At 33.7% G+C, this 72,089-nt stretch overlaps 2 protein-coding genes and 1 long non-coding RNA gene across 3 annotated transcripts in view; all 3 read right to left on the bottom strand.

Annotated features, from left to right (window-relative positions):
• The window catches only part of LOC118182535 (uncharacterized), a 38,394-nt gene extending 30,373 nt beyond the window's left edge, over window positions 1-8,021 (bottom strand). Inside the window, exon 1 of the long non-coding RNA XR_004757080.2 lies at window positions 7,745-8,021. This is a non-coding gene — a long non-coding RNA (uncharacterized LOC118182535). The remainder of the gene's footprint in view (window positions 1-7,744) is intronic.
• On the bottom strand, window positions 4,619-7,746 carry LOC118182534 (uncharacterized). The gene has a single exon (XM_035351887.2). It carries the CDS (start codon window positions 7,268-7,270, stop codon window positions 5,924-5,926), a length of 1,347 nt encoding a protein of 448 aa, XP_035207778.1. The 5' UTR covers window positions 7,271-7,746; the 3' UTR covers window positions 4,619-5,923.
• A 31,405-nt stretch (window positions 8,022-39,426) lies between the features above and the next one.
• LOC146998473 (protein GVQW3-like) lies at window positions 39,427-39,879 on the bottom strand. Its single transcript, XM_085810086.1, has one exon. The coding sequence runs from the start codon at window positions 39,877-39,879 to the stop codon at window positions 39,427-39,429; it is 453 nt and encodes a 150-aa protein (XP_085666212.1).
• Window positions 39,880-72,089: the final 32,210 nt, after the last annotated feature.

Raw genomic sequence — 72,089 nt, 5'->3', positions numbered from 1 at the left:
CGTCGAAGGTCTACTATACACTCACTGGAACAATCAGAGACACTGTCAGGCAATAACGGTGGAGACAGCTTCACTGACGCGCTGCCTACTACGCTACTGAGGCTTTGAAACAGCTTCACTGTAAAGCATCAGAATACAGCTCCCGACTCTACTTGGTCGTTCTCGAAACTGCATGTACTCTCGAGACTCCCCACAATACAACTCGCGATTTACTCGACGATACACAAGCACAGCTCTTCGATGCACTCGACGACCCACTCGGCAGTCGCTGCCCGCTGTCAACTCGATCGACTTAGCACGGATTGACTAACTCGCGCTCTAGACGAGGCACACTGACTCACCCTCTCGACAAGGCACACTCACTGACTGCGAACCAGCAGGGTTTATATAGCTTTCGCCTTGTGTTCGAGAACATTCTGGGCTAAACCGGTAAGAATTCTTTCCAGAAGTTCTCCATCCGTCCATGACATATCACCAATTTTGTAGCCGAATGGGCAATTTCTCGCCAAATGTGGCAACCCTGCCGTACCTTCCCCTTTTATGGCAACCCTAAACCTGCTTTGCGGAGAAGCCATCTTACCGTGCCTGTACATTTCGTAACAATATTTTGCGTCATAAAATTTTGTCCCTGAGACCGTCATTGAAGAAATGATAGCATTACATTTTCTTGCACTGTACCGTACTCGGTATTGCAATAAAACTTTTTCCAGTTATTTTATTAATATTAATCAGTTTAAAATTCGTAATTTATTTAAATTAATTAATTAGCACGTTTTAGGCTTAGCAACAGTGTTTGGTTACTGAACAGATTAAATATATTCTTTCATTTCAAAACTTTTGTTTCTCTAATGTTATTAGTTTTTAATAACTAACTCCTCTTGTTTTGCATTTTTTACTTTTATTTCGTACATTTTAGATTAAAATTTTCATTTATTATTCTTCATTCGTTTGCTTCTGTTTTGCATGTCTTTTGGCCTCGGTATGCTTAAATTAAAAATTTGCAACCTTTTTCGCTTGTTTATGACTTTGATATTATAATTTCTTTAAAATTTATCAATCCGGCCTATATGGTTTCGAAATTTACATAGATTTTTTTCTATTATTTTTCATGCTTCGGATTGTTTGTATTTGTATGCCTTGTTTATTAGATTCGGTTGTAGAGACATTAGGTATTTTTTGAAAGCATGAGAGATATGTTCACTTTACTTAACCTGTTCTATCAAACTAGGTTAATGGCACTACAGGGCTGGAAGTCATCCTAGTCATTGCTAGCAATCTGACGGTTAGGCCGCCTTTCTACATTTTACATTAATCTTTAGTTTCTTGGATATAATTAATTTCATTTACTTGCTTCATTATCTCTAAGATGCCCTTGTTGCAGTAACAGTCCGTGAACAGTCTATTCACAGGATATGTGATGTAGTCAGAAGGAAAGAATTGCTGTCGAAGGTGCTCTGTCAGAGGGCAGGAGAGCAGGTAATGAAGTGCGTCCGCATCTTTCCCGCGAAAACCGCAAGAACAGTTGACGTCCCGTCTGAGGAATCGTCTGTAATACGCTGAGAATTTCCCGTGGTTGGTACAAGCCTGCAGGAAGAGTCGGTGAAAAATGAGTAAAGCCCTTGCTGGAAATCCAGTTACAGACCTCTGGAATACGGGCCGAGCGTGCTGACCATTACACCATGGAGGCATGATAAGAAAGGCGGGATAAATACCTCATATACTTCCCCTTTTAAAGGGAAACTGGGGTTTCTAGGGGACCAAATCGTCAAATCCTGGGAGAGAGAATCATCATCCAACACCCTCTTAGTTCGAGCGCCATTGTAGAGACATTAGGTATTTTTTGAAAGCAGGAGAGATGAAAAATGAGCAATCGCCTTCACCGGGACTGGGACCACGGACGTCTTGAATACCCGCCGAGTTTGCTGACCATTACACCACGAAGGCATGCTAAGAAGGCGGGAGAAATACCCTATACCAACGGTTCTCAACCTTTTGACTAACACGTACCACCTAAACAAAAATTAAAAAATTGAAACCACCACTACAAAGTACTACTACCACCACCACTTTTGAACAAAGCTCAGATAGCATAAATTTACGAGTGTTAGAGAAAAAACTCAATCGGGCTGTTGGGGTTTTGATTTTCGAATTTAATATTTAAAAATACTTTGCTTCTTTACGTACCACCTATTTTGCTCTTGCGTACCATCAGTGGTATGAGTACCACCGGTTCAGAACCCCTGCCCTGTACGGTATACTCAAAGTAACATTTTTATGTTTTTTAATTTGTTTATGTTTTTGATGCTATGGATTTGCAATTTGTTACACTGCTTACTTCGACCTGTGGGAGTTGGAATGATAAAGATCTAGATTACTTTGATTATTTTTCTGCTGTGATTTTTAAACTTTAATTTGTGTCGTTGTTGATTCAGTAAAAGGCTATTTTTTCTTATTTCTTTCATTGAATAACCTCCCCCCCCCTGATGATGATACAGCCAAAGATTTAAATTCATGTTTTCATTTTTAGCTTTGGCTTTTTTGTCCCTTTTCTTATAGTTTGCATATGGGATGAATTTTAAATTTATTATTTATTTTAATCACTTTTGCATTACTATCACCACTTATTGCTGCTTTCAGCGCAATTGGATTAGGCTTCGACCTGCTTTTTATTTAATTTTTATTCGTATATATATCCTTTATATCTTACACACCTATATGTATATATAGATGTGTAAGATATAATATAAGAAAACATACTTCTAACTTTTATTTGCCAAAGGTCGCTTTTATTCCTTATTTTAATTTGACTACTTTCCCTTCCTGTCCTAAAAGTAGTAGTCGCTTAAACATATAAATCTAAAGCGTATTATTTCAAAATTAACTCAAATTATGCTTTCTTGTATAATCTGCAATGTGGACATTTCTTATCCACTCATACATGAAGTTACCTTTTGATTCTACCACGCTTTTTCTGAATGCGTATTCACTTTTCCGCTTTGCCTCGTTGTGATAACAAGTGTCGTTTCTCTTTTTGATTTCTCCGTTGTCTGAAGATATAGATTTCAAAGAATGTTATGAAGATTCGGCGCATATTGTGCCAATGACGATGTGTGATGAAGGATATGCGTCTTAAAGAATCATTGTTCGTTAATAATATTGCTCATTAATGATAGTTGTCCGTTGATAATATTATGTGATGTATCTACAGCCACATCTCTAGCTTCAAAATTATCCTTTCTTATGCACCGTTAAAACTACACAGTAAAACAGCTGCCCAGATCCATTACAGATATCACCAAATCATCAAGATATTACAGTTACATTACACACACACACACACACACATATATTATATATATATATATAACAAATCTCAGGGAAACACTACGGAGAGAAAAATGGCGAATCGATCCTTGAGAGTAAATTGATTAGGGATATAAGTGAACAGTAGTTTGGAAGTTAAATTATGTCCCCAATAAGAAAGTAATGAATTGCATACATATGAATGGGCTACCCTAATTACTTTCGGACCCACCAGCGGCCGAGCGGTAAAGTCGCTGAACATTGGCAGTTCGGTGTGAGGTTCGAACACCGCGAACGGGCTGGCTGCATGCGCGTTTTCGTGGTTCTCCCCATGTGTAACGTGTATACGAGACAGTTGCTTTAGAAAGTCTTCCACGAAGGCAACCCTCCCATTAGGCAGATAGCCCTCGAGGCTTTGCCATAATCACACATACAGCCTAATTACCTTAGAGAGTTATGATGATTATTTATTCAATTCGTAATCTTAGAAAGTGCAGTCATAGTCTCGCAAAGATATTCAAATCATCAATCGAAGAATAATGATAAAATTAATAAGACTGAATAGTTAGGTTCGAAATATGTCTTTTGTCATATTATAGTGTGGAAGTATTTCCAGTATGGTGAGGTGTAATGTGATAAAAGCTGAAGTAAATTTATTTTAACTTCCAAGATTTCGATCCATTAATTTCTACTGATATTTTCACACAAGGTCTAAAATAATACAAAAATATATTAATAAACAAATACTTATCACAAGAGACATGTTTAAACACCAAAACATCTGTGGGCTAGAAATACTCTCAAAATATATGTAATAATACATGCAGTCGTTAATTTTCTAAAACTTAGCCCATGCTGACATATGATATAGATATCCTAATCTGACGAATAGGCATAGAGCTGTCTCGGGTACCTTGATATTTAACATCTCAATTATTCCGAGCTTAAAATATATTACATTTTTATAGGTAATAGCGTAAGTATCTACATATTTAACAGGAGCACGTTTTTATCTTTCATTTAAATTTTCATTATTATTAAATAATCTTAGTAATAAATATATATTAATAAGCTTTAACTAAAAAACAATTTCTGCAATTTCAAATTTCAAATTATACAAATTTTAATAAGAGTTTTAATGTTGTAAAAATATTTTAAATGGCATTGATAGATATCACAAACTTCTTATAGAAAAACACAGTAAATGCTCCTTGAAATTAATTTTAAAGGGGCACACATTTTTTTAATGTGTTGAAATTTTAAATAATCAAGATTTAAAATAAACGTCATTATTATATAAAAGGATTGCCAAATATTTCATTAAACGTAAACTCCTTTGAAAGGAACTTTAATACACAATAACATGCTACAATAGTTTAAACATTTATTAAAAGGAAATTTCTTTTCCATATTTCGTTTCTTTTCAAATGTTTCAACAACATCTTCAAAATCCAGTTTCAGATTTATACCACATTAAATAACTAAAAAAATTTAAATGAGATTATACTGCTTTAAATTAGTTCCTTAAGAAGTTGTCAGTATTTCTCTCTTCAAACCAGGAAAAAATTTAAGAAGTGGAATATTAAAAAAAAGTTGTGAAATATTTAACAATGGTAGAAAATACATCCAGTGAAAATGCATCCAGTTAATAATTAGAAATAAATATTCTTAAACCGCAAATTCATACAATGATGATGGGGTAATGCAAACAATACATTTATCTTTATATAAAATAGGGCTTATTATTAGAGAGTGAAAGTAAATAAATGCTTAAATTTTATACTAATTTGAGAGAAATAAGGTAAATGCAGACAAACACCAGAGCTACTAACAACACAAAGATATTACCAAATGTTTTCTTTCTTTTGTAAAACGACGTAATAAAATTATTTAAGAACTGTTCTGAATTCTTAGGACAACAGTATATAAATAAAATTATTTTGCATATTTTACTTAGTTTTATATCTCAATAATGCACATAATAAAAAAATATTAATTCGTACTTTTTCCAAAATTTGATAAAACATTCTGCAAAGTTAGCACTTACCTTTCAGAATGTGCAGCAGATTTTCATGTATGAAGATAACATAGTTAACAACATGAATTATGCTCACATTGCAATTCATTTAAATCACTATTTTACTCATTTAATATAAACTAATTTAATTTCAATTGAAAAAGTAGTGTAAATTACTTAATGAATTTCATTCAATTATTACATTGTTTTATCAGCTGTTGTTATACATCCCGCAAAACATCTAAAATGTGCATCCAGTCTTGATATAGGATAAAATGAAATGCCAAACACTGTCTTAAAATAGCTAAAAATATTTTCTAATTGCATAACACAGTCTTTACTGAAGAGGGTTTTGTCAATAATATTCCAAAAATTATTCAAGTCTGATAAATGTAATATATATATTACAATTAATACATAAAATCACCTACGGTTCAGAAAAAAAAATAAATAAAAATAAAAATAAAAATAAAAATAAAATAAAATAAAATGTGGCAGGGTTTCGTATTGAAAAATGACTAATATTAAGCACTTTGTTTGAAAGGATAAAATTATCTAAAATAAAATTCAATTTATAATACTAGCTTTTAGTTAATTATGCCGTTATTCCACACGAGTATAAAAATATTCAACTGAGGTCATTGCAATAAATCCAAGTAATAGTACGAAAAATTGAGAAAATCCAGAAATTTCAGCGAAGTCTTTCCTCTGGCGCAGCATCTCATAAAATGTTACGTACAACAAAGTTCCTACACACAGAGCGTTGAGGAGACCAATCTGTAAACTTCCCGATTCAACAAGATTACGATGCGTCAATATAGCTGCCATCATACCCATAGGGGACATTGAGGAAAATATTATTATATACAGAACTACACGGCGGTTGCTTCCTCCGCTGTGCAATGTCTCTAAACTAACCACAAATGCTGATACAAATTTATGCAAAGCTAAAGATACAAACAACATCCAAGTTGATATTTCAGTATGTTGGAATCCTGCTGCAAAGCCTTCGAACACTGAATTCAGAGATAGAGCTAAAACTGTAACAAAATCTTCCAAACCTTCTGTATTCAAATGCTCCATATCATTTTGGCCATAAAAGAAGTTTAAGTCTTTAACAGATTTCGCTCTTCCTTTAGATTCTTCGTTATCTGTCGTCATTGACTTAGGCAATTGTTTCCATATATTAAGGACTTTTATTTCTAATCTGCAAGGATCAATCTTATCATTGCAGTTTTCTTCTGGTGATAACTGATACATGCCTTCTTGTTCAGCGGCTGTTAATTGCCTAATTTTGCCTTGATAGAAGTGTTCGACCTTCTCTAAGCTCATGTCATCATCACTGCTATCAGGTAGAAAGGACATACTTCTGGAAGACTGGTAGCAACGAATCATAAATTTGATGCATTCTTCTACGAAGTATATCAAAAAGAATCCACACATTGTTACAAATTCGGGTATAGGGAATGACGTTTGAAGCAAATCGCTGCTGCATAAAACACTATCATATACAGGAGCTCTCTCAAGAACAGATTGGAATGGTTTGCTGAAATTATGGCTCCAAGGATAATCTGTAGTTTGAAGTGTGGTAGTTTCTATTAATTCAAGTGTTCTTATATATCCTACAGCAGGTCCAATATCTGTTTCATTATCTGCACCATAATCCGTAGAATTGAAGTCTACCTCTGCACATTTTGCTAACGCTTCATCGAAACCTTGGCGGGCTTCATGAAGTAGATGCACCAAACACGTAGCCAGTAGCACACCTCCCCCGAAAAATATCAAACAACAAGTTGCAACTCTTTGTTTCCTTGTTTCACATCCTTTTTGATGGACAGTTTTACACTGGCATGAATTCAAATAAGGTCGTACACAAATCGGAAGAAGTCCAAAAGTTAACGTTCCGGTCAATAACAAGAAAAGTACTATTATGCGAACAATTATCAACATGTTTGTACACAAGAAAGCAAAAACATTTGCTACTAAAATAGTTACGAATTGCTATAGCGTTATATTACGTGAGCATTGTCTAAGTTTGCATTTCAATTTTCTTTCACTGCTTGTGATATTTTATAGCAGAAGAACAGGCTTTCCTATGACAGTAATCATTATTATATATGCAATGCATTTAATAAAAGTAAACACAAGGTGAGTACTGGAACACATTTTTTCAATAAACCTATTCCTTTATATTTCTTTCAATTTGTTTTTCACAGGAAACGAAGCGCACGTTGTCACGACATCTTTAAGGTATTATCTTTTAACGTAATATAAAAATTAGTATTTTATTCAATACACTCGGTGCAGGTGTAGAAATCATAAACATATCATTTTCCCAACTTAAAATTCATCAAACGAGATGGCTTACTAAAATTTCATGACTATACAGTTTTATCAGAATTATTATCTATATTCATAAATTACCTTGTATACATTTAAGGCTTGTAGCATTTCCATTAGATAGCATAGTTGTACTTACGTATGAAAAATTTTATGGCTATCATATTAAATAAGAGTTGTTAGCTGTGAAAAAAATCCAGTATTACTAAGTATCTTCCATACATACTTTCTACATCGTGGCACTTACGCTACATAAAGCAGCAGAAATCTTCGTATGTATAACAATCGCACGCTCCGAAAGCATTTTGACATTACACCGGCTATAAAACAAGGAAGTCTGAGAGCTGGATTTCCCCTCAAATAGCTCATTTCTAAACTTTGGCTTGCACAATAATAGAAGTGTCATTTCGAAAAAAAAATTTATAACTTGACAAATGATGACGTATTTTTTATGATTTACTACTACTAAAATCTCTACTCTTTTATGCTGTTATTATTACTGCTGACCATATTTGGCGAGTTATCTCTTACTTTAGATTCATATTCAATGAAATCTTCAAAACTGCTATTTTTGTAAATGTCATTCTGAGTTATGGATTTTTCTTCAGCATATACAAACGTTTGCTTGCTTATAAGAATTATAAAATCTAAAAACAGCATGTTTATTTAAAATCAAGCAAATTTTACTTTTCTCTCATTAATGTCCAGCGGCCGAGCGGTAAAGTCGCTGAACACTGGTAGTTCGGTCCGAGGTTCGAATCCCGCGAACGGGCTGGCTGCATGGGTGTTTTCGTGGTTTTCCCCATGTGTAACGTGTATACGAGCCAGTTTCCCTTAGAAAGTCCTCCACGAAAGGCATCCCTCCTCTTAGGCAGATAGCCCTAGTGTGCTTTGCCATAATTAAATACACCATACACCATTAATGTCACTGTGTCTTATTCAGTGAGAGAGAAAGGGGAAGAAAGAAAGTAATTTACATTTAGAACCAGTATTTTGAATTAGTTATCCTTCTTTCAGTTCTTAAATAACGCATATTGACCCTTTAAATTTTTACTGTGAATTACCTTCTTCATTTCCAATACTAGCCGAGTGGTAAAAAAATCTGGCTGTATCGTTAGCTTTCGTGGTTTTCCCCATGTGTTACATGACTATGAGCCAGTTTCCGTTAGAAAATCCTCCATAAAGGCAGCTCTTGTCCTAAGCAGATAGTCTTTAGGTGCTTTGCCATATTCAAATAACCTAAGGATTACATCTTCATTGGTCGATTTGGAAATATGCAGCTCGGGTATTATGGATCAATTGCAAGGTAATCAAAACATTATTACAAGATAAACACATTATATAGGAGGCTCACCCAAAATCTCTAATTATGTCAGATTTGGTTTGGTTTATTTAATTACGGCAACGCACACTACAGCTCTCTGCCTAAGGGGAGGGTTGCCTCCGTGGAGAACTTTCTAAGAAAATGGCTCACATACGCGTTACACATGGGGAAAAAACACGAAAACGCCCTTGCAACAGCTAGTTTGGCTGGAATCGAACCCAGGTGGGAACTAGCGGGGTTCCTGGATTCAACCGCTCGGCCGCTGGTGGACCTACGTGTATAAGAAATTATGTTCAAAGCATATTCATGCTAACACATTTTGTTCTGATATTTTGCTGAAATATCAGAAAATAGGTAATCCTACAATTCTATTCCTAAGTATGACTACAAAGATAATCGCATAGCAAAACAAAATGACTGTTCCGCGAAATATTTAATAAATTTCCTAATTTATTGACATCGTTTTCTTGATATATTCTTGTCACATACCTATAAATGTTCATATTTATAAGTTTCTCAAATATTTTTAATACCTTGCTGTAAAATTTTCGGACTTTGTTTAAACTTTTAGTACGGGTCTGAAAATCTTTTTTAGGCCCCCCTTCCATTTTCTTACCAATCATTTTATGCTTGCATGTATTTACATTTCAGTGTTCATTCAATATGACTGCTCTTTCAACTCACGTGTCATGAAACTCTATTCTACAGTTTAGTTGAATTCATACTCATTTTTATCACTTTTAGAACTAAGAAATATTTATGAAATATATGTTTCTTAATCGGATTTATTCTGCTAAGAATAGTCTAAGAAATATAAAGGGGATCGTATTTCTTTTATTCATGAATCCGACTGTTAAAAGTTCACCTGAAATATCACTTCTTCATTAACTACGTCTATCTGCATTTTCTTTTAGGACGCACTATAACCCTGGCTATGATATTCATTTTAAATTATTAATTACCTAAAAATGAGACATAAAATTTGAAATATTCTTTAACAATATTCAGAATAGATCCTTCTAATAATGAATAGTAATGAAGCGTAGTTAAGAACATTCTGAGGGATAAGTACAGCAGCTAGGTAGAATAGCAAGCCAAGAGAAATCACCTTTTCATTCTTCTCTCAGAAATATTAGGTTTTAGAAAATTAAATATATGACTTTAAAGACGAGTGATAAAGAAGAAACATAATGCTTTTCTAATCAAAATTACCTTTAGTAGTCTTTTTTCATTGTTGCCAAAGTTTAACAAGGTCTTTTATACGATGCCTGTAAAAATCAGTGTCTTTGAAACTCAAGAAATCCTTCTTTGACAATAAATTAATGTGTCATTGATAAGACATGGCTCAAGTTCTGGAAAAAATGGTAGTCTGTTGGGGAAATATCAGGACAGAACAGAGAAGAGAAGGCAAAATTTCGTATTTAAATTCTAACTTGCTGTATGGTAGAAATTATCCTTGTGGCCAGGTATTATACTGAAGCAATAAGATTACAAATCTATTCACAGTAGTTCGTTGATTAAGACCGTTCGTCAAGCATTTGTAACATACCTGTATAATGTATTTCCTGAAGCAGCCTCGTTTTTTAATCTCTGCGAGTAGGGTTGTCGTACAATGTTCGTACAGTCACTATTCGTTTCAGGAACCTTTTTGTATTATTTTTCTTTAATGAAGAAGATTACAGCTCTAAGCGCCTAATTTGCCTTCATCGGCGATTTCCTTAGGCAACAAAATTCTTAATTCTTTTTACTTCTCTTGAACCTTACTCTCTCTTCGGCGTGATCTCTCCTGGAAGATCTGATTTGATTTAATACTTTATTTCATTAGAATCAACGGAGGAAGGACGATGATCAAGGGATTCGATTTATAGCCTCAAATCTCCTGAGCGAAATTTTTAAAACCAATGGTGAGCCTGTCTTTCTGTAATTGTCTTCCAATTATAAGGTATTTTCCCCCCTTCTTAGTATGCCTTCGTGGTGAAGTGGTCGGCAAACACGGCGCGTATTCGAGAGGTCCGTGGTACGAGTCCCGTTAAGGGCATTGCTCAGTTTTCCTCTATCCTGCTTCGAAATAACCTAATGTCTCTACAGTTGCGCCCGAACTAAAAAAGGTCGTGGTTGGGGGTTCTCCACCACCAAAATTTGGCGATTGGGTCCCCTAATCTCCAGTCGCCCTTTAAAAGAGGGAGTATATAAGGTATTTCTCCTGTTTTCTTAGCATGGCCTCATAGTGTAATAGCCAGTACACTCGGCACGTATTCGAGAGGTCTGTTGTTCGAGTCCCGTGGAGGGAATTGCTCATTTTTCATGTCTCCTAACCTAATGTCTCTACACACTAAATATCTATTTATTGTTTTTATACTACAGCCGCTGCAAAATTTCTCAACATGAACTCGTAAAAAATAATAATCTTAATTGACTGAGTTTGATGACTGGATTAATGTCCATATTATTCAATCATTAATGCTCGTTGAATGAAAAAAATACTACCGTAACATCACATATGCCTGATGTTATTACAAGGTATGAAAACGCTACTGCGCCTTTTAAGTTTTTCAAAACAGCACTCCTAAGTATCTTCTAAGCTTCTCTCTAACTTTTCAGTTACAAACATTAACCTTCCAGCACGCGCGCGTCGTATTTCTTACGACATCCGTTATTTTACCGTTTTTGGCATGAAAAACGACAGAAATGAGTGAATATTGATGATAAATTTGTTAAGAAATAAAATATTAATCTTATTATTGCAAAATACGAATTATATCACACTGAAATATAATTAAATTATTTTTACGGTATTATGTTAGTGAGATGGAAATGCAATAATGTATTTCATTATAGAAAATTTTAATTTTATGATTTAATAATTATGTTTTAAAATTGAAGCTAATTTTAATATTCATCAGAAATAAGTATAGACAAATAAAAAAGGAAAACACCTTGGTAGGAAAAAAAGTAAGTTCAGCATTACTTAGTTCTGCAAGGAAATTTACTTCTTACTGGTTGCAAAAACGGACTTTAAATTAAATTTAATATTTGCATTAACTTCTAAAAAAAAAAGAAATAAAAGAAAATAAGGAATGGAACTTGCTATTGTTCTCCCATCTAAAGGTTTCCTTGTCTTCCTTTTTTTCATCAGATAATTCTTGAAGAATGCGAGCAAAATCAGCAGGTTGCACATATTTTTTTTTCATGAAAACCGATTAAAAAATTTAGAGCCAAATATATTTAAATTAAAACAATATACGGCAATTAATAACACAAAATTACAAAATATTTGAGAAAAAAAATATTTTCCGAATTTTCACTCTCGAGCAAGAGCGTGTCGTAAGCTTTACGTAAAAGCTACCGCGTAGCACAAAAGTTCAGTAAAAAAAAAAAAAAAAAAAAAAAAAAAAGTCAAATATGACTTTCTGTTGGTACATTCCATGATGTGGGGAAGGGTAGAAAGGAGGAATAAAAATGACCTTTACACGTCTCAGCTTCGATATGTGAAAAATGGGCATAAAAAAATGAATTTGTCTTAAATTTTGCGCATACGCGCGTTCTGGAAGGTTATTATGTTACTGATATTTTTATCTTCAACAACGCTTGATGAACAGGTAAAGGTGAGTTATACTGCAAATGTTATTATTTGTCTTAGATGTAAGCTTAACGAACGCCTAACGAAAATGATAAGTATTTAAAAGCACATGTAAATGGGAGAATGAACAAAGAAAAGTGGAAAATTAAGGGAACAGTAGAAATAAAAAAGTATAAAAATTATTGGCTTACGGTATGCCCATTAATAAATTTTAACAGTAGCAATTGTAAGCTTTGTAAAGTGCTGGCTCAAGGTCACAGTTAACAAGTAACTCAGGCAGTTTTGGATAAACGCATGCACGTGGACTGCTTTGTTGTTTTCTAGCTTGCAGCGCCATGTAAGCAAAATGGCGACTCTTAAGCGTAAAGCATTTTGTGTTGTGCAATTTGCTAAGAGTGAATCTGTAATTTCAGTTCAACGTGCTTTTCGATTAATTGTGATCCCCCATGTGGCAAAAACATCCGCCGGTGGTATAGGCCTTTCGAAACGACCAAGCACGGGACAACCGAAAGTGTCTGTAGAAGCTTTGAACCGTGTCAGAGCATCTTACATTCGTAGTCCTAACAAATTGTTCCGAAATCAAGTTTTGAACTTCAGTTGACAAAGACAGCAGTGTGGAAGGTTTTAAGAAAACGTTTACACTTGAGTTCATACCGGTTATAGTTGGTACATGTCTTAAAGCCAGATGACTATAATGTACTTTTAAAGTTTGCAAGGACACTGTTTGAGTAGGAAGATAACTTTCTTGATCGTGTGGTGTTCAATGATGAGTCAACTTTTCATCTAAGTGGGAAGGTAAATATCGATAATGTTCGGATCTGAGCGTCAGAACATCCCCATGAACTTGTAGAATAACAAAGAGATTACCCAAATTTAAACTTTTTCTGCGCTATGCCCCGACGTTTAAGTGTACTAACCATTTTGTTTCGCTGAAGTTATCGTAGCAGTGGTGGCTTATCTAGATATGTTATAAGAATGTCTCTTTCCCTATTAGTAGAAGGCGAACTTGTAAACTTTATTTGGCAGCAAGATAGAGCCCTTTCTCGTTAGAATCTCTTTGTACGAGAGTGGTTGAACGTCGATGTCCTTGACCATTAGACTGGTCGTTATGGTCGAGACGACAGAGCACGCTGGGTTCCACATTCACCTGACATAGCGCCATATGATTGTTTCCCTTCAGGCTTTTTAAAAGATCGTAATCTATGTTCTGCTGCTGCGTAATGCCAGAGTTTGCCAAATTTGAGACACAGAATTGAAGAGGCTATTGCATTCATTACTCAGGACGTTTTAATGAAAGTGGAAGAATTGGACTATAGGTTGGATGTGTGCCGTATAACTAAAGATGCACATATTGAACATGTGTAAGAAAAATTAGGTGAGTGATACTTCGAGTTTGATGTCTGATTTGTTGTAAATAGTCTAAATGAAACTGTTATAATGTACCATTAAAACTGGGGCATTCTTTTAAGGACATTTTGTATAAAAAGATTGGCTACTGAAAATATAAAAGAAGAGATCAGTGGCAGAAATTAGCAAATTAAAAGAATGGGCTAAAGAATAAAATCAAAACGCATATAAGAACCGACTAACGAAAATATTAAAAGTATATAGAAAATTTAAAAATAAAAAAGGAAAGATAAGAGAACTGGCTAACAAAATCGAAAGATGGAAGAATTTAAACTCGAAGGTTTCAGATTTTCATGTCACACCACAAGATTTGCTAACGTTTTTTGCTCTCGCTGAGCATCGTAGATTACAAATCTGCTCTTTCGCTCACTCCTGTTAGGCGTTGCCATGCATATGTTTTTTATATTCGCTATATAATTTATTTGAAAACTAGCTGCCCTAGTTGGAAGCCACGTAAAAGAATTATGATAAACAAGAAAAATGCATATTATATATATATATAGAGAGAGAGATAGATAGATAGATAGTAAAGTAAATATAATTAAAAATGAAACATTTAAATCTATCTCACATTCAACCCGGAACAAACCATTTTAAACAAAACCGACAAGCAGAGTGACTAAATCACATGAAGAGGTACAAAAATGTGTAAACCAAAAATAGTAAAATAAAAAAAAGTTATTTACATCCTTCACCTCATCGTCGTCAGGGGATTAGTGCAACGACAGAAGTAAATGAATCAGACTGGTTCTAAACTGATAATGTGACAAATTATAAATTATAATTTAATATTTCAATAAACTACAGAAAATCAGTCTGAGAAATACATGTCTTCATCAGTCCAACACCTACAGGCTGGAGTTTTTAGAGTAAAAATACAAAAAGAACTTAAATTGTAAACAAACAGCATCAAAACCATAAATTTGTTTAAGAATTAAGTAAAAAACTAAAACTTTTTGTCAGGCAGACTGAGTTTAAATAATTAATCCATCTACATGCAATTAAAATATTATATGAAATATACGATGCCATAAACGTAAGATATAATAAACAGAGAAAAAAAGATACAAGTTAGTTCTTGAAATTGTAAGAATAGAGCAATAATTATTATTCAAATCTGAATATTCACATATTTTTCCGCTTTGCAGACACCTTATTATAAAACCAGTTCCCACCTCTTTTTTAAGTTTATGGTGTACAACGTTTTAAATATGGAACAGTTTTAGATAATTCTAAATTTGAAACTGTAATTTCTATTCTAGAGTCGAATCCCACTTTTTTTAAGTTGACTATAATTTTGATATAAATTTTTGAGAAAGGCTGTAAAAATGTTCCTGTTGCTTCTTTCCTTTAAGCTCTAGTGTACAAAACCTGAGAAATTCCATTAATTCATAGGCTTTAAGAACTAAAAAACAAGACTTAGAGTTCTTCAAAAATCTTCCTTGTTCAGTCTAGTATACGTAGGAGAAAAAAACATGGAGACATTGCATTTGATATATATTGAAAGTATGTTTGGTCCTGGGTGTAAGAGAAGAACGTTGGAGAAAATACAGATAAGCCTAAAAGGGTCCCTCTGCCGCTTTCTGTCGCTCAGATATTCGAATACAGTTGCGGTTAGTATGTAAGGCTGGTTCCCAAATTTAAACCTTCCTCAAATGCGAAGATATATTGAAATGTAGGGGGAAAATTCAAGTAACGCAAACTGTATAATGGTCTCTTCCTATTTATCACCTATGCCATCAGCCTTGAAGTATATACAGGATAAAAATCTTGAAAGTGGGAAAGAGTAGTACCATTATCAATAGATCACTTCTTAAGTAATAGCATCTGTTGACAGTAAATGAATCAAACATAAGGTGCAAAAAATTATACTCTATGACAGTTGCTCACATTTTTTTGTCTCTAACATATCCCATAATAATATCCTGCTCTCCCATCTCAGTATTATGACCTTCTCCCTCAGTCCCTTATTACACTCCCGCGATGCATCTTAACTGTATTATTGTAATACCATAAACTGAATGCGGTGAATAAAGTCAGGAAAATATAATGGAACAAAGAATGGTAACTACATTACTTATTTGAAATAAATATAGTGGCAACACACATATTAAAACAGCGCATAACATTAGTATAATGTACCGTAATAATTCTGAGTATCAGTTTTTCTAAAACTGATATGTAATTGGTTATTTAAATATGAAAATCACACGAAGGCTAGCTGCCTAAGGGAAAGAACTAAACCGCTCGACTATTGGTGGACTCCCAAACTGAAATTATGGAAATAAATAATGAATGAATTGATTAATTTATTGGCTATTGTTGAGAACTAGGAATGTGGGAAAACCCTGAGCATGCTTGGTGTAATGTTGTACCACAGTAAAATATTAAATCCATAATTATTTTACATTGAATTAATTTGTAAATTCGTATGTTCTAAATTAAAAAAAAATGTGGCCGATGTCAAGGGGTTCTGTCTGTTCTTTTCGCCATTGACACCACAATTGGCCCACTGGGTTAGAAACTCTTCATTCAGCCTGTTGGATCCCGACGATGGAATTAAAAAAAAGTTGAAGCTTAGTACCATGTTCTCCGGGAATACAAAAAGAAAGGACCAGAATAAAGTGCACGGTGGGGACACTGTTGTTGAGACTAAGTGGAAAAGTGCAGATGGCGGCTGAGCATTGGGAAGTTGCCATTACTTGCAAGGAGATACTATGCTATTGTCGAACACAAATTTTTCCATTTGTAATGCGTACTAAGAGTTATACAATGAAATTAAGAAAAGGATTCTGTAGATGCTATATTACCAAGAGCTTTACGAATTTGCAATATGTTATATACTTCTACTAATTCAATACGTATTTCAGATACATTTCAATCTTGTTGTATACATTAAGCATACATATATAACAAGGGCAGGGTGTAGATATACGTTAGGATGTACAGATGAAGTCTGTACAAATATTTACACGTTACAGATCATGAATCAAAGAAAATTATAAATCAGGTTAATAAAAATGTTCATAAGTACATGCTGCGATTACATATTGCAAACACCTAATGGCAAGTCATACTGGCAAACCTGCAAATTTTTATAACCCTATTATGAACTTATAGTAATTACAAGAAAACATTAAATGAATGCTGAACTCAGGTAATTACATTAACATGGATAATGCCATGCTAGGTGTATGTGAATGAAATAAATATAATAAAATACAATTTATTGTATTCATTTAATTCACATAAGTAACAATCTGTAATAGTGCATGTTCAATCTTTACGTATGGGTAAAGATTGATTTATGGAACATACACTATTACAGAAATCTATTTATATATATTTACATACTGATGTCCAATAGAAAGTTTTAGTAAAATTAAATCTATAAGGTACGTCCTTAGTGTAAAATTGAATACTTAGAAAATAAAATTGAATATGTACTACATGTAGCAATTGCAAATGAAATTTTCAAGGCAATAAGTAAGGTGGTCATCCAAAGGCAACGTTTTAAATCGTCTTTTTGAACTACGATCGGAAATTTAAATTTTCCTCTGTGATTCAAAATTTGAATTGAAAAATTTTTATTTAGTGAATTATGATTGGAGCGTTTAGCATATTTAGCTGATATTATTGGAAAGTTAAATGAATTAAATTTAGAATTACAAGGACAAAGTGTTAACTTGTTTACCATTAGAAATAAAACAAATGTAATGATAAAAAATTCGAGCTAATACTCAGAAAATTAGATAATAATATTTTAAGCATTTTGCCACTTTTAGAAAGTTTTCTAACCGCAAATAATTTGTAAATAAAAAAAGGATTAGCATCCGATATAAAAAAAAATCATTGTTTTTCATTGATAAATAATTTAAACATGTACGTTCCCAACGATTATGGAAACGAAAAATGGATTAGAAATCCATTTTGTTCAAATTACCTGAAAATTTATCTTGTGAACAGAAAGAACAATTGATAGAAATTTCCTGCGATCGAAATCTGACTGAAGATTTAAAAAATAAAACACTTGTTAACTGTCATATATATATATATATATATATTTCTATTGAAAAATTGAAAAATAATCATGGTAAAATGTAGTGGTGCTACTAAAGTGTTCCAGTTTTTGTTTAGATGGTACCCGTTAATCAAAAGTTTGAAAACCGCTGAATCAGAACCATGTTCTTGTAGCGCATGAGCGCTATGAGCGTTGGGGTGAAGTTACAAGAGCTTCTCCTGTTTTACAAGTTCCCGTATACTCTCTGTTCATCGTTGAGATATATATTTTTTAATTAATCCTGTTCCGACTATGTATAAGTATTTTTGTCTATTAAAATAATTTCTTTTTCTACGAATTGGCGTTTAACAACCATCTAAACACCAAAGCTTATCTCTTTCCAGAGTAATATCTTCATCTCTACCCTCAGCTATTTCATTGGAAATGTTTGGCGCAAAGATAAAAGTCAGACCTTTTATGTATGATCCTTTTAGTTCCGAGAGAAAATATCCTGATTAATCATGAATCCATTTTTATTTTAACAAATCTTACATTTAACAGGTCTAAAAGTCGAAAGCTAATGTAAAACAAAACTCCAGACACAAGCAGATTTGTATGTAATATAATTGTAAAGATATACTGCTAGATAACTTAACTGATTATTCAGTGTTAAAAAGAGTGTGGCTACATAGGATAGATAAAGAAATAAGTAATATAATTGCTGTGGAGGGACTAGCTTCAGCTTAATATATTGCTTTCATACATATTTTGGACAGTGGGAGTTACATTGAAATTCCTCGCAATTATGTTCCTTTTTATTCATTGACAAATTAAACTTTCTGAATGTTTTTTTTTCATTATACAATTATAGTTGTTTCCGCCATTAGTGTACGCGTACAACCATGAGTACGCTTATCACAGATTGGTTAGCGCTGCTCTATATACCAAAGAGCTGTAGAGAAAAAACATTCTTCCCCAAAGTACATCTTCTTTACAAGACAGACATTCTGTAGTTTCTGATACCTGATTTGTTATTTTTCTTTTTATATATTTTTAGATGAAAGAATGAATTTAATCAAATCTCTTATTGAAAACTCCCTTTTATATATAAAGCTAGGATAATGGAGAAACTCGGTTAACAGAGGTTCCGCATTATCCAAACAAAATTAGGCGCACCAGTAGCCTAGCGGTATAGTACCAATAGTTTGAGCCGAATTCAAATTCTGGTAAACGGGCTGTGTGTATAGGAGTTCCATAACATGGATACGAGAGAGTTTCACTTGAAAGGTCTTTCATGAAGGCATTCCTCCTTAGGCAGGTAACCCTACCATATTATTACGTAATGAAACAAACCAAATCAAACCGATTAAGTAAAATGAGACTGTACCGCGTAAACTTTATTTTCATAATTTAAAACCCTTTTGATGTATATTCTATACTAAACATAGAGAAAAACCACTCAGTGCTTCTTGTGTAACTCTTCTAAAAGTAAAGGAACGCGAGCTATAATGCATCAAGCCGTCAGAAAATGCGATTCCATCTGATTTCAAAACATTGCAGCAAAGAACAGAGACCAGAAGCACAATACTCTGAACACCATATTTAAGACAGCTCATACATTTGACCATTTTATTGTTATTATAAATGTGAGAAATTATTTGTCAAAAGGAAATTTACAACATTATGTGTTTTTATTGAAGTTATGCTATAAAAACCAAACGATAAACATAAATGGAAATATGTATTTTTCTCATTTTGAAGTAATATAAATTCCTGTATATACTCGTACTAAAAAAGTTGAAGGTGGCAGTGTATCATGTAAGGTTTTATCTGAAAACCGTTCATGCTCATTAAGGTTATTACATCTGTAATTTTTACCTTAAATGGGAGTAGCTTTCCTTTCTGTTTGCAGATTTCCGAGGTAGTACTGATCCCTTTTACATCAAACAGTTAAGATTCAGCTACAATTCTAAATTTGCACTTTGAAATATATCATCACTCAGTAAATTGCAGACCATTTGATTGACCATCCTTTTAATAAGTCATTAAAACTGCAAAATATTACTTCGGTGCTGTGTTAACGCAAATTAAATAGGATGAATAGACGCAAATATTATATTATGGCTATTCCCAATGGCCAAATGTGCAAGACGTGAAAGGTGTGTGAATGTGAACGGTGACTATTAGTTTATCATTCAGTTTCCATTGTAAAAGCTAATTAAGTGATTTTGATGATTTTTTTGTATGTCTTATGCCGATGTAACTAAATGTTTCTTAGAGCCTCTTGCACAAAGGTATCTCAAGAAAAATTACATTTGCCTGATTTGCTACAATAAATAAGCCAAACATAAATAGAAGCTCACAGTTCTCCACAAAAAGATATACAGAGATAGACCTTAAATGCTTTTATTAAATAAACTACTTCAAAGTAGTTAATTAAAAACAGTCATCGATAAAAAAATAGCAAAACTTCCGGGTACGTCTATTATCAGATATCCGTAATGCATGAAATTATATCTCGTTTTTAAAAACTTTGATTTAAATAATTCTTTTCACATTTAAAATTTAAAACGATTAATTTCTCACAGAAGGAAAAAATGCAACTGGAATTTACTATTTCAGTTAGCTAAAACAGAGTAATAATATAATTATCCGGTTACCGAATTTTATACCAAAATAATCTTGAAGTTATCTTTGACAAATTTTGTCGTAACGCGAACCATGCGAGCTTTAATTTCGTGCATCCCGCGCCTGGCGGATTCTTAAAATATTGGCATTCAGGAGTGAGATCTATTTTAATCCATCCTAAAAATATCTAAAAAACTAAGTGAGCTCTTATAGTGATTAACAAACTGAAAGAACTAAAAACAGTGTTTTCACTAAAGAGAGCATACGATTAGCTCTTAAATTTAATCAATCTTTTCCTGATTGAGGAGTTAAACATGCTTTATATTAACTTAATTTTCATCTAATCGATATAAAATAAAATATACTTATTTATAATACATCCAATTGATAGCTATTACTAATATACTTGCAGAATGTTATAAAATATGAGCGTTGACACTGAGCAAAACATAAAAATTTCAATTAGTCAGTAGTGCGCCATCAAGAATAAAAGTTTAGGCAAAGCATATATCTTAAGTCCGTCTGTTTGCATTATTTAAACTGAGCAATTTAAAAATAGTGAATGCACATTTAAAACTTTTTTCATTTTTTGGTAATATATCTAATTTATATAAATGAAAATATATTTATAGTATATATAAATGGCAAGTTTTATAAACATTTGCAGCTTTGATGCAATTAATAAAAGATACTTCTGATACCATATATTTTGTAACTGGTACAGAATACTTTATTATGTAATTCTTATGATGTTTTGTACTTTTTAATGTTCTTCGTACTTTTGAACATTTTTGAAAAGTATTTTATTGTGTTTTAGACTACAATTTGAAGGCTTCGGACTATATATTTCTTAAATCCGCTTGCAATTAGAGTTTAATATGACTAGTAAGTACCCCATCCTTTTAATGATTCATAATGAGAAGTTCTAAATTTCTTTCGAAATAACGAAATAAGACATACTAGTTTTGCCAAATTTGTTAATGAAATACTATAACACGTTTACTAACATTGCGTCACGAGATCTGCTTGCGCTGCGTAATGTGAACACGATAAACTCAATTGACTAGTAGGAACCTAACCTACTTCACCTAAAGTGAAAAGCTTTAAAGCTTTTCTTGCCGAGTAAACTCTTGGCGATTTATTCTAAGATATGTCAAACCCTAAGCTGGCACCAAGTTATGGCAAACCCTAAAATATAGAGTGGCCGATCCGCCAAGCGTCTGTCACTGTAACGCATGTTCCATCGTAACTTTCTCTAACGACAAGGAGGGAAGCAGAGAAATAATATTTGATCGTAAACGCGTCAGTATTTATCTTTCCATTCAGATGCCAAAAAAGCCCGAACTATTCGCGATAACAAATTGCCTTTGCGTTTTAAAGCTTATTTTCGTGAGTAGTTGTACCCGATTTTCTGTTTCTTCGAAGGAATTCATCCATCAAAAATTTGATGCTCTACGAAATCTGGATAGTCGTTGAGTAGTGATACCGAATTCAGAAGATAAAATTTATACGTATCATAGAAAACAATGACAATGCTGGAGTAATTTAAGGTGCTCAATTTTCAAGAAAATTCTCTGCATTTTTATAAACTTTTGCAGAGGTTTTAAGTGACTTTAATGCGCCCTGAAATTTATGCTTTATCATCATTCAGAGTCAAATGATGATTTCGCACTAAAATTGATGCGATTTTTTTTTAAAGCGACAATGCACGGACAGTGCCAAGCGTTTAGCTCGTAACAAATTTTTGTGTATAGTTGTAAAATTTGCAGAGACAGAATGTGAGTTCAATGCAACTTCGTTTTGGGGATTTAACGCCATTCGGAATTAATAATTGACTTCTCACTAAGATTAACTTTTATATTTGTTTAATTCGAATGAGAGAAAGAAAATGAAAATAAAGGTTTTTGATAATTCAACATATTTTTATGGGAGCAAAAAACTTATTGAATAATTTTTAGCGTATTATTATGTTTCTTTTTGCATTTCACTTCATTAGAATTATAAGGTATTTCTTCCACCTTCTTGGCGAGTCTTCGTGGTGTGGTGGTCTGCACACTGGGCCGGTATTCGAGAGGTCCGCGGTTCGATTCCCGGGCGAAGGCTTTGTTAATTTTTCATCTCTCCTGCTTCCAAATTACCTAATGTCTCTACAGTGGCGCCCGAACTAAAAGGGTGTAGGATGAGGATTCTTCACACACAGGATTTGGCGACTGGGTCCCCTAAAATCCCTAGTCGCCATTTTAAAGGAGGATTATATAAGGTATTTCTCCCACCTTCTTGGTGTGGTGGTCTGCATACTGGGCAGGTATTCTAGAGGTCCGAGGTTCGATTCCCGGCGAAGGCTTTTTTAATTTTTCATCTCTCTTGCTTCCAAGTTACCTAATGTCTCTACAGTATATTATTTTGAGTAAAAAAACTCTCTTCTTTTTAACACGTTTTGGATCTTTCGTTATAAAACAACGCGGGTTACACAGTTTTCTATAGAAACAAGAACTGTGCCTTTCGACCACATTTAAATTAAATGTGTTTACGTGTATCTCTTACAACAAGTGAAAAATATCTGAATTAAGTATTAAGCCTTAGCCTAGAAGGGCTATTAATTTCGTTTTAACATTTTGCATCGAAATCTTTAAATGTCCGATTCACTTTTCAAATTGTTGCCCCCAAATATGATCGCCGTGTGTTATATTTAAAGAAATTAAGTAATGAAGAAACATCATAAATGCATGTATGTTTCTTGGATTGTGATAAAACGACGGTACCTAGAACCATCAAATTTTGAATAAGTTAATTCCTCCACCGAATACGGGCATCTGAAAGACTTAATTTGGAATTTGTTTTATTATCAATTTCATGTTTTGTAACACTTTAACGAATTTTTGATTAAAAGATTCAACGATTTCAAAGCAAGCAATGGCAACAATGTACGAAAAAAAAAACATTTTCATCTCCAGCGCGCGAGACTATGTATCGGATATTCTAAAGATATGCTCATTTTAAAATTATTTTGCGATATTGCTGTTGAATTGAATTTTATGGTTTAAATGCGAAGAACATGATATTTAATAAATAAAGGTATCACACAAGACGTTAGAAAAACACCCCTATGGGCGTAATGCAGAATGTGAAAGCTTTTCGTGTTTTTTTTTTTTTTTTTTTTTTTTTTTTATAATTTGTTTTTTTTTTTTTTTAATTGTGTCATTCTATTTCATTCCTTGTATATTGAAGTAACTATCTTAAGAGATATGTATGCTATGTTAGGAAACTTTTACAACAATCAATAAAAGCCAATGTTAAAGTATATTTACCAACAGGAAATTGTTTGAAAACGTTGTCCTGTGACGAAAAAAGAAGCCTAAAATTTAGTCTGGAGTCTAAATCTTAGTTATGAGAATACTTCAGCATTAATATAAAGCTCAGTGAATACCATTATATTCTTCAAATAAATTTAGCAAGAAGGAAACCCTGCGTTTACTTAATTTGTTATAACTTAAATGTGTCTCTATTCAAAATTATTACATAGCGCAGACATTCGGTCATCTAGTAATTGACTATTGAATCATTGAGATAATTCCAAAATCTATAACTAAACTAGACGAAATTATGTACTTTTGAACAATATGTTATTTTTTAAAAGTTAAAAAAATTGAAAACAGTTGTTGCTATTATTATTCATTTTATTTTACAGTCCTTGTTTACTTCCATGCCTATGGAATTAATTTCCACGTTTTCATTGCCCTGCGTTGGCAGAATGCTTGGGGTTTTGCCATCGGTAGAATTCGATCGCTGGAATGTAGCAGACCTGTAACTATCCTATTACTTATTTTTAAAACTTAATTTTATGATCACATTTCTGCTAAATGTTTACATATGTTTAGTTTGACTAAATTGAGAGTAGTTGAATTTATTAATGTTATTTCATATTTCAAATCAAAACTACACTTTAATCCCTTAACGCATTTGCCCATGTCTGACACGGGCGAAAGTTACTGCAAATTTGCATATGAGCGTGTCTCACTCGGGCGATCTTGTATCTCGAGTTATTTTACTTCTAATGCCCGACTGAGGCCGTTCTAGTAAAAATAGATAGGCTGTATTATAATTAAACTTATTTACTTTAGAGGGCATCACTATGCAGCATTTTTTTGTGTAAACCACGTCGTGCATTTACATGAATAGCTATAAGTTTATTAGGAAGTCTTCGTTATAAAGCAGTTGGAAAAGGTCCATTTTTATTGCGTGAATTGTCACAAAGGTAAACAGTTAACCATAAATTAAATTTTACTAAGTGTTTTTGTAACTTATTTAGAAAACGTTATTTGATAATGAGCGGCTCTGGCGATTTTGAATATGTTAATTTATCAGAAAATTTGGTGTAACTTATGATCTCTTGAGTGATGGAAGTGAATCTGAAAATAATGTTGACGATATGTTGGATGTAGCAAGAAATTGGTATCAAATTAGTACAAATCAAATAATAACTAGTACAAATAAAAAATTACTTACACTATACCAATATATTCATTTTCAACAACAACAAAAAAAATCAATAATTTTTTAGCAGTTTTCCAAAAAGTTAAATTTTGGCGCCATTTGAATATCGGAAGGTAAACAAAATATGGAGGCACAGCGGGAAGATTGGGACTTCGTCAGCAGTTAAAGGACAGATAAGAGCCTTTTATTTTCGTTTTACATCTGAATTTGATTCTTGAAGTTCCGTATTTTTTTGCATTATCTTCACTTTGAACTTAGATACTTCGATTACTTATTATAGATCAAGCTACTATAATTAAACTGCGTGGTAGGGCAAAAGCGGCCTTTACAAGATTCAGAATAGTGTTACTTCTGATTTATCTAAAAATGAAGTAATTTTCCATTTGGAGTGCTTGGAAAGGATTTATCCAGATTTTGATAAAATTGATGCCCAGTTACCAGAGGAGCAGTTAGAAATTGAAGAATTTGAACCGAAGTCTTTTAGTTTGAAACTTCAGTATCAAAATTTGTTAGATTCCTTGAATGTGGCTAATGTGCCAAATGCTCCAGAAAATTCTAATATTAGTAACTTTAAGTTAGCGAAGTTGAATATTCCTATGTTTCGGGTAACTTTAATGATTCGATGAATTTTAAGGATTTATTTGCATAATACAGTGCATAATACTTCTTTATCGAATATTCTGAAATTTCAGTATTTGATCGGATCAAGTGCTGATGAACCAGCGTCTATAATTAAACATATTCTGTTATCAAATAATTCTTATGAAGAAGCGTAAGCGAAATTGCTCGCTAGATGCGATAAAAGAAACAAACCGTACAATCGTTAATTAAAACATTTCTGGATCAAAACTGCACTTCACAGGTAGATAATGTTAATTTAAGGCAATTAGCTGATACTTCGGATGAAGTTATTAGAGGCTCAAAAGCTCTTGATGACATACAAACCTCTAGGGATGCATGGTTAATATTTATGCTGCTTCAAAACGTAGATTCGAAAGTTGTGGGCACAGCAAACAGCGAAGGATGATTTCCCTACATTAGAATCATTTTTCGAATTTTTAAATTTAAGGTGTTCTTCTCTCGAAATTATCATAAATAAAGAAGCAGAAGCTTAAGTCGTTTATAAAAATAGTAATGTTAGTTCTAAAGCATTACAGAATTCTAAAGTTAGTAATATTACATGTCCTAAATGCAACGGAATTCATGCTTTATATAAATGGATTAACTTTAAGAATTTGGATATTACTGCAAGAAGAAACTTTATGAGAAAACAAGGGTTGTGTTTTTTATTTTTAAATTCGCATCTTACCAGAAACTGCAATTCGCAGTTAAAGTGTAACTTTTGTAATTCAAAACGCATAATAGTTTGTTGCATGAAGATCTTAAAGCTAACAACATACAGCTTTTGAAAGCACCAAATGAAAACGAAAGTTCTCTATAGTGCATTTCGAATGAACCATGTGTTAGCAATTAATTATTTCCTTTATTAAAAACACATTTCGTCAAACATTAATTGTTAAATACTTGCTTTATTCAGAAACATTACCGTCAACATTACTGCTTAAAAAACATTACAGTTCAAATTATTATCGTTCTGAAAAAAACTGTTGTTGCCAATCGGAAAAATACATTTTAAATAAAATTAATACGTTGCGTTTACATTAGGGCATCCTGACTTAGTTACGACCTCGGAACATTAAGAACTTATGTTTAAAAAAATTAAATTTGTAATATTAATGTTTATAGTTCGAAAGTCTTTAGCTGTCATATAGATTCACCGTCGTTTTCTATTCTTTTTCCGTGTGCTAATTTTAGTAATATGCGGCGTGTTGTTATCGTTATCCCCAGTAACACTAATGTCATCACCATCATCATCGTCTTCTTCTGATTCAGCTTGACACTGCCATGACTTTAATTGGCTCACATGTGCTGTCGTACTAAAGAAATGTCCTTTCACTTTCTCTTCTAATTGAGTCACTCTACAGGTATCACTTGGTAAAACTTCTGTAACTACCAAAGGTCCTCGATACTTTTGTTGTGTTTTGGTTGATTCTCCAGTTGATTTAGGTACTCTTCTCATAACTACCATTTCTCCTCGTTCGTGTTAATTCGTGTTAAAGAATTGCTTTTCTTCTTGTAATAATTTGCTTTCATTTTCATCTGCATATCTTCAATTCTCTTTCTAGCTTCATTCTGTAAGATTACTGGATTCTCCCATTCATTTGCGTCTTCACCTGTAATCATCCTCATCAATCCGTCGTTAAATTTTGGTGAATAACCGTGAAGCATTTCGAAAGGAGTTTTATTTGTAGTCTTATTTATCATATTGTTTAGATTTCTTTCGCATTCCTTAATCTTTTTGTCCCAGTCTCTCTGATTCGGATTTTCCATACTCGTTTTAATCGTAGCCAAAATTGTTCGATTTGCTCTTTCCACCATTTCATTACCACTTGGATGTTGAGTTGAATTGAGTGTATGACTGATTCCATTATTTTGACAGTACTCTCAAACATGTTCCTCTATCATTGATAATTTTTTCTGGTAACCCAAAATCATCTACAAAACTTTTCAATGCAACTAACAGATACTTGGTTGCAGTACTTTTCATAGGATATAAGCGTGTAAATCTCGTAAAATTATCAATTATTACAAATAATTCTGTATTTCCTCTTGAACTTTTTACGAATGGTCCTAAATGATCTATATGTATAATTGCAAAAGGTCTTCTACCAGGTCTAATTGGATGCAGTACTCCTTGTTTCTTACCACTAGGCATTTTATTTACTAGGCATTCGAAACACATCGAAATGTGACGCATAACATATCGTTTCATTCCTTTTAAACCAGTATGATTCCTTGATTTTGGCAACAGTTCTGTCTGCTGAAAAATGTCCCAAAAGATCGTGAAATTTTACTACAATACCTTTTCTCATGGATTTAGGTATGACATATAACAATTTCTCCTTTTCCTGATCCTTTACTTTACCAAACAATCGATTAATCTTCGAGACGTAATTTTCATTTACATATTTCTCTGCATTCGTTCTATCATTTATCTTTTTCTTAAAATGTCTATTAATTTGCGTAATTCTGGTTCTGAATGCTGAATCATAAGAATTTGTTCATCTATCGTTAGCGTTAAACAAACTTCCAAGTTGTTTTCAGTTATGGAGTCTAAAGTTTCTTCTGACTGATCAACTGGCAATCGGCTCAATGCATCTATGTGACTCATTTTTTGACCTTGTCTGTGCTTTATTTCAAGATTGTATTCCTGCATCAGATTACTCTACCTTGCTATTTGAGGATTTGAAGTATTCTTCGCATTTAAATAAACTAAAGCTTGGCAGTCTGTAATTACCGTAAATCGGATCCCAATTAAAAATTGTCGAAGTCGTGTCAAAGTCCAAACTATAGCCATTAATTCTAATTTGCTTGAGTGATAATTCTTTTCTGTTTCTGTTGTTCCTTTACTTACACAATAAACTAAATGCCACTTTCTATCTTCACCTTTTTGCAACAGCATTCCTGCCAGCCCTTTGTTGCTCGCGTCTGTGTGCACTTCAGTCTCTGCTTCCGGATTATATAATGCTAGTATTGGTTCATTAGTTAAATGATCCTTTAAAGTACTGAATGCTTCTTGCTGATCTTCGTTCCAACGAAATGTTTCATCCTTCCTCGTCAGTCTCGTTAGCGGCTCAGCTTTCTCTGCGTATTTCGGTACAAACCTTCTAAAGAAACTTGTAAGACCTAAAAATTGTTTAACTTCATGTTCATTGGTTGGTTTAGGAAAGTTTAATATGGCTCGTACTTTTCTTAGTCCAGGTTGCATACCATTTGATTTTATTAGAAATCCCAAATACTCAACTTCATCTTTTCCAAATTCGCGTTTTGTCAGTTTCAATGTCAGCATTGCTTCTCTCAATCTATCAAACACTTTCCTAAGTTTTTCCATCATTTCTTCCCAAGATTTAGCCGGAATTAATATGTCGTCCAAATAGCACAATACTTCTTTATTAAGCAATGGACCTAAAACTTGATTCATAAGTCTCTGAAATTCTGCAGGTGCATTAGCTAACCCAAAGATCATACGTTCAAATTGACCAGTATCATCTGGAGTGATGAAAGCTGTTTTCAGTTTCGCTTCTTCAGTTAAAGGAATCTGCAAATATCCATGAGCTAAGTCCAATGTAGTGAAAACTTTACACTCACTAAGACATTCAAGAAGATCATCTACGGAGATCTTGTTTCAGTAACAATTCCATATTTCTTCCATTCATTTATTATCTTCTTTATAGAAGCACGCTCTTCGGCATTGGTTTTATACGACTTCATGCAAATAGGGTTACTCCCTTCAATTTCTTTAATATCCATTTTTGTTAAGTTTGTACACCCTAATTCCTCCATATTTAATGCAAAACAATCTCGATACTCATTTATCAAATGTAAAACTTCCTGTTTTCTCTCTGGCGTGGGAGTGGAAATTTATCTTTAACAGTTTGTGAATTCAACTTTCTATAATCTATCACTAATCGTAATTCACCTGTTTTTTCCTTTACGAGTAAAACTGGACTAGCATACGGAGATCTTGTTTCAGTAACAATTCCATATTTCTTCCATTCATTTATTATCTTCTTTATAGAAGCACGATCTTCGGCATTGGTTTTATACAACTTCATGCAAATAGGCTTACTCCCTTCAATTTCTTTAATATCCATTTTTGTTAAGTTTGTACACCCTAATTCCTCCATATTTAATGCAAAACAATCTCGATACTCATTTATCAAATGTAAAACTTCCTGTTTTCTCTCTGGCGTAATATTGTTATTAACGTTAATTTCTTCTAAAGTAATCGGTCTCTTAAACTTCTTAATTTCATTTATTATCAGTATTTCCTTTTGACTTGAATTTTCAGTTTTCTGATCTGAACTTGGTTCAACTAATTCTGCTACTTCCGCTCTACCGATACATTGATTCTCTTTCAAAATTAGTTTCCGATCGCTGTAGTTAGTGACTGGTATCACTGTTTCTCCCTGTATTACTTCCAATAATGAGCCCAACTCATCTTCCGATCCACTTATTAAAACATAACAGTTATTTATTTCATCAGTTTTAACTTTCACGAAATTAACCGTATTACTTTCGATTTGAGTTTCTTGGGAAGTCTTCAGTTTAATTCGCGGAGTGTTGCTATCATTTTGCAACTGTGAAAATGAGCAGTCATTAGCATAGCGTATGTGCAAGGTATTACCTATCTTGGCGTATGCAATATGTGGTAAATCAATCCATGTTCGACCAACTAATAAGTCGCATGGTTGCGTTCCATCTCCTACAATGAGAACTGTAATGTCCTTTCCTTCCACATTATCAATCTCTAAGTTAACAGTTACGTTTCCCAATGTTCTAGCGTCTGGTTTATTCTGGTTCCCAAAGCCAAACGATTCCTCCACATCAGGTTTTATAATAAGATTCAGTCTCTCAGCCCCAGACTGTTTCAATAAGCACGAACTAGAACCCGTATCTATGATTGCAGTAATTTCTTCTCCATTATTGATGCGAACATACTTTAAATATACAGCTGGTGAAACACCTGAATTCTGGTCCACGGATAAATTATTTTTAACATTTGTCAAGTCTGGATTCTTAGACGTACACTTTTTTAAAATATGACGCTTTTCATTACATTTCCTGCAAATAATTTCTTTTTTAGGTTGAGGACAATCCGTCGCTATATGTCCATAATCATCACAATTGAAGCATTTCGGCTCACCCTTTTCATTGCGGGTGCCAGAATTATATTCCCTTTTCCTTTCGTCTGTTTTATAAAATTTATCTTTCAGATTGTATTTATTATCAAAACTGTTTTTAAAACCCACTTTGAAATTACCATCTGTCTGCATGGAATCGTTAACATTTCTTTGTCTTGAATACTGATTATAGGATCCTTCATAAAATTTAGAACCAGATTTGGGCTTAGAATTATGCCTAAAAGTTTTATTTTCTACTTGAAGTACTTTTATCCCTGCCCGAATATTTTCATATTCATCTAGTTTTTCAGCCGACTTTTCAGGATTAATGAATTTAGACCAGTCATCAATGAAATAGTCTCGGATAGCAGCGGGGACCCTCTTCGTTAATTGATCAGTAATAATAAGTTGTTTTAAAGAGTAAAATCTGTTACATTTAATCCAGCAAGCCACTCTTCAAAATAATGTTTTAATTCAAACGTGAAGTCCTTCCACGTATTACGCAACGTTTTAATAAGATCAACAAACTTTTGCCGAAACTGTTCAGGGCTTAACTTAAATTTTCTCAGTAGCAGTTGTTTAACGTGCTTATTGTCGTTAGCTTTCTCTTCTGATTCACGGGCAATTAATTGAGTTATTTCACAAGGCAATAGACCCAACAGCTGAGAAACCCAGTTTTGTTCTCCTAACCCAATACATCGTGCCTGTCTCTCAAATAAAACTAAATAAAAACTTATATCACCTTCATTCAAATCATACTTATGCATTAATTTACTCATATTACAAATATTACTTCTACTAACATTAGAAGGAACAGAATCATTTACATTACTACTTCTGATTTCCGCTTCCATTTTCAATTTTTCAAGTTCAAATGTTCTTTGCTTATCTCTTTCTATAATTTCCATTTCAAATGCTCTTTGCTTATCTTTTTCTAAAATTTCTAACTTTTCCCTGTCTAAACGATCATTTATATAATTCTATCTAGCATTTGTTTAATAAAGTCTTCATTATAATTCTTACTATTCAAAATCATATCTCTTAATCCTACAATTTTAATATCAGAAGGGACATCTACATCAATTTCCAAAGCAAGTTCTTTTAAGTCACATTTCTTGCCTCTTGCCAAATAAGCCATCTTAGACTTCAATTTTCAAATAATAATACAATAATTATATTTAAGTTCTTTCCGTTTAATACTTAGACATAACACATACAGTTTATAAATTCACGTACCTTTCTACCTTCAGTTTTGGCGAGCTTCCACATTCAGTTTAGTCTTAGCGTACGTTAAGGCAATACGTTGTTAAATCTAGATAATAATTCTAGTTTATCCCACTTCTAAAATGTTAGCAATTAATTATTTCCTTTATTAAAAACACATTCCGTCAAACATTAATTGTTAAATACTTGCTTTATTCAGAAACATTACCGTCAACATTACTGCTCAAAAAACATTACAGTTCAAATTATTATCGTTCTGAAAAAAACTGTTGTTGCCAATCGGGAAAATACATTTTAAATAAAATTAATACGTTGCGTTTACACATGCGAGGATCAAGGTATGGTTGTGAATAGTAATACGTTCAAAGTTGCAATTCGGCAATTTTGCCTACGTTTATCGCACTCGCATTTTCAACAGGCGACGGAACTATCAAAATTAAATTATTACTGGATTCAGGAAGTGAAACCTCGTTTATTTCTGAGCGAGCTGTTCAAAGATTAGAATTAAAAAGAAGAAATGATAGGCTTCTTATTCGAGGAATTGGCAGCGTGAATTGGAGAGTACCAAGACTCGTGGCTCTATTAGTTTAAAAATTGGGTGGAGGTTAAATAGCGTAGTAGTTGATATTAACACATACAATTTTGCGTTAATATCAACTGCCAAAGATTTATTGCAAATTCAAATGCCAAAGAATTATTATTAATTATTACTAATTGCAAAAAGCCTCTTGTTTATTCCGAATATTTCGCGCAGTGGTATTAACTCAGCTGAATTATGCCGCTAACGTTTTTAGAGATTCGTTAAAGCGGAAAATTTCATTATTCGTTTGATTCAGAATTATTATTACTACGAAGATGATTTGTAATGTTTTAAGGAAAAGAAACCTTTACCCAAGAAGAGCCAACTACGTTCTCTGTATCCATTTATAGACAAAGATGGTGATCATTTATGGGTGGGAGGACGTCTTCGAAATTTAGCCTTAATTGTCAAACATCCTGTAATACTTCCTTCTCAAAATTAATTTAGTGAATTACTAGTGAAACAACTTCATATTCCTTACCTCCATGCGGGGCCTTCTATATTATCCCACCTCTTCAGGCAATCTAAGTGGATAATTGGAGGGAAAAGACTAATACGCAGTTGCGTTAACCACTGCTTAATACGCCATTGAGTTAAAGCTGTTTCAACCCCGCAATTGATGGGTGACTTACCTGAACATCTTGTGACTTTGGAGACTTTTTTTCTCATCTGGTGTGGACTATGCCATTAAATTCAGTAAGGGTTGTGGTTCTAAGACAACCAAAGGTTGTATAGCTCTGTTTGTTTGCTTGTCGACTAAAGCTATGCATATAGAAGCAAGTCAGTGATCTGACAGCGGACCCGTTTAATGCTGCACTTAGACACTTCATTTAGCGCTGCGGTGCACCACGCTAGATTTACTATGACAACGGTGCCAATGTTGTGGAGCATGGCGAAAGCTAAGGAACTAAACCGGATTTGGTCTTCTTTGTATGCAACGGAATCAGTGTCACGAGAGCTAACCTTTTCATCTATTGAATGACATTTTATACCGCCTTTTTCCAACTGCAGTTTGGAGGAATATGGGAAGCTAGCACCCGCTCAGAGAAATTTTACCTTAGAAGAGTATGAAAAGAGACTCTTTTAACCTACGAAGAGTTGTCAACGCTAGTTTCCCAAATCGAAGGTATTTTGAATTCGCGTCCACTTATGAACGATTCTGATATTGATTCTATTAATATTTTAACCCCCATCTCATTTTGTTACAGGTGATACTTTGACTTCCATTCCAGGCATATTTTCCCCTGCTCGTACAGTGAGGTCTAATGCGGAGACCTCACTGTACGAGCAGGGGAATGTGTGCCTTATTCAGAACCTTCGATGTGGATTTTAGAACCGTTGGAAAAAAACGGATATTTGACTTCTCTTCAGCAGAGATCCAAGTGGCAGCACAACAAACCTAACCTGAAGATCAACACTGGGGTTCTTGTCATCGAAGATGGATCTTCACCTTTAGCATGGCCTACAGGGCGTGTCATTAATGTCCATCCCGGCAAGAACGGATCAGTTCGCGTAGCTGCAATGAGAACAAAAACTGGTGTCTTCAAAAGACCAACTAATAAATTTTCTCCTTTACCTGTGTATCAGGACTGAACCTGATAGTGAAGGGGTATGTTCACCTTCCATGTCTATAGAATTATTTTTCACGTTTTCATTACCCTGCGTTAGCAACACACTTGTGGTTTTGTCTTCGGTAGAATTCGGTCGCTAGAATGTAGATGACCTGTAACTGTTCTATTTTTTAATTTTAAAACTTAACTTTATGGTCAGATTTCTACTAAATGTTTATGTATGAATATGTTATCATTATGTGTTTACAATTTGTTTTGAATATACTGACAGTAATTAAATTTATTAATGTTTTTAGAAACGAAACTACACTTTCAATTTCGGCGCCATTTGAATATCGAAACGTAAACAGTCCTGTTCAACTTACAAGTACTTTTAATCCTTTGTTCCATCATAATATTTTTTTAGCTTAAACATTATTCGGTTCTTCAGTTCATTTTTTTCTCTCTTCAGTTTATTTTTTTCTCTTTTAACATATGAAAAACTATGCAGAAAATCTATTGTATCAGAAAATACATTCATTGAAATTTTAATTACTGATTCACGATGGTTAATTATAATGAGTTAGTATTTGTGTCTAATTATTACTTTGGATAAATCTTTGCAGAAGTTGTAAGTGCTGTGTTTCTCATAATTTTAAACGAAACATTTTCGATGGATATTTTGCTGAAGGCTTAAAATGTTTACAGAAAATGTCTAAAATTCCTATTGTTCTTCAATGCCTAAAAGATTGCACCTGGTCATAAATGCAAAAGAAGGTCCTGCACAAATCTAATGTAATTAAAAAATGCAACTCGTTCTATTCCACAACGAACAACAATGTTCTGTTCATTTCTATAACATGTAAGTAATTTCCTGTGACTTGGTATTGAGTTTAACTAATACAGTTGCAGTTGAATTGTTTCAGTGTATAACCTTTGTTAAAATTTTTCATTTTATGTCTCCTAAGGACTATGTTTTCTTAGTTAATTTTTTTTCGAATTATATTACGGCATTGTGTATGCAGACTTTTAAAATAAATGTGTGAGAGGCCTGCGTTGACATACTGCCCTTGACTCATTTTTACAATCCTCGGTTTACCAAGAGAAAATAACAAAAACGACTTAATAGCTATTACATGGACTTACAGTCAATGTTTAGCAGTAGAAAAGTAATTGCAACAAATTACTAAAAATTGGAATTGCACCAGATATCATGGCAACAGCGATATGTAGTATCGAATTCTAAAAAGGACTTTTGAGATGGTCTCATTCACTAACTTTAAATTATTATCATTCCATAGTATTCAATAAAATTGAAATTATTATGATTTCATGAATTAATGAAAATTTTCTGTTTTCTTGGCCAATTGAATTTAGATATTGAATATTCTGGGCTTTCTTGTTACAAAGAAGTGAATTCGTTGGATATCCTACTCAACGGCTATCGAGAGCTTCTGGAACTTGACAAACAAAATTCACACTTTTTATAAATCAAAGAAGAAAACGTCAGTTTACTCACAAGTCGCTTACGACAAGGCAGCTTACTGACTAGCCTTTTCCATTACGAGTAAAGACAAAACTATTACGAGCATGAATGATCAATTAAAAACATTCGAACACAAGTTACTGTTCTGGAAGAAATGGAAAAAAATGAATGCTTGATACCCTTCCTAACTTGTGTTAAATACAAAGTTCAAGGAAGCCTGTTTTGTGCCGAAAAAGTTTCAGAGTTTGAAGACTGAATCGGCGATTTCAGATTTGTCGAAGATGATGTTACCTTATTTTCTGCCTATTTTTCAACCGATGTTAAAAAAGCAGCAGACCATTTACAGATGGAATTCATAGACAGTTAGCATGACTCTGAAGCAAAAATTCTGTGAAGTCGGTATCCCCAAATTTTAAAAATACTTGTCAATGCGTTTGCTATAGAGCCGCAAATTTGCATGGCTCATGATTTCTGTGTTATATTACACATATAAGTATGAAAAAACGTTCCCACTTATGAAAAGAAACAATTCCACAAAAAAATAAGATGACACGTGTCGGAAAAGAAACAATAGCTATCCACACCCTATCAGTTTGTGTTCCTTATATTTTAAAGAACTCCAGTGTTAAGAGAGATTTTATGTGTTTATTTATTCATTCTTTTTCAAATATATCAATAATTACCTAAATGGCCTTTTTTCTCTGCAGCTTGTACTATTTTACATTGGTGACTCTTTGGTCCAGTCAAGATACTAAGTTTGATATGCCTGATGTATATGATTTGTACAGCTAGCTGTTACCTAGCTGTACAAATCATATACATATCATATACATAAATCATACACAGCTCCGTATTTCTAGTCAAATTGTTTGGCTGTATATGAAATTTTAATCTCTCATTTACGTACATAAGATTCGATTTAAAAGGGAATTCGCACATAAACTCTTCCATGTTTTTAATTTTAAACTCATTTAAGTTTTTTTAAACTCATACGTAGTATTTGGATGATTGTACCTTGATTTAGGAATTCTGAGATGTGTAACTAAGTTTTGAAAACACTTAAGTTATAGAATCAAAATATAAATTAAGGCCGCTAGATCATTAAATTCGGTAATTTTCGTTTTGATGAATATTTAATGGAACGCTTCTCTTACGGCTATTTTCAGCATTAGCATATATTTCCAACATGAAATAGCCATCGAGTTCTAGATTTTTTTTTAGTATTTTGACCGAGACAGTATCCAGATCTGAAAATCAAAATGTGAATACCTATTTGTGTTCTATTCTAAAAGCTTAAAATATAAAAGAAAGATTTATGAACGGATATCCGTCTTACGTATGCTCATTCATAAAACATTCCGCTATATTCTAAAAATAAAACATTTATGACTCTGATCACGAAATGCAAATAAATGTTTTGTGTTTGTTGTCATTGTGGGATATATTATGTAATATATGTATCCAAATCGTAGCAATTGTTCAAATCTTTTGTTAAAACTGGTTTCTTTAGGAAAAAATGTAAATGAATGTTGAAGGATGAAAAGAGGGAATTATTGAAACTGCTTATAGAATAGCTGAAGCACTAGATGATTACAGGTTTGAGTTGTTTTAGTATGCTGGATTTCTGAAGGGCATATTTGTAATACAGCTTCGTGAATTTGCTCTTTATGCTCTTCACGATCGTATTATAATATAAGCGAAACTGATTGTTGGAAAAATGTTTTATTTTTCTCTCGGTTACTTCAGCGTTTTCTTTATTCAAATGCATGCAAAGAATTCACTAATGTTTTATTTCATTTTCTTTTAGAAAGCATCTTAACATACTATTGATCGATCGAGAAGATCTGCTCTCTGCATAGCAGAAGAACGCATTTTTTACCAATTTGGCAACCGCTTGTGCCTTCACTCGGTAACCGCGGAGTAAATGATTTCTTTTTACAATCACTTCCGAAGGTACAGTTTTGCTCCACTTAAATCTTCATCTGAACATTTAAAGTATTCTTACTTTTATTTAGAAGATTACTTTATTTAGAATACTCAAATTCAGTTGTGGCATTATTTAAATTTGTAATGCATTCTTCTGGTAAAAACATATTTCCTTCTTGTATTACCCCTATCATATTGCTTATTAAATAACTTAATAAAAATAAGAAAGGGAAAAATCTGCTGTACTAATTTTGTACATCACACCGGAGTTTTATTGACGCAATACCGAGTTGGTAACGGAGTACTTTCACATGATGTCAGTTTAGTAACCACGAACTTAAACCGCCGCATTGCAAACGAACAGCAACTTGGTGATGGTCAGCACTTGGTCATAACTTTGCGCCAGGCACTAAGTTGTGAAGCTGACTCGAACTCACTAACAACGTGGCACCTTCCACATTTATCAGCTAGCTTTAAACTTGAAGCCAACATAGTGCCACTCGATAGTACGATGCAGGATAAGTCAGAAATATGGTTATACATTTGATCAAAACCTCTGATGGCTGGGGGAATATTATGGCTGGGAAAATGAGATAATGGTCCTAGAAGTGAAGTTTCCAAACTGAAGAACAAACACGTTAGCAGTATCAATCATATTTATTTATTACCTCAAAGTGCTCACTGTTTTTGAAACTTTCACAAACCTATTGTTAAATCTATTGGGCATGCTATCTTTTTATCTTTTCTGAATATTTTTCGTTGTTCGTTGTAAGCAAATATTTTCACTGCTTTGCCATTTGCGGCAACAATGTTACCCTAGAATGTCTAAATAAAATGAACTTTTTTTGTCAATTGATTTTGCAGGTTCATGCTACATATACTTTTCATCTCCCTGCATATCATTTAGTTTCATAACATTAATACTAAAGATAGTAATTTTCATTAGTACATAAGTTTAATTTCTTTAATCGGCGACTGTATTTTATTTCAGCAAGTTCAAATTCATTTAAAAAATCATTTGATCGATATACCGCACAACATTACATATACTACTGTTACGTACGTACGAGGGGTGATCCAAAAAAAAAGGTTTACAAGGCAAATGAAAAAGTATTTATTAACAATAGAAACAAGATACAAATGGGAGTTAAGAGACACATCTGGCCTTCACTTTTCCAACATATTTAGGCATTTGTCAGAACCTATTCAGGCTATTTTCCAAACCTATTTAGGCATTTGTCAGAACGTTCGACCAACTTGTTTATACCGTCTTGGTAGCAATCAGGGCCCTGCTCATTAAGCCATTTCTCGGCAGTTGTTTTCACTGCATCGTCTGAGGTGAACCGTGTTCCGGATAAGTATCGCTTCAACGCAGAAAAAATGAAATAGTCACTTGGATCCAAAACGGGCCTATATGGGGAGTAATTCCAGACCTCCCACTTGAACCTTTGCAGCAATTCCTGAGTCTGTCGAGCTGTATGGGGCCTGGCATTGTCATGCAGAAGAATGACGGCTTGCTCAGTAATCCAGGCCGTTTGCGTCGGATGGCTTTACGCAATTTCGTTAAGGTGGCACAATAACGATCGGCCTTAATGGTATGGCCACGCTCCAAATACTCGATTAGGATAACACCAGTCTTATCCCAGAAAAACGGTTGCCATCAGTTTACCGGCAGAGGGTGTGACCTTAAACTTTTTCCTCGTCGGAGATCCAGCATGTTTCCACTCTATCGTGGCTCTTTTGGATGTGGGGGTGAAGTGATGGAGCCATGTTTCATCACCGGTAACGATGCGATCAATGAAGTGTTGGCCGTCTGAATGGTATCACTGAAGAAATGTGAGGCTGCACATCATTCGAGCGGCCTTATGCTCCGCGGACGACGCACGTGGAGCCCAGCGGGCACAAACTTTGGAATATCGCAACTCATCGGTTACGATACGCTGAACGTTACCATAACTCAGGTCCAACTCTGAGGCAATCTCACGCACGGTTACTCGTCGATCCCTTTGGATGATTTCTTCAACACGTGCCGTGTTGATATCCGTCCTTGAAGAACTTGGACGGCCGCTCGCTTCCATATTGCGGTTTTCCACATGCTCCCTGCCCGCTTCATAAGAACGATACCATTTCGGTACCTGTTGTCTACTCATTGCTTTGTCCCCGTATACCTGAAAGATTTGTCTGTGAATTTCGGATGCGGCCACATTCTTGGCCCATAAGAATCGAATTACGCCTCGAACCTCTATGCGAGACCACTTTTCTAGACGCCGTGCCATTACTGTCGCTCTTAAGTGTCTGCGTACTGAGGCTACTTACTGGTAGAATCGCTGTAGGACAACTAGCGCCATCTGTCAACCACCCTGGGTGGAAATATTCGCTCCACAATTATTACCTTTCAAATGCTTCTGCTTGTAAACTTTTTTTTTGGATCAAACTACGTACATTGTATACATCGTTGTTACGTGAACGTGAGTTTGTATGATTTTAAAATTGACTTTCTTCTTCGATAGCTTCTGTGAACTTTCCAGTTACTTCCCGTTTCATATGGCAGTAGTTTGTTTTCACTTTCTGCACCTCGACGACTGAACTATTTTAAATAATATTCGAAATTGACTACTGAGAAAATAAAAACTAGAAAAGAACCGAAAGAACGAAGGAGCAGCACTTGTCACATATGCACCATGGAAAGTACTTCACTTACGTGAAAGATAATTCTTTAATTTATCTTCGACTTTCACTCGAGCATAGCGGATGTTCAGAATATTGCTGTTCAGCAAAGCATAAGATCTTAGATTTACCTTTCAAATTTAATAATTTTTTTTGTTAAGAGTATTGCAATTACCAAAATGTTTTTAAACCATTTATTTCATTTATCTAAAACATTGTGAAGTATTTTATGTGAATGTTCTTAATATTTTATATTTCGTATGAAAGTAGCTTTTTTTTCTTCCTCAATGTGAAGAATAGGTATGCTGTTAATCGGACTTGAAAGAGAATTATGTTAAGGTACATAACTATATATCCTATACGGAAACATCTAAATACATGAAGGAGATCAAACTGCTTGAATATCTAATATTTAGTGTGTAAACTTATACACAAAATATAAGGTTATATCCCCTTCTATGCATTTGTTCAAGTTCAAGAAACACGAGATAATCATTAAATATTATTTGAGTTTAACTGCGTTCTTTGTGAAGGTTTAAATTTGAAAATTTCCTATATACACCTCTTGCGGTTGGTTGATTAGTTAATTTGTCTATGCCAAAACAAGCAAATTCAATTTGCGAAAGGGGGATAATGTTTTTTTGCGGAGAGCTTCCTAAGGGAAATTCGTGTTTGTATTACACGCGAAGAGACCTCTTACAAGAAACCCAGAACAAAGCATCAGAATTTAACTCTGTTACTCCCTGTACCGCCATAGGACCAAATTGCTCGGAAAAAGCGAATTGCCGTCGATATACTCTTAGATAATCTACGTAGTCAGCAGTATGGCGTTAGAAGCATATCTGCATTGTTGGGAAAAATTAAGAGATACTATGAATATGGTGTGAAATAATGACATAAACTGCATTTATAGAAAGAAGAATTGAAGAAATGAAAATAGAATGCAGATTTTGCACATTATGGAAACCTTTTCAAGCATGACAAATGACCTGCTTCCATGCGAATAAAATACGATTTGAATATTGCAATTAGTGGGGAAGAGGAGGAGCAAGATTCTTTGAATATATTTTATTGATAAATTTTCTGTCTGACCAATCTGATTGAATCAGTGGAACGTGCAAATTTAATTCGAATCAGTTACTTCTGTTGTTCTACAAAATAAGCATCTCTTATGACATAAATAACTCTAGGACCCTTCGGGTATAAACTTTAATTAAATATTATTCAGATGTCAAAGGCATGGTCGGACTACCAACTAAATTTACAAGACCCTGGGTTAGTTTTTCACAATTATGAATATAAGCTTGGGAACTATGAAAGAATGCTGCGATCCGAGTTCATCGTAAATGGACCGCAGTCAAAGCAAACAATTAGGATTTAAAAATAAAGTTCTTGTAAAATAAAAGGCTATTAGAGCTATAGTTTCGCTATTTTGTTCTTGCAGTTACTTTTATTTACGGAATTGTTTCATTAAATTAAATTTTCATATTTGTTTGATGAACCATAAATTGTATTTTTGTTTATGAATCGAACTGTTTGAAAACCCCATAAACACGCAGGAAGTAAAATGCTCGCAGAAGAATAACGGTGTTAACGAATTGGCTTAATGATAAAGCATAAAGAATTAGGGTATACGAGTAAAAACAACTTTAAGTGTTGTTAAGGCAAATCATAAAATAGGGAAAATTCTATTCATACAATACACTGGTGTGCAAAAATTAAGGACGAAGTCGAAAAATTAGCATATCAGCTGAACGAAGAGGCAGAGCGGACAGAAAGACCAATCAGGAGATTAAGTAAGGTGATGCACGGTAGCACATGCGCAGATATGCAGGTAGACGTAATGGGGGAGTGTCTGAGTAGTATAAAGCATGTTGTCGGTGTAAGATCAGTATTTCTGGAAAAGAGATTGCACGCCGTATAGCAGTTAAAATCACACCGAGTTGCTGCCTCAGAGAGAAATGGCGAATAATCAATCTGTTAGACGACATCTGGATGCTTTTACCCGAGGTCGAATCATTGGAAGTTGGAGGAAGGCCGCAGTGTGACAAGTGTGGCTGCAGAGTTCGGAATTGCTCACAGCATCGTTTCACGACTTTGGAGACAATTTCAAACTACAGGAACAGCTATCCGGGGGTTTAGTAGTGGTCGTCCACGAGGAACACAACCCGCAGATGACCGGTATATTGCCTTACAGGCCAGAAGAAAAAGGCGGCAGACAGCGGGAGAAATCGCTAGACACACGACACAGGCGACTGGACGAACGATATCGCGTTTTACCGTGGCTAGAAGACTGAACGGTGGTGGTCTGTTTGCACGACGCCCTGTACGGTGTGTACCTCTAACGCCTGCCCATCGGAGAAGGCGTTCTCTGTGGTGCCGGGAACACCGGAATTGGAGAGACAATGAATGGGGACGCGTATTCTTTACAGATGAGAGCAGATTCAGTCTGAGTAGCGATTCTCATCGCATACTCATCTGGAGAGAGCGGGAAGCCGCAATCATCCCTCGAACATCATTGAAAGGGACAGGTATGGAGGTGGCGGTGTTCTCGTTTGGGGAGGCATCATGCTTGGTAGTCGTACAGACCTTCACATCTTCGACGCAGGTTCAGTCAACGGGACCCGTTATTGTAACAAGATTCTTCTTCCATATGTGCGTCTTTTTAGAGGCGCTATGGGTCCGCAGTTCCTTTCCATGGACGACAATGCACCATGTCATCGCACAGTAGCTGCCGAACAGCTCTTACAGAGTGAGGATATTGAACGTATGGATTGGCCGGCACGATCTCCGGATCTCAATCCCATGAAGCATGTATGGGATTTTCTAGGGTGACGCTTGGCAGCTCGTACCTTACCACCAGTAACGATTCCTGAGCTTCGATTGGCGCTGCAAGACGAATGGGCAGCAATGCCTCAACAACTCATTGACACCCTCATTCTCAGCATGGGCAGACGCTGTGAAACCTGCCTAGCAGTCAGGGGAGATCATATCGCCTATTAAAGACCGGATGTTTCTTGCTGGACACCCATCACAGGGATGTTTCGGGCTTCAGTCGCATTGCTCTCCATGCTACTTTTTCAATAAAGCTTCATTTTATCCCTCTGATTTCTCTTTTAGTAAGTGTTGCTTACATTACTCATGTCCTTACGTATTGGGGATCTTACGGTATTAAATGTGTTTATTTGGAAAGCTTTTGTACAAAGTTATATTGAAAAAAACCGTCTCGTCCTTAATTTTTGCACACCAGTGTATACTGATTGTTCGACGAACTTTATTAAGCAAAACCGAAATTTTATGATTATCACATTTGTCAAGTAATGTTAACTATGGAGAAAATAAATCATGGCGAGACTTTTATTATCCACTGCGAACAGTTCCATCTAAACACGCTGTTTAAATATTTTAAATTATAAAAATGACAAAAGGGGCTCAGTAGTTAGTCAAAAAATAACTGAAAGCACCTACCATATAAATATGCAAAAATTAAATGTTAGGATCTTGAGTTTCGAATGTATAAGAGCATAGCAATTTGAAGCAAATTGGTAACTGTATACTTAGATTTTCAGAAATTTTAGGTTCCTCTTTTTCTTATATTTTTGATATTCTTAGCAATATTTGATGTATTACTGTCAAATAGGAAAGAGAAATAGCTGGAATATACTTCATTTGAGTTTTTGGAAGTTTACGGTCTCTTCAAGAAAGAATTTATACAGGAGCGGTAGCAGTAAAAGGGAATATCATCATATAACAATATTGTATATCTGCTTGACTCCATCAAACACTGACATAATATTAAGCAATACCTAATCTATAAGATCATGCAGTTGCCGATAGTGTAATATTAATACATAATGTGTCTCTATTATGCATGGCCACTTATGATCACAAGTCGCAACAGATATTGAATGTTTGCTCCGCGAGTATTTTACCAAGATATTCGATATCTATAGATATCAATAGAGATACCGTTGAGAGTTTCTGTAGAGCTGTGATTATAACTTTCAGACAAGAATCCTGTCGATTTTTGGCTTCGCACTCATATTAAAAATAACGCTTACTATGACACAAAAAAATTTGTTGTTTATACATAACTTCACATGTTTTATCTGGCATGCTATGGGGAGTTGCAGAAATTATAATATTTACTTCGTTTCCACTATGTTAGAAATAGTCAATTACACTCTCAGTACATGTATACATTATTACGAAATCAGTATTGACCACAGAATACCATTTGTTTTCTGTTAATGGTGAATATGTGTATTCATTACTTTTATTTATAGAAAAAAATTTTCATGTCTATTGTGTTAGATTACAAGATTTGAAAGCTTACATTATTGATTCAGAAGAACAATCAGTTGTTTTATACTCACATGATTTTAAAATATGATTTTTAATCAGTACTTCCATTTTAAATGTTAAGATATAAAATATAATAATACTTTATGGAGAAAGTAATATGATGTTTAGAAAGTTTTCAGTACTGCTTAACATTTCGGCTCGCGTCCAACTGGTAGAGTCATATTTGTCAGTAGCTTATATACTCCGTAACAAAATGTTTGATTCAATTTATTTTTATACTGATGGTTTTGAATTACTGTTTTCGTTTTCCTTGGATATGTGTAACTGAAAATTCATTTTATATATTTATGATTTCTTATAGCTTATGAAAGGAAGCAAAGGAAGCCTTCAAAAGATGCAAGATAAGTAATGATGTTTTGGTAAAAATATATCATTCATGTATTTATGACTTAAGATAGATGTATTTTTAAAACTAAATTTGAAAATAATGAAAAACCTAGGAGTTTTTACACTTCAGGAATATAATCACATAAGTTAAGCTTCTAGGGGTTTCAATGAGACGCATTTAATCCTGTAGCTGTAACAGAGTTATTTCCATAACTTGATGTAATTCATTGATAAGGCATCAGAGAGAAAGTAATTCAATTCATGTAGAAACCATTGAGAAGGTTAACCCATGAAGTGAAATAGACGGATATCTTGCCCCCATGAGGGGCCCCAAAGGACAAGATTAACTAACTACTGCGAACTTTGTCTCTCAGGTGATTCTCAGTTAACCTTCTTAGCGAAGAGAAATATTTATTTCTCTATATATCCATTTTGCTACAGAATCGGAATCCATTTATCAGTCCTACTTTGCATTAGAATCACCTATATTCGTTTGTGATTTATTTTCAAACATTTTCTTTATTTTTTTAGGAATATCTGTTTGTTTATAGTAAGAGACAATCATTTCGCTTTATAAAATTTATTTCTAAAATTCTTTATAAAATTGTTAGAATATTCTCCGATAGGTAGCAATGAGGTCAAAATGATCTTTGTAATGTCTTAATTACCAAATATTATGAATTACTAGACTCATCAGCATAATATCAGGGAAAAACAAGGCAGCGGAAACATTTTTGTTAAAGTAATTTGACATGTTCTAAGAATGGGAAATTTTAAGTTAGCTATACATAGTGTAAAACCACAAATCTAGTTAATGTTTAAAATTTAATAACAAATAAACAACATGATATCCATAATTTATCACTGTTAATTGATTTATGATTTATAATTTGTTCTGATAATGTTGCATGAAGAAATTTCAGTATATCCACCAGTTTTTCGAAATATCAGTGAAGAGAATGGGAAAAAGTTTATTTATTTATTTATTTCTACACTGATTTAAGATTACTAACATCGCTACAACTGATTGTTACCATTTCCTCTACTGATTTTAAGATTACTAAATCCCACAAGTGACATTTAATGTTTCAACAGTCTTATGCAAAAGAATATCAGTTTCGTCTTTTTTATCTCTGTAGTTTTCTATAAATAGCTCAAGTGTGGCTTCTTTCATTCAGAAAATTTCATCTTCAGAGACTGTGACTGAAAAATTGTTCAAAAGAACACCTTGGATTGAGTTTAGTATGTCAGAGTAGTTAACCATAAGATTAGCAATATTTACTTTTGCTTTCTTCAACAGAGTTTTGCTAACATCGTGCCATATATGATTACATCCTCCTATCGTTGTAACGATATTGGTGCAAAGGAAGCCTCGAACCCTTTTGATTAGTTCGGAATAATACTCGTACGATCATAGACTTGTAAATTAGCTTTCATATTGGATATATGTGCGTCGGATTACCGAATGTGCCGAATATGTACATATTAAATTATTGAGCCTTTCATTAGAATTTATTCCAAAGAAAAATTTGCAGATTGTTATTCATGGTAAAAAAAAATATATCTTGGGGAACCTTTGTTTTGCTTTCAATTTATTGTCGTCCCAAAGCGTGGAATACTTTCTAATCAAATGCAGACCTGCAAGAGTGTATATTTATGAATATGAGATGCAGAAATTAATGCTTATTTGAAATATTTAATGTAAATAAGAGACGTATATATTCTCAAATGAAGCACGCTAAAAGAAGTTAGGAAGGAAACTTTTCCCGCATAATAATTTTATATTTTATCTTAATTGCTGGTTTTAGCATTATTGAGACATTAGGTATTTTTGGAAGCAGGCAAGATGAAAAATGAGTAATGCTTTCGCCAGGAATCAAACCGCGGGCCTCTGAAATAAGCGCCCAGCGTGCAGATTACTACACCCCGAAGGTCCGCTAAGAAGGCGGGATAAATACCTCATATACTCCCCCTTTTAAAGGGCAACTGGGGTTTCTACGGGTCCAAATCGTCAAATCCTGGGAGAGAGAATCATCATCCAACACTCTCTTAGTTCGAGCGCCACTGTAGAGACATTAGGTATATTTTTGGAAGCAGGAGAAATAAAAAAATGAGCAGACGCCTTCGCCAGGAATCGAACCGCGGACCTCTGGAAAACAGGCCCAGCGTGCAAAACCACTGCACTACGAAGGCACGCTAAGAAGACGTGAGAAATACCTTATAGGAAATACCTCTGGGCGCTCATCTCTCCATGAAAGTCATCAGTATTTTTTAATACATGGTTAAACGTAGGTGCTAAAAACTGCGATAGTTGTATCTAATATTACTATCTTTAACCGGACTGTAATATGTATTAAGGTGTTCAATGAAATATCACATTTCGATACTAAATTAAAATATGTCAAATACTAAATTTAATTATAAAGAGTTAAAAATAAAATTATTTCAGTAGATTGATTCAATTATCCAGCACGTTTGATTAATTGAACCAATAAATTGATTCAGTATCCAAAATACGTTTGATTAATTTCTGACTCATCAATTTTATAAATTTTTGCTGTGCAAAATTTGTTGTACAGGCTTGATTGCTCGTTTGTGACACAACCCTTTTTTAAGTGATTAATTACATTCTAATACTTAGAGTAATTTGTTCAGTTCCCGTTTGCGCCTTTCTTAACGTATAATAAATCAAAGTACATGCAGCACCATGCCGCTGAAGATACCATTAACTTTGATTAATGTTTTTATCTTTCTAATCTCAGCGCTAAATCGCAACCTTTGAATCTTAGAATTCTGAAATCAGTTGAACTTTAATACCCATTTTGAAGAGTGGTTACCATGACCGAAGTGATGAATTCAGTATAGTGCTGGAATTCAGGAGGCCTTCATGAAGTAATTATTTTGTCCCGATTCTATAAAACTGCTTATTAAAATAGTTTCACTTCATTTGCTAAAAGTAAATTGCAGTATTTAGTTGGACAATTAATGGCTACTTAGTTAGCCTAATTATGACTTATTGAGGTCTTGAACTGGTTGTTAAAATATTTGAGTCTCGTTATTCGTTCTGTAAAAGTAATAATTTAAATTGAGATAATTAAGAAATTTATTTATGAATGTAGTAGAATTCGGGATAAAAATAATATGAAAGTATGGATAAAACTACGATAAAAAGTACTTTGATAGAAATGGGATTAATTGCGCTATGTATGAAAGTTCAGATATTAAATTTTATTTTTGTGTGAAAATTAAGCTAGTTGAATAATTAGATACTGACATCAACACGAGCGATTCAGAAAGAAGCGGAAGAAAGTCGTTTTTGAATTCCATGCTAGTGCCTCTACTTGTAAAGAAGTGAAAAACATTCTTCCATAGAAAGAAAACGAAGAAATCCCAGTATTTGCTTTAGATATCACAATCATATTTTTTTTCTCTTTACCTTCTGCCATTTATTTGAAATATTTTACTGCGGGATGTTCTTTTTACTTACTTTCTGAGAGGTATAAAATTAATTTAAACAATTTCAATATGTATAGTTCCTTAATTATTTACATTATTTCCAGGAGCAATTAGCGCGCATTTAATGTATTGTCGCATGATGCTGAGCTGAATACAGTAACAAATATATGTAGAGGCTTCGCTAGGTATTTGTAGGATGAACTACACACGTAAGGCAATAGATTGATTTTAAATAACAGAAAAACTTTAATTACAACAATTGCAACATAACAACTACATAATAAATTAATTTTGATGATACATCGGAGGAAAAATCGAACTGACCGCGGTGACAAAGGAAAGTGAAGACAAACACACAAAGTTGTAAGCGAGTCCCGAAAATCTACGACAGTTACAGCTAGAGATTCGGGCCACGTTAAGCGGGGAGAAAAAAAAAAAAAAAAAAAAAACGTTCATTTATTGTCGTCACAATTTTATTTGTATCTTGACATCTTTGGATTAGAGATAAAGTAAAAAAACTGCAGAAAATGATGCATTATTCTACGTATAAATGCTAATTTTAAAGCTTATTGTAAAAAGGTCCAAGTTTTAAATAACTTCTTACGTAGTTATATTCTTGATATTTTATAATTATTTAGAGTAGTTTTCATGAAGGATAAATTTCGTTTTTTAAAAAAAAGAAAGAAGCGCATAAAATCTAGAAAAAAAATTAAATGTGCATTCAGTTTTTAATTAAGTCAGGTGAGAAAAATTGAAGTCAAAAGAAATCCAAAAAAAGTGTTCGCTCAACTTGAAATTTAAAGATACAATTTAAAGATGTCATGAGAAAGATATCCAAATATTCAAGAAAGCTTTTATTTTATGTTAAAAACAATCTAATATATTAGTTATCATTTTTACTCTGTAGTGACATTTCGTGAAAGAAGGGGGTAAATTATTAACCGTTTAAATGTTTTTAAAAAATAGTTGTTCAGCAGGACGAACAAACACGTTTTGCTTACCAAGTGGTTTGTTCTTATGTTCACAGATGGCAGCACGTCTATTTGTTACAGGAATTGTAAGCTAAAGAAATTGCATTCAGGCTACTTAAGAACTTTCTTCAGCGTATCAGGAAGATGTGTGACCGATGAGTGAATACACTCTTTATGATTTCTATACGTGTATAACAATATTGCTTCCAATTATACTTGTGCTAGCTGAAAAATACTAATATATTTTTTTTTTCTTTCCTATCTGAGGAATTCGTGAACTACGTCTCATATCTACATGACTTACAAACAAATTATTTTTTTAATTATCATTTCTGCAGCTTGCGAGTTGCGATGACAAAAGCAACAATACCAGAGTTAATGAAAAAAATAATAACGATATACATTAGACTCGGAAAATAGTGTGTACTGTTTGTTCTCTGTGAAGAATGATAATGAATGCACATTGGTTTTCATTGTTAATGACACTCTTGTTGTGTAGCAAATTTAATATAATTAAGTGAATCATAGAAATCAAAATTTTAATTTGTAAATATTCAAAATTTTAGCTACACAACAAGTTTGGATCTATTCATTTATTTGGCTGATTAATTCTAGTGCAATCTATTTCGGTTATTCGGTTTTACGCGAACAGCGTCTTCAATCTTGTACACTCAGACAATGGATATAGGTGAATTTTCATGTAATAAACTCAGTTTTTCATGATAAAAATTAAGTTAATCTCTTAGTATTTAATATCAATAGTTGCAGAGAAATTAGCTCTTTAATTTGACATAACTTTCGTTTTCCTAACTTCAATTGCATTTTAGTTATGAGCTTTAATTAATAGATTTTTTCCGTTGTCATTGTGATTTCTATTCTGGGGGAAGAAATTTCCATCTTTCCGGTAAAATAGTCTTTTTTTCGAGTTTTCAGCGCTCTTTCGTTGGGACTGCGTACAGGGTTGTTGAAATTCCAAGTTCTCCCCCTTCGCGAGGCGTGGCTGATTGGCGATGGCTTGGCGACTTAGAATTTCCGTTGGGGTTTCAAAGTGGTGGTTTTGGCGAGATAAGGAATGCTGAAGTTGCAACTGGTTTCATTTTTGGCGGGGCGTGAGCACTGCCAAGTTGGTATTCCCGCGCGTTCCCTTTTAACGGGCTGTTTTGAGAGACGAGGTCCCTCAATTTTGGACTTTTGACTTGCCATCTGATGCTGTACACGCAGGCAGCTGATTTTTCCGAAGAGATGAAAATTTTTACAGTTGGATCTACGGGCCTCTTGCCCCTGCGCTTTGAGCGAGGGCCCTAGTTAGGCATCATTGTCTTCAACCTAATTGTTTTTTTATCAGTTTTTGTGTTTGAATATTTACGTTTAAGTTCTCAAGAAAAATAATACAGAAAAATTCTACGGAAAGCGATGCCTTGTAATTGCGCTGTTAAGAAGTAAATTTCTGCCTTTTCCCCAAAAATGGGATCTTTAACTGTCTCGATACAACCTTTAGAATCATTTTTCATTATGCAAGTAATTCCTTCACTGCCAGCACCGAGGTCTCTACAATAGAATGCTTCATTTGGCTGGTGTCTACGCTACAATAGAATGCTTCATTTGGCTAGTCTACACTCCGTTGCGTCTACGACCCTTGGGAATGGATTCGTCTTTTCCACCAACAGATTTCCTGATATAAATTCTGAAATTCTTCTCTTTGCTGAACGACTCGTAACTTGAATCCTGGACTGTAATTCAACTAGCTTAAAGACTTGGAACCACCTTGGTTCATCCTAAATCAACTAGAAACTTCTCGGCTCCATTGAAAATTTCATCTACTTAAGAACTCATTTCCTTCCACATGCTCGGCAGCAGTCCTCCTGGGCTTCAATGGTCAATCTTTTCATATGATGGATTTCTTCTGCTCCTTATCACCTGCTTGCCGTGTTTATTCAGATAAGATTTTTTTTTGGCTTTCTTTTATTAGTTAGTTAAATGTTAAAAAATTCTGCAGTTAATAATGATTAAAATAACTTAATTTGTTGAATTAAAATTTTGTAGTTGAGTAAATCAACCTAATTCTATTGAAATCATTTTTGTTTGTCGATAAAGTAAATTATTAGATTGGCTAAGGAAATATAACCTCATTTAAATTATTAAATTGAAACAATGAATGTAACTTAGTTAGATTGGTTAAGGAAAATAAGTTCTTCATGAAATTATTTAATTGAACTTGTGAATTTCTTTCATGGTGAGGTTTGATTTGTAAAGGTGTTATTATTTGAGCTTCTTTGCTCCTCTTAGGGATTAACTTTGCTTGTAGGATGTAATAGCCTGAATTCAATTAATATTTTACCCAGTTAAATTATTCTTTTGAAAATAGAAATTTACTATGTGCAATAACTTGAATTCAATTGGTTTCGATTAATGTTAAAGTGCAATAACCTGAATCACCTAGGCGTATTGATTATTCTGTGTGAAGTGTTTCTATTTTTTTTTTTTTTTTTTTTTTTTTGGAAAGTGTAACTTGTTAATTATATTTTTTTCTCCTCGGGGAGGGTATTGTTAATTTATACAAAGTTTTATCTGATATGTTTACCTGATTGTAATAGAAATTATAGTTGATATTATAAAGGCTAAAGATAAAAGTAATATTACTCTGTAGGAGTATGGATTTGTAGAAATCAATATTTTCCAATTTAGCTTGAATATAATTTGTTTACTAAGTTAATTATGCATAGTGTAATCATCAATATGGGACAGTTCTGATTGAATATAATTTGCTTTCAAATTAATGGATAAAGTAATTGTTGAAGAATTTAATAAATTGGCTCACTTTTCTAGATCATTCAATGTTTTTTTTTTTTTTTTTTTTTTTTTGTGCTCATGAGTTTCAATAGTCTACTTCTCAAATTGATTTCATGGTTAATCCGAAAACACAACGCAATGTTCAGATTTTATTGATACTAGTATGCTGTTGTTAGAAAATTTTAAGTGTTATGGTCAACTGAGTAGGAAAACTTTTACCTAACCTACTCCCTCACTACATAACACTCATTTTGTTTAAAAGTAAGTGAACTTAATTTTTTATTAGGTTGAAAATAAGCTTTGGATCCACTTTATTCGATTTCTTTCCTTTAGGCAGTTTCCAGTGAAAGTTATAAATATTTATATATAATTTTTTGTATGCATGTACGCTGTGCATTAATTTATACATCATAAAAACAAAATTTGCAAATATTACTGACAATTAATAACAACAATAAGTAATAAATAACAGTAATAAATTTCTTCAACATTGCAGATTTCTTTATGCTTTGCATACTGAAACTAAATTTATTGTTAAAATTCATAAAAAAATACCACCCGCTTTTTAATGCTCTGAAGCTTAGTTCAGCATCGTGTAAACATGGCGGATCATTCAATAGTCGGAATAATGATAAAGATTAAAAAAACATAGACACTACCTTAAGGGAATTCCTCCGGTGCTTTTAATTAATAGAATTTTTAAGTATTTTTATTTCCGTGCAAAATTAAAGTAAACCCCAAGTGATGAAATTTCAGTAAAAATGCGTGGCGTAATGAGGTGCTGTTATATGATAGTACTGTAGGAGACATTGTTTATACGAGTTTCATGTAAGTGGAAATAAATTCACTATCTTACTCAAAGGCTCGAGGTTTATTTTCTGCGATGATGTTAGGGTTGATTCTAAGATTTTGGGATTATTGAATTCTAACTTGCTATTCCAAGTGAAATTTTGCGAGGTCACAGTATGTTTAAATTCATTTAACTTTCGCATCTATATTATTTAAGATGCTTAACGTTTGTTATGACTCCTATTAAGTTTAGCATTTCCCGTTTATTATTATTTAAGATTTTGTTTTGTGTGTTAAGTTTGATGTATGAATCTGGCAACCAGTTTCATATGTTGTGATCGGGGAATTCCCGTTCTTCTAAGCAAGCAGCAGTTAAGTTAGTTACATTACTGAAATACGGAATGTTTATCATCAAGATGTACGAAACACTTTATCTTTATACTAAACTCTACATGTAAATAATTGTCTATATGTGTTCGTAAATAGAATAAATTGGATATAAAACCAAGTCTGATTTCGAATCAAAACAACGTTTTTGACGGAGCTAAATTCAGTTGTGATCACATTTATGCTTAGTAGTGAGCTATCTTGCTACTGTTGTTTGTCTCTCCCTAGCATTTGGGCGTTTTCGTGGTTTTCCCCATGTGTAACGTGTATACGAACCAGTTTCCATTAGAAAGTCTTCAACGAAGGCATCCTTCCCCTTAGGCAGATGGCCTTAGTGTGTTTTGCCGTATTCTCAATACACCACTCTCCCTAGCACCTAGCATAAATGAGGTGTCATCAGCAGAATCAGTGCGGAATTTTCTCGAGTTACAGATGTAAGATTCATTTTCAGGAGTTAACAAACTCTATTGTTTATCTTTCTGATTTTTTAAAATTTCCTTGTGGAAAAAATATATATTGCTGAAATTTAATTTATAAGGTATATTCTCCCTCCTTCCAGCATGCCTTCGGGGTGTAGCATACTCGACGCGCATTTGAGGGGTCCACGGTTCGAGACACGGCGGGGGCATTCCTCGGTTTCAGCTCTCCTGCTTCGAAAAAAGAAAGAAAGAAACGAAACGAAAACCTCATAATTCTACAGTCGCGTCCGAGCTAAAACGGGGTAAATGATAATTCGTCAGATAATTCGCCTTCGTGGTGTAACAGTAGCAAACTCTAGGCGTATTCAAGAAGGACAGGGTTCGATTGCCGCGAGAATACTGCACATTGTTCATGTCTCCTGCTTCGGAAAAAAATTCCGTAATGACGGTACAAATTGAAAACATACGCTTAATTATAATTTAACGTTTAACAAATTTTGGCTAATTAATTGATGAGCCTTAACTAAAGGATAAATTTTAATTACTTTTATAGTTTTTTTCTCTTAACACACTTTTAATTAGCGAGCGTTATTTCAGAGATTCATTAAAAATACTAAGAGAGAATTTTTTTAAAATTTTCAGCCTATAGTCTGTAATATATTATCTTCCTCTGTTAGTGACACGAAAGAAGACACCCTCAGTGTACCTTCATTTCCAGTCGTGTACACAGATGGGTCAAAGTTAAACGAAGAAGTAGGATGCGCGTTCTTTGCACTCCTCTCAGAACAAGATACAACAGAATGGAAAGGACACCTAAGGAACAACAACAGCGTTTTCCAAGCTGAGCTTTCAGCCATAAAACACGCTATTCTATGGTCTCATCAAAAGCATCTAACATACTCGTATGTTACCATCTACAGTGATAGCCAAGCGGCAATTACAGCTGTCAATGATGCAAGAAACAAATCATCAATAGTGCAAGATATCTACGATTTATTATCACAGCGCAAGAGAACATCTATAAAAATAAAGTGGGTAAAAGCGCATGCTGGACAAGCCCAAAATGAAAGGGCAGATGCGCTTGCTAAAAATGCAGCTCAAGACCCATCTCTACCTCCAATCAATGTCCCATTCCCTAAATCGTATGTAAAACATATGTTGAAAAAAATTACATTAAAAAAATGGCAAACTGAATGGGAAAATGCAGAAGTAGGTAGAAGGCTTTTCAACTTCTACAAGAAACCCACATATGATCCAATCTCTTATAACTTCTTCATCAACATATTCTTATCTGGACATGGTCCTTTCCCCACGTACTACTTTGCACGAAATTTGAGCGAATCAGACAAGTGCGTATGTGGGGAAAAGGGAGACCCAGAGCACTATATTTTCAAGTGCCAGCTCACAAAAGAGCTACACTGCAAAGGAAGGTCACAAATTACGCCTGAGTACATTAAATGCATACTAACGATACCTCATTTACAACAAAAGGTTTCCTTGATTATGAAGAAACTTTTTGCATATAAAAGAGAAGACATATGTCAAGATGCTATCGCATCTGTATAAATACCTCTTATTCTACAACTTGCAAAAATAATGCAAGATTTCAGAAATATTGCAAGTGTCTGAAACAGGCTAAATATGGTATAAATAGTTACATTAAGTTAATTAATAGTTACATTAATTTATAAAATAGTTACATTAAGAATTTGGACTGTATTAGTGTAATAATTAAATCATTAAAATATAATGTAAATAATATACGACTCTATTAGATATATTAGTGTAAGTGTAAGTATTATGTGATTTTCTAATGTATATTTTCTGTATTTATGATACATTAATTTACAAAAATAATAATGTAAGACTTCAGTGCTGATGCATTTGTGTGTAACAAGTTAAAAAAATGAAAGGAAATGTATTAATAAGAGAATTCGCCTTAGTAATTCAACTAAGTATGATAAAATGCACAAAAAAAAAAAAAAAAAAAAAAAAAAAAAAAAAATCTTCAATTAGCTCCTTAAAATGATGTTTATTTTAATTCGATGTAACTAGATATACTAATGTAAATATATTGTTTGTATGAAGTACAATGTACTATGAAAGTTTGTATGTATGTTCGAAGTAATTATGTTATTTCAATCTGCCATAATCCAACTTTTGTTAATAGGTTAATTTCTTTGCAATAATTGTATACTATGTCTTTGTAATTGTATATTCAATACGTAAGTCTAATATTAATGTAAAATTACTATGTAAATGTCTTGATAGGCTAGCATCCGATGCGGGCCAACTAAAAGCCCAGCGGGGTACAGTAGTGCGGCGGAGCAACACCTGTAAAAGTCACTGACGAAGTTCTGGTGCTCCGTCCACTTTTCCCTGTCCCTGTTCCTGTTAGTGATACGAACAGTCTAATGGTTAAACACCTGTTTAGGAAAATTATTAGCAATCTTGTCCTTATTAAAGTAATTGACAAACGAAGTCTATGTAGAAGGAAATGAAACGAGTGTGTTTAATGTTTAGTGTAGTTTGAAATCATAAAATGCATCAGATTCTCTTTTCACACGGTGGATATGTTTCACTGGATATCGTGTTAAAACTCAATAAATAAATAAAATTCAAATAAATAAATAAAGAAAGAAATAATAACGGTACGACATCATTTTCTTTACTTGAATTATCTCGAGCCTGTGTAATGCTTCCTTCTACATTTTGGAGTTTACTTGGATTGAAGCAAAATTTCGGTTATCGATCGCTGTGAGTGGTTTTTTTGTTTGTTTGTTTGTTTTGTGTGTGTGTGTGAGAGAGAGAGAGAGAGATCAATTGAGTTTCTTATACAACTCTTGATATTGAGACATGCAAGCCCAATGATGAAATTTTAGAACTCGTCCTACTTTGTGATTTTACGTTATGAAATGATTTCCAAATTCCTTAACCAGTCGTAGTTCTCGAAGATTGAATCAGCTGTTACTGGACCTCCTTCGTCATTGTTGCTACTTATCTTGGAGCTGGTGTGGTCCTCTAACACAGTTTCGAATATTTCTTCGTCATTGAAAACTTCGATAGCCGTCAGTTCAGCGACTTCTTTAAACCTAAGCTCTTTAAAACATTTTCGAACCCCAATTGCATGTGCCACAGATATGATATCGAAATACAGGTTTAATTGTATTTGAGCTAATATCGTTAGTTTTAGCAGATTCTGTCCAAACTGGCCTGTAACATGCATCATTGGCTTTAATACTGATAAAGTCATAGCAACATATTATACGCAGTTCATAATTGAAAAATTTTCTGTGTACTCATGATTGCATATACTTTGACTTTCTTAAGTGTGTCTAGGACATACTAGAAAGTTCTTTTAATGCCGCAATAATATTCCAGCCCTGGGGTTGAATCAAGGCTGTTGTATTGCTCGGCAGGAATAAAACTTGACCATTTAGATACTCCATTGTGGGATATCATCCATGCATTTTTATTCGACATCAAACCTGCTGGTAGATTATTTAAGTCCGAGCCTTTTATCGCTTCCCAAATAGCACATGACGTAGCAAACTGGTCCAAGAAGTTGCAAAGTGGTCGTAGTAGCGTCTTTGCTACGTCATGTGCTACTTGAGTTGTGGACCATTTGCTGGATTAATAAGTAAAGGTTTTATAAAACGATTTCCTGAAGCATTGCTAAACAGTAACAATGTAACGCGATCTTTGGCAGCTTTAAAGCCACTAGCACAACTTTCTTTCTACTTTTTGGGGCTCGCCAGCGGCCGAGCGGTAAATTCGCTGAACACTGGTAGTTCGGTCCGAGGTTCGAATCCCGCGAACGGGCTGGCTGCATGGGTGTTTTCGTGGTTTTCTCCGTGTGTAACGTGTATACGAGCCGAAGGCATCCCTCCCCTTAGGCAGATACCCCTAGTGTGCTTCGCCATAATTAAGTACACCACCACCTTTTCTTTTTGGTTAATATGTTCCGCTCTTAGTATTTTTTCCCAAATAGACCTCTTTCATTTGTTTAGAATTTGGTTTCTGAAAAGTCGGTCTGAATTGTGTTCTCCTTTTTCATTTATTTTGGATGACTTTGGAAGAAATTCTTTACCTGCTGTTTAATCAGCGGATACGATTTGTCGCTTTATTTCAGTGTTACTCATTACATATCTTTCGACAAATCGGAATAGCGTTCCCCTACTTATTGAAAATTCATACTTCATATTTCGAACAGATGGTGTCTTCTCATCATCACGCGTTTTTTAATCTGCTTGCGAAATTTTAAAGCCATCTTCTTTCAAATGTTGCCATTTGTGGGAATTTTTTTTCGTATTATCTCTTACATATTGCTAGAGCCATTTCCATTTTTTTTATAAAAACATCTATTGGTGATGTTATTTTTCCTTTAACTACAAAAGACGCCGATTGTCGTAAAGCAACTTCACTTTTTTAATAGTTCTCAGTGTAGCTTCATTCAAGCTCTCTAATCACAGATATTGAACCTTATCTATTTTTAGGACAATTTGAAATTTGAATCTCGGCCTCTAACGAAACTGGTCTACGTTTCACAATTTTCGCTTTACCCAACATTTTAATTTATTTCGCGGAATATCATGAAAACACGCGACGTGCACTAAACATGATAGCTGGCAAAATGTCCAATGAAATCCACAAAGTGACTGCGATATTTTAGCGATTTTCCCCTCTCTAAGCCTCTTCGCTTGCCAAGTAGTAAATGCATGCAACAGGTGTAGGAACTTCCGAAAACTGAAAAGTATTATCTTTAGCATTCGAAAACTGAAAAGTTATTTTCTTTAGCATTCGAAAACTGAAAAGCATTATTTTTAAAGTAATGTTAAATTTAATAATAACAGATAATAATTACAGATATGATAATAACAAATAATAATAATTAATATAAATATAATAATAACATCATAATAATCATTATTATTATTTGTTATTTTTTTGCACTAAAATATTTCAAAACCGCATAAAAGGAGAAACTGGAGTAGAGAGGTGCACTTGAATAAATTGAATATTGTATTAAAAATAAACTAGTTAGTATTTTAAAAATATTTAGTTTAAAAGTGGGAATGAGCATGCACTTATTTTATTTATTCATTTTGACAATAATAACACTTTAGAAGGTATTTTCTCCCTCCTTCCAGCATGCCTTCGTGGTGTAAGGACAGCACACTCGACGCGTATTTGAAAGGTCCAGGTTTGAATCCTGACGAGGACATTGCATATTTTCACGTTTCCTTCTTCAAAAAATCCTAATGGTACTACAACCTTTTCCCAGGAATATTCTAACATCAACGCAGATTTAAATTTTTCTTCAGGAAAAAAGTGCAGTTTAGTTTTAGCTGCAGGCAAAACACTCTAAGATCAAATTGAAAAAAAAAAAAAAAAAAAAAAACTACATTCCAAGTAAAACATGCTTACCTAATGACGCAGGGATAAAGTGTTTACCATCGGCAAACCTATCTGATTAGCTTACACTTAAATTTTGCTTTTCTGAATTAGCACCGTGCGATGCATCTTATGGAATATAAACCCTTGTTCAGTCTCAGATAACTCACATCTCCCTTTTTTCTTTCTGTTTCTCTTATATCCCAATGTAGAACTTCCAAAATAAGTGACTTTTGGGAAAACGACCTGACCTTAAAAAAGAAATGTCTTTGAGTAAGTCAAGAAAGAACAACATATACATACGATGGTTTGCCTCACAAAAATGAATTATTTGATTATCATCTGAGTAAGCACAAATCGAGACAAAGATGAGAAATACACATGAATGTACAAGACACATAAATGAGAAACGTATAAAAAATGCTTCACTATATTTGAAGAAAAAAAGCATATTTGTTCATTACTGAAAATACTGAAAATAATATATTTTATAAGAAAGTGCGTGTTCAAAATGTGATAGAAGCTTTTGCACACCAATCATTGCAAAGCAACAGTCAATGAAGAGTTAATCTTGCAGAATTCAAAAATATTTATCTGGCAGGTATTTTATTCAATGGTGAATTTTCGGAAACGTAATTAAAGAAGGTAACAAGGGAAAATAACTACAGAATCTGTTTCTTTAGGGAAGAAACCTTAATTATTGGAAGCGTATCATCAGACAAGTGAAACTCCCAAAACTCAGGGAGTTTTTTTTCAATTCATTAAACAGATGGTTCGAAAAACTGCAAAGGTTTAATGAAGTAAAAATGCTCTTAAAATTCTGAAAGTGTAATGTTTGCTAAAAACAAAAGATTTTTCTTAAAAAAAATAATCTATGATAAATGGAATTTAACCTTGAGGGCGACTTTACACATAGAAGCTTGCAATTAAATCTTGGATGACTTTTTTCTTTAAAAAAAATGGGGTGAGAATGAAATAAGAAATCGTTTCAATTGGAAGTCAGCTGGAAGAAAAGAAAAAAAAATCTAAAAATGTGTTCTTCGTAAAATTCATTCATATGGGAAAAATGAAAAAAAAAAAAAGAGGCTTAAAAGCACTCTTTTAACTGCAAAATTTTCAGCAGTGTAGCACATGCAAACATGTTTTTAATTAAGAATTCATATATGCTTTAATTGTTTAGCAGAAAAAAAGTTCTTATTGTTGTAGAAACAATAAAACGTAATGAACTTGTCCCTGCACGGTTTGAAAATCGTTATTTTATAGATGAAATACATGATATATGTAGTTAAAATATGTATCATTTCATAAGATTAAAATATATTTGACTTGATCTAAACATTAATATAGACGGGCTAAAGAAATCTTTAAAAATTATCTAAATGTATATAAAATTTAACACTCAGTTGCAATGTCTGAAACTGCCATAAATTAGATATATAATTAGAAAATATAAACAGGAAACATGATTAAGATATAATTCTTTCCCTCCTTTCCACATGGCTTCGTGATGTAACTGGATGGCACGTTCGATGCGCATTCGGAAGATCCAGAATCCTGCGATGGCATTGCTGATTTCTGCAATTTTCTGACTTCGGAAGATTCTAAATGATGCTACAGAGAAGTTGGTATGTTATTTGCAATACGCCGGGACAGTTACACTGATAGAACGAAACGTTGGAAGCCAGATTATGGATCTCTTGCGCTGAGATTGTCAGGCGGTGTCAGAATTATAAATTCGACATGTCAAGTGGATGATCGAAGCGATGATATCTTGACATATACAAGTACCAAAAACGGAAATGCCATCGTGAATATTAAACATCTAAAATATAAATTAATGACATTACCTAACAAAAATACATAAGCGATATGTATTTATTACTTATTATTTATTGCTGCTTATGTATTTATTACTTATTATCAGAGAAGGGTTGCCTTCGTGTAGCATTTTCGGAGAGAAACTGGCTCGTAAACATATTGCATATGGGGAAAACCACGAAAATGACCACGTAGCCAGACCATTCGCTAGGATTTGAACCTTGGACGGAAGTACAGGGAGTCGGACGGAACTCTGCTGCTGGTGAGCCTATGAAATCAATACATTATATACTAGTGTAAAAACAATACACATTAGAAATGAAATTTAAAATGTTAACGTTAAAACGAAGCTTCTGTATTTACAAAAATTAAAATTATAGCACTTGCATTGAATAGCAACCACACTGAAGAATTTTTATTCCTTTCTTCTAGAATTTTGAAAAGATAGATTTGTAGAATTCTTCAAAAGACTGGGACGTGCCGTTTACCAATATTTCTAAAAACATGAAAAATCAGCTTTTACCTTTGCTTAGATAGATAACCACGGATCTCGCTATTGCTAATTTGATTTTCTAATCATTTACATAACAAAGCCAGCACTGAGAGTGTAATAATTCCTTAACGTTATAATTTAGTTTGTTAATATTTCCTCCAAATATTTAATGCCATGCATGTATTGAATTCATATAATTTAAAACAAGTCAGAACGATTCTGATTATGTACTTCATTTCCGAATTATAGAAATTTCCAATAAAATTACCATTTTAAATCTATATGTCTCCTTTCACTGAGTTTTCAATTATGTGCAAGCAATTCTGTGTGTCAATTAATGCTCTTAAAAATAAACAAATATTCCTCAAAGCAGTTTCTCCTCCAATAAAAATTAATAAAAAATAGGTTGTTTGAAATTTTTCACATGTGTAAAGATATTTTGTCTCTACATATATAATACTGCCATCCATCCTATATGCAATGTAAAATATCCACTAAGGTTTCCATAGATTTCTTGGACAAAGTAACACATTTAAAATAAATTAGTTTGGATTCCAGAAACCTACGTAAAATTTCTTTCTGTACTCCAAAAAGTTATACGTTAAAGGAAATCTTATTTCAGTGTAAAGAAACATTTTGAAAATAAATGCGAGGTTGTTGGAAGAGAATAGGCTGAAAGATTTACGGAAAGTAGCTTTTTGATATAATGCATATTTAAAAGAGAACAATGGAGAAGTTGTCTAAAAGAATTATTTCCTTATATAAAATCACATTTTGAGCACGCGGCATTGTGATTTTTACGAAGGGTCTGTATAATGCAAAACTAAAATAATTTTAAATCCAAACTAGTTTTTTTATGCAAGATGGAAATAAAAATTATTATGTAAAATAAATAAAATTTTATATAAGAGATTTCCTCTGATCAGAAGGAATAATTTTCGAAGCTGTCAGTATTATGAACTGAACAATTTTTAGTTAAAAAACGCTCAGTGCGTAAGCGGGAAAACTCAGCAAAACGTATGGATAGAGATTTACCTTTTTCCTTTTAATTTTGCTTTTCGTATAAAGCCATTTATAGGTTTCTAACACATCCGCATATATCTTTTTTATAAACATATTACATTTAATTTCTTTTATAAAAGTAGAATCCCAATATTTAACTCACTGCAGTTCTTTCAATCAGGTAATTTATCTTAATTAAAAGTACACTAATTTAAAAAAGAACTGAAATCGCTTTAAAAATCTACCAAGAAAGTGAACCCAAGATTTGTCAGTGTAGACAAATGCTTCTTAGGGAGATCTGTCGAGTTCCATAAGAACATTCAAATACTTTCCTCTTGATGATAAATCTGGAATATTTTAACTGACAAATTTATAAGGTATTTCTCCCGCCTTCTTAGCGTGCCTTCGTGATGTAGTTGTCTGCATGCTGGGTGCGTATTCCAGAGGTCCGTGGTTCGATTCCCGGCAAAGACATTGCTCAGTTTTCATCCTTCCTGCTTTCAAAAATACCTAAAGTCTCTACAGTGGCGCCCGAACTAAAAACGGGTGGTGGATGATGATTCTCCTCACCCAGGATTTGGCGATTAGGTCCCCTAAAAGCCCCAGTAGCTCTAGTAGTAAATGAGGAGTATATAAAGTATTTCTCCTGCCTTCTTAGCGTGCCTTCGTGGTGTGGTGGTTTGCATGCTGGGGGCGTATTCCAGAGATCCGTGGTTCGATTCCCGGCGAAGGCGTTACTCATTTTTCATTTCTCCTGCTTCAAAATAACTTAATGTCTCTACAGACTGACTTCACTGTGATTATATCAGATATAATCTTCATTAGTTTAAAGATTTAAATTCATAGATTCAATAAAATTAAACAATTAAAGTTTATATCTAATATAATAAATTTTAAAGGAAATTTGTTGTTGTTCTTTCTGAGCATTGACAAGAAGAACCATCTATATGAAAACACTCTCGAAAATGATGGAATTAATAAATTTCCAATGGAAGTTATATACAATTAAATCGTTATTTTCGATTAAATCATTATTTCCAATTAAGCATTTTACAAAAGAAAGTGAATTTTTTTTTAATATCGAGGAATATTTTTGCACATACGTATGCTTTATAAATTTAAAAGCAAAAATTAATTTCGAGGATTTTGTAGCTCGGTTTAGCAGCATTTCTTATTTATATAAACGCTTATTTTGGCAAACACACTAATACACTGTTAGACAAAATTAAGAGATGGAACACTATTTTTCAAATATCTCGAGAAATAATGGATAGAAATAAATGAAATTAGGTATGGATGTAGTCAATGGTGAATACAAAACAACAATGAAATTGCCATTCATTAGCATGAGTTAAGACCAAAAGTCCAATGTAGTTCAAACTTGAGGTTAAAAGAGGGCAGTAAAAATGTAGCTAGTATGGTGTGTGGTCGCCTCTGATAGACAGACAGCATACATAATTATGCTGTTAACGAGAGAGTTCAAGCGTGCCCGTGGAAGTCTCATCCATTTCTTCACCACAACAATTTTTAACTCCTCAATGATTCTCGGTGAGGGTTGCCATGTTGCAGTAGCCCTCCCAGGAGCATCCCAAGCTCATCCCTGAAAATTCACACATAGGGCTCTGTTATACGCAGTTACACTCTGTTATACTCTGTTACACATAATGCTCTGTTATCTCTTGGGCTCTAGGATCTTCCGTCTCTGTGTATTCAGGGAACCAGTGTCAAACACATGGAGTGGTGTGCGGGTATCTTGCATGATCATTGGCCAGACCATCACTCCTCCACCACCTTATTGGTCCCTTTCCATGATATTGCTGGGATGGTATCGGATCCTAGGTTTTCTTCAAATCAATAATCGACGAGAATCGGGTTGTAGACTGAATCTGGACTCATCCATGAAGACAGCATTAGTCCATTGAAGCTGTGTCCAGTGTTGTTGCTGTATGAACCATTGTAAATGCTCTCTTTTGCGCGAAGTTGTGAGGAGGATGCAAATAGTGGACTTTCTGGCATAGATTCCTGTCTCACGGAGCCTTTTGCAAGAGTCTTCTTTGAAACTGATATGATGATGATGGCAGTAGCGAGGTTACGAGACAGTTGTGTGGCTGTAGACGTCCTCTGGCGCTTGGCTGATAGTACCAAATACCTGTTGTCATTACTCGTTGTGGATCTCGGACGATTTTGTCCTGGTCTTTTGGACACTGTCCCAGTGTTTTTAAACTGATTACACAAATTAAGGATGACACTTGGCGTTACACTGAGTTCTCTTACAGCCTGAGCTTGGGACTATCCACGACTTTCCATCTCATACCTTTGTCTAAGCAGTGATATGTACTCATTTCACCTAATAAACAACAAAGAACAATAAGATTATTCAAGGAAGACGATGGCTGGACACGGAATTTTATACCTCTTGCTGGCGTAACGACGCTCACAGAAATATGTAAACTTAATCTAAGCAAAACTAGCGTCACAGTGATATTGCATGACAATAGACTGTCCAGGTTTTGAGTGGTAATTTAGAAGAAATGAAGGAAAATATTTTCCGTTTCTTAATTTTGTCGACCATTTGTATTATAAAGTAGATACAATCGATGAATTGCAAAGTTTCTACATAAATATATTACTCTAGAGTGCATAACACCTGTTTAAGAGCACAGTAATAACGATAAAATCTTGAATTAAAAATTAAATACAATTTTATTACTCATGCTTAATAGTTAACTAATATCTCGCCATCCGGACGAGATCGAGGCTTTACACTCTCACTACCGTACGAAGCACCTGAGTTCTAATCCCGGGGACTGGATGGATATTTGTAAATGTATAAAATCTTTGTGGAGTACTACAACTATATGGCATGCTGAAAATTCTGTCGTGTGGTTTGGTGGTAGGGAAGAGAGTTGGAAGATCCCCAGAACACCGCCAGTGTGGTTTCTTCGAAACTTAAAATGAGAATAGAAAATAGAATAGAAATTGGAGTCCAACCTCCTTGAGGCTCTGATAACTATTCTTCCATGAAATATGGACCTTTCTCTCATTAAAAAAATTCAAGAGGTAGCCTTGATTGTCAAACATTTTACTTTTAATAATCTGATGTTTTCCTTTTCTTGCAGAAAAAGAAAAACATAAAATTGGAATTCAGAGCGCACTGTTGGTATGTGCACTGAAACTTTCAAAAGCTGAAATTATAGTTTTAAATTAAAATTTTCTTTTAACAATTGACAACTGATTTTATAGGTTTTCAGTTTATTTTGTCAATGAATGCTTAGCTAAAAATGCGTTGGGGGGAAATGCAATAAAACGTGCCATTTTGTTTCTTTCTACGAGAAAAAGAGAATAAGTTCTTTTGGGTAACTTTTTCTTATAAACATAAGAAGACATGAGAATAATGGAGATTCTTAATTTCAAAACACTTTTTTTGTATTTCGAAAAATAAGAGATAACGTTGTCGTTGTCGATCCTAGCGTATCTTGTCTGCATCTGAAGTACGGCCAGGTCGCTTCCATTCGAATGGATTAGTAGGTTTGTTCTACAGGCACAAAACTCCATGCACTGATTTGGAATTATGTCTTGGTACAACATCGTGGGCACATTGAAAGGGCGCTGGTTAGAACGCCGCCTGAAAAGCTGAAGCACAGAACAGTGTTTTGAGACGTCTCGAATTTAGATCCACTGACACTGTATATGATCCTAACTGAGTGCTAAGAGCACCTTCTGAGGTTTTAAACTCAAATTTAATGATGACACATTTCAACTGCTCACAGACACTCTGCAATGAAAATTTCTCACAATTGGAGTAAATATTAAAGTAAGAAGAAATATTTCTCATTTAAATTCCATTTCTATAACTTTTAGTTTGTATATGATGTGCAGGTAAAAGTAAACACATCTCACATTATAAAATTGCATTCGGTCTCTTTCATTCCGTGACAAATTCGAAAGACAAGAGGTAGCGTATATAAATTTATTTGGGTTCTTTCTAGGCTATATGCAATAAATAAATAAATAAATTTATAAAATATTGTTCTCACAGTAGGGTGAATAAGTTCCTGTTTAGAACTCAGCCAAGATGAAAGCGCTTATTTGGAAATAGTTCAAGATGAGGGTAGCTCAAGATGAGGCTGTCTTGAATAAATCGAATCTCTAAGCCGGTGGTTGCCGGACTGAGCTGTGTCCGAGCAGGATGCGAGAAATTTCTGGCCCAAACCGGTAAGCATTTTTTCTAGGAGGTTCTCCATCCGTCTGTGGCATAGCGCCAGTTTTGTCGCCAAAAGGGCAATTTTTCTCTAAATATGGCAACCCTGCCTTCCCTCGCCATTTTAAGGCAACCTTAAACCCAACTTGTGGGGAAGCTATCTTACCGCAGCTGGGATATCGTAACAATATTATACACTTTATTTAAAGTGAAATGACAAAAATAGATAACAGCAAGTTGAGTCATATAACTGGAGATTTTACTTAGATACAACTTTAATAAAGTTACATTTACTCAAGTGTGAAACATAACTTTCTTTGCAGACTGCTTTCCCAGATGTTACTTAAATGCAATTAATTTTACAGAATTGAGAGCACAGTTCTCAGTGCTGGACGAGAAATGAAAGTGTAATTATACTTTACCCTTTCAGTGAAAGGAATTTTTAGGTGTTTATACATTGAAACCAGAAAATTCCTCCCGTTTACAGAAATTTATCATAAGAATGAACTCCTTTAATATTATATTCCTTATTGCTATCATTATTTGCTTCCAATCTTTAGTATGCTTAAAAACGACTTTAAATGTTTTTGATCGCATTGCCTTAGTGAAATAAACTGAGATGTGATGTTAATTCGTTATCATCAGAAGACAGAATTTTAATGCTTTCATTATAAACACACTTAATTCGAGTGAGAATTCAGCGTCTTAGAAGATTTATCAACTTCTCTCTCATTCTCGAATTTAAAAAAAAAAAAAAAAAAAAAAAAATGATTCTTTTAAGTTTGGAAATTTGCTAGCTTTAGCTTGGAGTTGCGGAGTTTCATTCCGTAGTCTTGGAGGAAACCTTGTTTTGCTCTCTGTGGTGCCAAGGCTTTCGTCCAGTATGGAAACACGCGAATGTGTTAGCTGTTATTGCAGTTTTCTTATTGTGAGTTACTAGCTATTTGTTTGAAATTTTAGATTATTCTTATTACAAAATCGGTTAAATATAAAATGAATCACGAGAAGTTGTGGTTCATGGGTTATCCTTTTTACGTATGGTTTAATTTATTTGATTACGGCAAAGTAGCCGGGCCAATCCTAATCCCTTTTTCTCCTTTTTTTAATGAAGCCGAAATTACGAAGTGCAGAACTTTGCACATTAACGTTAGGATTTTAATTAATAAATGTGTTTGTATAATATTGTTGCGTTCTACGAGTTCGGTGATTTGGAGTAACTGATAATAACCCATGATGAAGAATTAACACACAATTTATTCGTCATTAACCACTGTTACACAAAACAGTTCGAGAGATACGTCTAGATTCGTCGAAAACCTACGATAAACATGCTGAAACAATCAACAATACAGCCTTCAGGCTATAACGGTAAACATATCTTCATGGCAAAGCACTAAGTTATAGCCTCCAATTCTGTCGATCGCTCTCAAGCTAATCTCTCAATTCAGAACACTAATGCTTTCTCCCAGGATGGGCAGACTATATATAGCTTTAAGCTACCTTCCAGAATATTCTCGCGAAAACCGCTAAGAAAGTGTTTCAGAACGTTCTCACTCTGTCTATGGCATATCACCAATTTTGTCGTCAAATATCACCAAATGGGCGACTTCACGCCGAACCTGACTTTTTCTGCTTTTTCTGGCAACCCTAACACCGCTTTGCAGGAATTCACTGAGGATAAGCATTACGCTGCAATATTTAATGTATAAGAATTTCAGGATATTTTTAATTTGAGTGGTCGAACGAAAGGATAGTGTGATGGCGTGAAATTGATACTAAACTAGATACGCTGTAGGAGTCGAAAAAATGTCGCATATGCCCAATAATTGCTGGCCTACCCTAAAATAAGTACATTGCGTTAAGATAACCCTAGAAAAATAAATAAATAAAATATTTCGTTTATTTGTACATAGTATAGTGCCTTTCAAATAAATGCACATACTTATCCAGCCAAATTACTTTGCTTATTACTCATTAGTATATTTTGCAGCACTTTTGATTAAATACACAGGTAATAACATTATATGGCCGACTTAATCTTGCTATAGTGACTCCATTAATTAGCTGCGCAACCACGTGCCTGAAACTGTTCCGGAGTTAATCTGTCGCCATCGTTCTCCATTCCTCGCTGGAATCACTTAAGATTACACACTTGCACTTTTGATGTTACACCGTTCATGATGTGCCTCTTAGTTTTGTAAAATAGATAAATTGAAAGATAGAAAAAAAATGTGTAATGAATTTCACACCATCCATTATAGTTTAGCATTGGATGGATCACAGCTACGGGAATTCCATTAATATATGCTTCACGTGCTTCAGTTTCCACGATGGTATTAACAAGGGCTGCAGAAGAAATTCGGCAAAATTTAGGTAGGAACATGAAAAATTAATCTTTTACGCGAATCTCATGCTTTCTTTAAGCCTCAGCTAAGCAGCACATCTTTTACACTAACTCCATTACGGGTATAGCGGGGTCGAAACCTTGCTCTCCCGTTAGCCGTCGTCGTCTAAAAGAGGGAAGAAAATATGTTCTGCGAAAAATTATTCCCGAGTGCTACTATTCCATGAAGATTCAACTTACGATTTAATGAATAACGATTAAATCCATAAGTGAAAAAAAATTGTGTTTTCACAGATAGATAAGAATTAGGTGCGTGGTTTATATCACCGGGGTGGAATTAGGTGTGTGGTTAATATTGGGACATATCTGACATCTTTTACTCTAGAGCAGGGTTCTTTAACTTTTTGGTGTGGGGATCCCATAATATTTACGAACATTTTGTGGGGCCCCATAAGCATTGCGCAGATCCGACACAAGATTGAGTGAAACTGTCAGTTTCTTCACTTGTAATGTAATATACTGTTGCAGTTTTAGGTCATTAACTTTAATTTCTGTTATAAAAAGAGGCATATTTTATTTTTTTCTTTGCCTGTATTATCTTATCTTATCTTTATCTATTTTCAGATACATTATTTAAAAAATAATTGACAAATGTAAAATTATTATAATAAGTTAAAGAAATATCAAAATTGGTAAAATTTTTGGCGACCTTAATCGAGGTCGAGACCCACAGTTTAAGACTCTCTGCTCTACAGAAAGGTGGACGAAAAGGGACCATCGTTTGCTAGAATGAAAAGTGGCTCCGTCAGAGGTTGATGCTATTCTGCTTTTAGAGAGAGTTAGGATGTCATTCCTTAGACTCTTCCGAATTTAGAGAGAAGAGTATTATAGTGGCTCATAAAAAAGAAAATCTTCGAAATATATATACATATATATATATATATATATATATTTGCAAAGAAGAGAAACGTTCAAAAGCGATTGCTTAAAAGTACAGCAGTTTCTGAGTAAAATAGTTACACCATGTAAAAGGAACAATGCAATACTAAAGATGTAAAAGTTATCGCTTAAAAACGTAATGTAAAAATTACAAGACGAAATATCTTTAAAATTAAAAAGGGACGAAAGAAACTAAAACATTTTAAAAAATTAAATTTTATAAATGCTGCACGCAAAAATTTTAAAAGCATTTCAAATACACAGAAAATATGTACAAAAAATTGCAATAAATGGTAAATAATATAAAACACGTAGGCCCTTGACCACATAGGTCTCTCTTTCCCGTGTTATATTTCTATTTTAAGAAAATAATAAGCATTAAGGAAAGAATATAAATTAAGAAAAGAATATACATTAAGAAAAGAATATACATTAAGAAAAGAATAAAAATGTACAAGATATTGAAGTTGTAATAAATTTCTTTTTGAGAGCAAAGCAGACTACAAGATACAAAGTAACATTACATATTTTTGTTAAGCTATATATGTCTATAAAACGAAAGTATTCTAATGCGCAAATATATCTACCTGTTATTTGTATCATACTTACTTTTATGAAGTTTTATTGCTTCTAACTTCAGGCCATCATTCGCCTCATATTTCAAGTAATATATATATATATATATATTCAAAATTCAGTAATTCAGTTGTATATTTTCTGAAAATAATAATAAAGAATTGAAATGCTGCTCAGTAAATGGGGATGCTTCACTGAATTTATTCATCGCAATATTATGGCTAAGGCCGGTCAAATATTTATTTTTTACTATATGCTCAATTCCTATATCTTAAACAGTTATTTTTGTCTCCTACGACCTCCTTCTAGTAATATGCTGAGTGAGGATTGCTTTGTATATTATCATTGCCTTTTTCTCAAATTTTACTCCTCCACTTGATATATTCACAACCACATACACAGGTGAATGAAATAATGGGTTTCACTGACATCGAGCTATTTAATAAACTCATTTTTACTGATGACAGACACTTACATAATTAAACACTAATTTTTCAATTTGGAAAAAGAATTAACAACGAAGAATCAGTCATCGTAGCTAATGTTTTGATATTACAAAGTTAATATAATAATAGTACATCTAGCATTTTAACTCACCACATTATTAGAAAAATACAATAAAAAGTAAGAATGATATTAAGTAATATTCTTGGTCAATTGGGAACAAAAATAAGTTCGTTTAATTGCTAATAATTATGGACTTTTAAGTAAAAGAGGAATAGAAATATATTGAATACTGTCATTAATGCGTTTGCAATTACCGTGATAATGTTTTTATTGTTCTTTATACTTCGGGTGATATTTCATGTAGTTCTTTTATAAGTATCAGATGCTTTTCATTTGGGTTACATAAAACCAAAATTGTTGGTTTAGTGTTCAAAAGTTTCTATTTCTTTGTGATTTTTAAAACCTTGCAAATTACATTTTCTTAAGAAATTAAGGAAATAATTATTTCTGGGCGTAGACCGTAATTATCTCTAGACAGTGCAGTAAAAAAAAGATATAAAATTTACTTTTCCGAAGTCAGTGTTTTTGAAAAGATCTCTGAAAGAACAGATTGCTGCTGCGCTGCAAAATTAAAAGCATGATGCACAATAAAAATTATAGATTGCCATCTAATTAAAATTTTCTGTTGCGTTGGTTCCGATAGGGTGAAGAATCAACTTCTGTGTGAATGTCATGTTAATAAACTCGTTAGATTTTCTGATGAAAATTATTTCTCTAACTTTGCTAGTCATGTAAGGATTAAAAAGTGATAGATGTAGAAAAAAATCGCGAAAGTGGGTAAATTTTATTAGAAAAAAAATCACTTAGAAGATTTTTCGCATGGTTTAGAAATCTAAATTTTGCGGTGATTAGTTTGGTTCAAAGTAAAGAAAGTAGCGAATAAAATCTCTTCTTGGTTAAAATTCTATGTTATTCTAATCTGTATGGAAAATCTCTTTTATGTTAAACAAATGAAAACTATATCGAACGCGGGGGTAACGCTTCGGCATGTTCTATATTCATCGCAAAAATGTATTTCAAGAAAAGTTTAAGAGAATGACT

This window comes from Stegodyphus dumicola, chromosome 2 (genome assembly GCF_044657685.1).
Source record: "Stegodyphus dumicola isolate Sdum_Otavi_A_Nest chromosome 2, ASM4465768v1".
NCBI lineage: Eukaryota > Metazoa > Arthropoda > Arachnida > Araneae > Eresidae > Stegodyphus > Stegodyphus dumicola.
Note: the sequence above shows the minus strand (reverse complement) of the source record. Positions and strands in the feature narration are given on the sequence as shown.

What these genes read in the sequence shown, in the direction of transcription:
- LOC146998473 (XM_085810086.1), bottom strand. Translation starts at nt 39,879, where the DNA reads ATGGCACGGCGTCTAGAAAAGTGGTCTCGCATAGAGGTTCGAGGCGTA.
- LOC118182534 (XM_035351887.2), bottom strand. Translation starts at nt 7,270, where the DNA reads ATGTTGATAATTGTTCGCATAATAGTACTTTTCTTGTTATTGACCGGA.